This window comes from Schistocerca piceifrons, chromosome 6 (assembly GCF_021461385.2).
Source record: "Schistocerca piceifrons isolate TAMUIC-IGC-003096 chromosome 6, iqSchPice1.1, whole genome shotgun sequence".
NCBI lineage: Eukaryota > Metazoa > Arthropoda > Insecta > Orthoptera > Acrididae > Schistocerca > Schistocerca piceifrons.
The window spans coordinates 416,763,786-416,835,874 of record NC_060143.1 but is presented as its reverse complement, the minus strand read 5'-3'; positions in this window follow the sequence as shown (position 1 = coordinate 416,835,874).

The following is a 72,089-nucleotide window of genomic DNA, read 5'->3' as shown; positions in this document are numbered from 1 at the left end:
TGTTTCATGAAAAGATAACTGTTTTAACATGTAACACAGATTCAAGTATCACGATTAATTTGCTAAGTATATTTAGACATTAGCTTTTTACTAATTTGATACGTGCACGTTGTACAGTACAGACATGAAGGGAAAAGAAAATTTTGAAATGTGTTGAACTGAAGAACGTCTTTAGATAAGATGTGTAAAGCGGATGACTGAAGGAGAGAAGCTGAATCGGACTAGGGACATAAGAAAACTTGAAGAAGGAACAGGTTAGCTGTAGACATCCCAAGATTCACAGATACTTGTGTGATGATAAGTTTGCGTAAAAATATCTTCTGTCCCCAAGGACTGTGTAAACAAAACTCTACATTTTAAAGCGTAAATTCAGAGTAACTCAATCTTATAGATTACTAGGTTTTTCCGTCAATGTCATCGCCGGAAAACGTAATTGGTCCCTGTCGTGTACAACGATGTCTACAGCTCAAGAATTATCACCTCATATTTATACAGAGTACGAAACTTTAACTTACTTAAAACTCAAGCTAAATATCTTTTTCTAAAGTAGCTAAAATTAGGCGTAGTTGTTCAGAGTATCTCAGCAGTAGTTAAGACTACAGCTATGTTTTCACTTAGTTTTGTTTGTAACATTTCACTGTGTTGACGTTCTTCTCGTGTGAAAGCTCTTGCTAATTGCCCTCTCGATAGCTTATGGATTGCTTCTGCGAACTGAATATTTCATTAATGGTCGCATCCCTTCCGAGAATTTCAGTGGTGTTCGGTATGAGTCGCGTAGATTCACTTTTAATGTGCTTTCACAAGTCCCGCCATAAATTTAGGGCAAAATTTTCTCATTTCCAATAGATTCGTAAAATTTGCGTTAAGGTTTTATTGTCAACTTCCATCCCCTACTGCATAATCGTTGATGGTCTTCTCAAAATCCAGATGACTTTCCATTAATTTAAGTTCTTGGACGTCTTCTTCAGTCATGTCCTTACAGGCCAAATGAGGCCCTAAAATTAAAAATCACCGTCAAGCTAGTCTTTCCCGCTCTGTGCTACCCAGCTTTGACTGCAGTCACGTGGAAATATAGGGTGTTTGTAAATAAATATCGGGGTTTTAACGCTATATAATATTTATTACATTAAACTTACAATTATAAATGTTACGTCAAATTAAAGAGCAACTCAAACAGTTTTACCAAGAACCTTATAAATGTTCAATGTGAGCACTGGCGTAGCGAAGTACGCGATTGGTTGAACTTCACTGTACCCAAGCCCTGGATAGGCCGCAAGGGGCCCAATAACACGGCTTGCATTGCATGGCCTCCTCGTTCACCTGACCTAAAGCCATGCGATTTTTTCCTTTAATGCTTCATCAAGGATCGTGTGTACGTGCTTCCGCTACCAGCAGACTTCCCTGAATTAGGAAACCGGATTGAAGTAGCTCTTGCTACAATCACTGAAGACACACTTGTCAACGTTTGGGAAAAACTCGGCTATGGACTTGATGTCTGCGTGTGACAAATGGTGCTCGCATTGAACATTGATCAGGTTCTTGGTAAAACTGTTTGAGTTGCTCTTTTATTTGACTTGTCACTTATAACTGCAAGTTTAATATAATAAATGTTGCAAAGCGTTAAAACTCCGATATTCATAAGTAAACACCCTGTACTACTGTGAGCAACAGTGATCTTTGTAGCAGTTACGGAAACAAATGCTGCTAGAAGAAAGCCTAAAGTACTGTCAATTAGAGATAATTCATGACAACTGAGATATGATGTCCATGCAGTTAAATATATATTGTTGTCTGTTATCAGAAGATTTCTAGCAAGGAACGAAACCTGTGATCATACTAAAATTTTAGTGCAGCAATAGATTGCAGTGAAAGATATTACTAAACATTGCTAGACATTACTCATCCCTTATTTGATTCAGTATTCTACATTCCAAGTAATTGAATTATTGAGCTATTGAAACATTATTTACGTCATAGTTCACAACATATTTATGCACATCACCGATTTACTTATTCGTTAGCTGACCGATTTTCTCATGCCCAGGTGTGCTACTACCGTTGGTGTGGAGTAAAACGTTTTTCATTTTCTTTTTTCAGGCTTTGTACATTTCTCGAGAATCATGCTAGAGCTTCCTCTTCACTGCGTGCACATTGTAGCTTAAAGATTTACGAAACGTGTCGGAAACTTCAGTAAGGAAAACGTTCGGCAGTTGTTGGTGGATAGTGGCGTATCCAGAAGGCAGTTTTACGCAGTAAGGAACTAAGGACTTAATCAGAGCAGATCCTATCAGGTGGGGTCATAACCAACAGAATTCTACGTCACCGATGCAAGGAAAACAGAGGGTCGATACGGACAATTTACGACTATCAAAGATTGTTACAAAACAGAAAGACGACCACATACATTCCCAGTTTCTACTGAGTAAAGTGCATAAATAATATAATTTACGTATCTTAGTGGGTCTCAAAGAAGAATTTTCATTGAGATCAAATAGACATTTCAATAAGAAAATTCTATGACATTTTAGAAACTTTATTGATTAAGGCACAATATATCATTCAGAGTGAGAAGGGTTTTCAGACACTGCTACCAGTCACATACTTTGTTTAGTACGTAAGTTATTTAATGCGGCAACATATTTCCTGGCATGAACCTAATCTGCAATGGTGATACAAAAACAATTAACAAATTCACAAATTGATACTAAATGTTTTGTGTACAGTTTTGGCATCTGCTCTCTTCGTCTTTATGCACATGAAATGGTTGTTTTCCTGTGGTGTGTTCTGTTACCTCTATTGATATGTCTCCTATTGTTCAAAGTTTACAAAAGATACTTGATACAAGACATCATAGTCATTTCTGAGTGGAAGAAATACGATGGTAGCCAAACCAAACCTTGTTCCAGTTGGACTATGGAAACGTCGATTCTGTAGCAGTCGCAGCGATTGAAGTCAAGGAACATTTCCTTATAACATCGAAGGTACTTACTACCACTGTTGAAAATGTCAGGATGTAACTTTGGAGGAATGAGACTTCCCTTCCCTCTGGTTGGAAAACAGATACCGAAACTCTGCCTGCAGGACATGACAAGGAATGGATGACCTGGAAATCCTGGAATAGATTGAGATCAGGAGTGGGTCGATGAAGGTTCAATCTGGCAAAATGGGGATACATTACAGAAAACAGTATTAAGTGTGACTATGGAGACGTCCAGATTGTCCAGCATATGCTTCAGTGACGACCGTGTCCAGGCTCCAGTATTGCAGAAGACCTCCATCAAGCGATAGAAAATGGACTTGAAGTGGCCAAACTTTCGTCAAATACTATATGACAAGTTAACTGTGCACCTATGTATGTTTCGGACACAAATCTACATCTACATCTACATCCATATTCCGCAAGCCACCTGACGGTGTGTGGCCGAAGGTACCTTGAGTACCTCTATCAGTTCTCCCTTCTATTCCAGTCTCGTATTGTTCGTGGAAAGAAGGATTGTCGGTATGCCTCTGTGTGGGCTCTAATCTCTCTGATTTTATCCTCATGGTCTCTTCGCGAGATATACGTCGGAGGGAGCAATATACTGACTCCTGTGTGAAGGTATGTTCTCGAAACTTCAACAAAAGCCCGTACCGAGCTACTGAGCGTCTCTCCTGCAGAGTCTTCCACTGTAGTTTATCTATCATCTCCGTAACGCTTTCGCGATTACTAAATGATCCTGTAACGAAGCGCGCTGCTCTCCGTTGGATCTTCTCTATCTCTTCCATCAACCCTGTCTGGTACGGATCCCATACTGCTGAGCAGTATTCAACCACTGGGCGAACAAGCGTAATGTAACCCACTTCCTTTGTTTTCGGACTGCATTTCCTTAGGATTCTTCCAATGAATCTCAGTCTGGCATCTGCTTTAACGACGATCAATTTTATATGATCATTCCATTTTAAATCACTCCTAATGCGAACTCCCAGATAATTTGTGGAATTAACTGATTCAAGTTGCTGACCTGCTATATTGTACCTAAATGATAAGGGATCTTTCTTTCTATGAATTCGAAGCACATTACACTTGTAATTAGATTCGCTTCCGTTCAGTCTCTCTTCCGATCCGTTCAGTGGGGGAGCATACTGGGCGGTAGAGTTATCGCAACCGAGCCTGCGTGCAATTCTATAAACCGTTCAGTAGCGAATTGGTACAGCTCCCGAGGAACCGTAGTGGACTTGTGCCGAGTTGCCGCCTCTCCTCGCAGCAGCCAATCAAAGATAAGTGATTACAGCTGCGAGCTTGTCCACTTGACGACTGTGCTTCTGGCACGACGCACCACAGCATGCGCAGTGCTCCACACTCGGAGAACAGATATGACCAACTGTCATAGTCTAGTGGAGAGGAATCTCTAGTAGCTGTATATGTAGGAAGTAAGCAGCAGACCTCAGCAGTTACGGTGGGTAGGACAGTTGCAAAGCCTAAGACAAAGAAGAAGGTTCTGCTGTTAGGCAGTTCTCATAGTAGAGGTGTAAGCCAGCAGTGGCAGGAAGTGTTGGGGAGTGAGTACCAGGTCACCAGCATTGCGAAGCCTCATGTAGGATTGGATCAGGAGACTGATAACATAGGGGGGTTATGTAGGGATTTTACTAAAGAGGATGCAGGTAGTGATTGTGGGTGGGGCTGGTAATAGTATTGATGGGAAGTATCACATGGATGGTGACCTGGAAAAGATAGCTACTCAGACTGGCAACACGAATGTGCATTTCGTGGAACTGTTTCAGCGTCACGATCGGCCTCATCTTAATACAGCCGTCATGCGTAATAACATGAGGCTTGGGGGTGCGCCGATGACAGTGGTGTCGGTGGAGTCTATCAGAAGGACGGGTTTCACTAGACATGGCCTGAACCTCAACAGGTATGAAAAGGGGAGGTTGGCAAAGCTTATTGGTGACAGTATAGGTGGGGGTGGTGGGATCACTCGTGGGAAAATTCCTGTCGTAGTGGGTGTTAAAGCTGCACTTCTTTTTAGATTGAAGTCAGCTGATAAGTATTACTGCTTAAGGGAAGTCTCTCTAACAAAGAAACCACTTTCGAGAAAGCTTAGGTATCCGAGTAATGAGGGAATTAGTATATTTCATCAAAATATACAAGGTATTAGTGATAAAGTTAGTGAACTGCTTATAGATGTTGACTCTGAAATTATTGGTATAACTGAACACTTCTTAAATAAGGAGATAATACAGAAGCTTCCTTTACCAGGATACAGGTTGGCTGGCAGCTTTTCTAGGAGCTCTTTGCGGTGTGGGGGAGAATGTATGTGAAAAACGGTATCCCATTTGAGTCAATTGATATTTCAAAGTACTGCACTGAAAAGGTGTTTGAATGTTGTGCAGGTGTGTTTAAATTTAGTGGAGTTAAACTTCTAACTGTTGTTATTTATAGATCCCCAGACTCCGATTTCACAACATTTTTTCTAAAGCTGGAGGAGGTTCTTGGTTCACTTTATAGGAAATACAAACAGTTAATTATATGTGGTGACTTCAGTATTAATTGTATAAGTGATTGTGCAAGGAAAAGGCTGTTGGTAGAGCTCCTTAATTCATATAACCTTATGCAAACCGTATTGTTTCCAACCAGGGTGCAAGGGAACAGTATAACAACCATAGACAACATTTTTGTTCATTCGTCACTACTAGAGGGGCATTCTGTTAGCAAAAAAGTGAATGGCCTTTCAGATCATGATGCACAAGTTTTAACTCTAAAAGATTTTTGTGCTGCAACACATGTTAAATATGGTTATCAACTTTTTAGGAAAGCTAATCCAGTTGCTGTAGAGACCTTTGTAAACCTTATCAAGGAACAAGAGTGGCAAGATGTTTATAGTGCTGATACAGTAGACGATAAATATAATGCTTTCGTCAATACTTTTCTCGTGCTCTTTGAAAGTTGTTTTCCGTTACAACGTTCAAAACAGGGTACTAGCACAAACAGGCAGCCTGGGTAGCTGACTATAGGGATAAGAATATCCTGTAGAACAAAGTGGCAATTATATCAAAACGTTAGAAACAGTCAAAATCTAAATGCAGCAGCCCATTACAGATAGTATTGTAAGGTGCTTAAAAAAGTTATTAGGAAGGCAAAAAGTATCTGGTATTCAGATAGAATAGCTAAGTCTCAGGATAAAATTAAAACCATATGGTCAGTCGTAAAGGAAGTGGCTGGTCTGCAGAGACATGCCGAGGATATAGAATCAGTGCGTAGTGGGGATGTCCGTGTTACCGATAAGTTGCATATATGTACAGTATTTAATAATCGCTTTCTGAATATAGCAGGTGAACTAAATAGAAACCTAGTCCCAACAGGGAATCATATAGCGCTAGTAGAAAAAAGTGTTCCGAGGCTGTTACCTGAAATGCTCCTCCATGATGCTGACAAGAGGGAAATTGAGTTAATAATTAAATGACTAAAGACCAAGAACTCTAATGGATATGACGGGGTATCTACCAGAATAATGAATTTATTGTTCTATGTATGTAGGCCCAGTACTTAGCCATATCTGTAACTTTTCCTTTAGGAGTGGTCGGTTTCCTGACCGATTAAAGTACTCCGTAGTGAAGCCACATTATAAAAAGGAAGACAGGGATAATGTTGACAATTATAGACCTATTTCTATGCCATCGGTGTTTGCTAAAGTTATCGAGAAGGTTGGATATACAAGGTTACTAGAGCATTTAAATTCACATAATTTGCTGTCAAATGTACAGTTTGGTTTTAGAAATGGTTTAACAACTGAAAATACTATATTCTCTTTTCTCTGTGGGGTTTTGGACGGATTAAACAAAAGGTTGCGAACGCTAGGTGTTTTCTTTGATTTAACGAATGATTTTGACTGTGTTAACCACAAGATATTACTGCAGAAGCTGGACCATTATGGAGTAAGGGGAGTAGCTTACAATTAGTTCGCCTCTTACATTAAGAACAGAAAGCAGAAGGTAATTCTCCGCAATATTGAGAGTGGTAGTGATGTTCAGTCGCAATGGGGCACTGTTGAGTGGGGCGTTCCCCAAGGGTCGGTGCTGGGCCGCTGCTGTTTCTTATTTATATGAATGATATGCCTTCTAGTATTACAGGTGATTCAAAAATATTTCTGTTTGTGGATGACACCAGCTTGGTAGTGAAGGATCTTGTGTGTAATATTGAAATATTATCAAATAATGTAGTTCATGAAATAAGTTCGTGGCTTGTGGAAAATAATTTGATGCTAAATCACAGTAAGACTTAGTTTTTACAGTTTCTAACTCACAATTCAACAAGAACTGATATTTTGATCAGACGGAATGGGCATATTATAAGCGAGACGGAACAGTTCAAGTTCCTAGGAGTTTGGATAGATAGTAGGCTGTTGTGGAATGCCCATGTTCAGGACCTTGTTCAGAAACTAAATGCTGCTTTATTTACCATTAGAACAGTATCTGAAATAAGTGACAGTTCAACACGAAAAGCAGTCTACTTCGCATATTTTCATACGCTTATGTCATATGGTATTATTTTTGGGGGTAATTCTTCTGATTCAAAAAGGGTATTTTTGGCTCAAAAACGGGCTGTTCGAGCTATATGTGGTGTAAGTTCGAGAACCTCTTGTCGACCCCTATTCAATAGTCTGGGAATTCTGACATTGCCCTCACAGTATACATTTTCTTTAATGTCGTTTGTTGTTAGCAATATTAGCTTCTTCCCAAGAGTTAGCAGCTTTCACTCAGTTAATACTTGGCAGAAATCAAATCTGCATGTGGAATGCACTTCCTTGACTCTTGTGCAGAAAGGAGTGCACTGTTCTGCTGCATCCATTTTCAATAAGCTACCACAAGAACTCAAAAATCTTAGCAGTAGCCCAAACGCTTTTAAGTCTAAACCGAAGAGTTTCCTCATGGCTCACTCCTTCTATTCTGTCGAGGAGCTCCTGGAAGAGCTGAAAAGTTAAGCAAATTCCAGTGTTACATTGTTGATTTTCTTTATTTAAACTTACGAATTGTCGCCTGAATACGTTTCTTGTATTTCATTTTATCTGTTTCTACTATCGTGTTATAATTTCATGTATTGACTCGTTCCATGACCATGGAGACTTCTCCTTAATGTGGTCCCACGGAACAATAAATAAATAAATAAATAAATAAAAAGTCAGCCCACACAACTACAAGCTATTCCCATTAATGTTTCCGAAAAGTGGGTTTACAATGCTTATTGTTGGTCATAGCCATGGAAATAGTGAAGGAAAATGACAAGTTAGAATGTTCAGGTCTCTGACATTGAAATGGCTTCATGTATTGCTATTGTGTGTCTGTTGTTTATGAGTGCTGTATTTGAAACACACTTTGTTATTGCCTGGTTTCGATCAGTATGTTTGGAGTTCCTGAGAATAACTGTGTTTGTTAAAAATTTGCTGACTGATATAGACTGCTCAACTGATTTAGTCATTTCAAGGTTTGCTAAACAAATAAACATTCAGAAATAAAAGTGCCGTATCAGTTCTCATGCATGGCCGTAGTTTCTCAACAAAGTTACGGGCCGCCTCTTTTTAACAGTCCCATACGCAGATTCTCGACTGGAATGAATGCATAATAAAATTAGAAACTCACTCTCCGCTTCGATGTATTCTAATGATTCTTCAATTAAACTTAATCACTACATGCAAAACTAAAAATCGCTCAATAATTATAAAACAACAACCTTTCTCCGCAACCAATGTACACAGAACCGAACGTACGGCCTTACCGACACCTCGTCAGCTGCTGGTACAACAGATGAAAAATCGGCAAGCGAACTGATCTTTATCAGGGCACAGTAGCACATAGAAAAGCAAATTCGGCTACCGTATTAAAAATGACGTCACTACCGAAGATAACCTACGGAATCGAAAGGTATGACAATATAGAATAGGGCTACATGTATTGTCAGGCACCTGCAATGCTTTCTGCACATTTTGGTGTCGCATTTCTGATTTTGGTCGACAACATACATTACAATCAAAGAGACTGAAAATTTGCTGCTGAAATGACGTTAAAATAAATACTTTAAGAATTGCAGATATATTACTAGAAGACAGATTCGTATGTATTATTAATTATTACGCGTCTTCTGTTATAAGATTTGTGAATTTAAATTATTGAAAAAATGCAAGTTCTACAACTCATTAACTTCGTTTAGAATCTCTTCTAGCTGTGGATGACTATTTCCACTTACTCCAGGATGTCTGTTTTCTAGCGATTCTCTGAATTATGCAGTACTTTAATATCGCTCTCTACTGCAACAATTTTTCCTGTTCCGCCTATCTGTTTTGCTATAGTTGATATGCTAAGTTTCCAGTGATACTCGTAATAAAATTATACACCGTACTGGAGGAGTGACACTAGTGGGGTACAGAGTCTAGTAACCTAACTCACTGTTTTTTAAGAATTATCTAATTACAAGAATAGCCAAAGTCCTATGTACGACATGGGTTAGAAATGTGCACGGCGAGAAGAGCGTGTGTGAGCACTCTAAGGGCATTTTTAAAAAAATCTGGTGAAAACTTCATGGGCCTGTGAGAGAACTAGAAAGTTGAAGAGTGAGGTACAAACAGGAAATACAACAGCTTATACAGGGGGCAAGAAGCTAGTGATGAGCACGATATATAATACCTGACGTAGTAAATGTACTTGATAATTGCTCAAGGCCGAAATTAGCTAATAGTACGATTTTAATAAAGCACAATACAGCCTTCAAAGGAAAATGTATTATTTTATTAAAGATTTAGAGGTCGTAGATCCTCATGGAAGTAAAATCTTTAGAATAGTTTGTAAACCGTACATAAGCGTAATAAATTGTCAAATAAAGATACAGAATTTAAATTCTACCAAACAGCACGATAGGCTGTGGAAACTGCAGTAAAAGCGAAGAACAAGTAAAAGATCAACGCACTAAGTTATCTGTTTCCATATAAGGCCTCAGTTGCACAATGCTGGTCCAGACCTATTATACTATATAGTATGTGACCTATATTCGACGAACAAATGATGGTGTCTGCACATCATGAAATAAAATATATCAACGATTTTATAGACATAGGATAAACGCGTAACTATCAGCACTTAACACAGGCATTATGCCAAATCAACGTCAAAATACTAAAATACGTAAGTACGGCATTTTACGAGCGTCAATATAACATACTGATACACAAATCAATACACTTTCCCAGGTATTATTGCTTTCTTTTTATATAACGTCCATACAATTAGCATATTTTCAGTAACAGCAGTTTTGGACTTAAAATATGCCACTACCCCTTTATGCCACATTGGATTACTGAATGTGCTATGTAGTCAGAATTTGAAATTAGCAATTTTCTTATAATAGTTTGTTATTTGTCCTGACTCCTATTGCTATGAAAACAGCGGCATGACTCCCAAGTGTTTTCGTTGCGTTATTCTCGCTTTACGTCATTTGTAATGTTTGAGCTTATTAGTGTTTCATAACGTTGGAATTTCGAAGAAGCCAAATTTCTCTGACCACTTTTAATACGAGAGTGTTCCCTTACATACAGCAAAGCGTTATTTTATATAACTGAACTTTTGCCTCACCGGAAAGTACTTTCAGTTCCTCTTTTGTCGTAATGCAAATATTACTGCTGCGTGCTCATGTATCGATGAAGTTTCTCGCTAGTAATTTCGTATAGTGAGGTCACTGACCGATTTCCATTAACGAATGAAAGAACGGAGTATACATTTCAATTAGGAGCCACTGTCAAGCTTATTTATCAATTGACGTCAGTATGAAGAACTGCTACTGTGTGTTTCATATGGCATTTTGTCAACTGGTATGATTTAGGTAAACGTGGTAAATACAGACTCTGAATACAATTTGATAATGACGAAGAGTAGGTTGATATTTAAGAGAATTTTCAGGAAAAATCTTCGGAGAGCAAAGGGGAATGCTGAGGTACTGATGAATAACGATGGGTGTTTGATGTTCTCCGAGGCTGTAGCTACTGAGATAACGAGCCCCACAGCAGGCAGTCCCCTTAAAGAGGAATGGAAAAATTTCAAAAGGCCGATCACAAAAGTTGTAAAGTAAAATATAGGAACAAGTAACTCCAAACAAACTTTGGGTAACAAGAGAAATACTTCAACAGATGGACAAAAAAAAGAGACAGGAATACAGCAATATAAGTCATTTGCGTATGAAATAAACAGAAAATGCGGAAAAATCAGGGCGAGAAGGCTGCCGGAAAGAAGGGAAAAAGTAGAAGAAGAACCTATTAATCACCCAGAAAAGTCAAAACAACTTTCAATGAAATTAAAGGCCAAGGTGTCAACATTAGGGATGCGGGAGAAATTGTACTGTTAAACGTAGAAGACAGAGAGGGTAGATGGTAGACTACACTGAATGCCTCTATGAAGAGCATAAATGCTGACGTGACAGAAGAAATGTCAACTGGTTTGTAACACATCATGAATCCATTATTACAGTCAGAGTCATGAATGCCTGAAATTCCATAGTACGAAAAGGAAGAGAAGAAAACGTAGTAGGTGAATATGTATTGGGGGTAAGAAATGAGAGGGGAAGCCATCTGGTAGAATTTTGCACAGAGCATAACTTAATCATAGCTAACACTTGGTTCAAGAATCATGAAAGTAGGTTGTATACAAGGAAGAAGCCTGGAAATACTGGAAGGTATGAGATAGATTATATAATGGTAAGATAGAGATTTAGGAACCAGGTTTTAAATTGTAAGACATTTCCAGGGGCAGATGTGGACTCTGACCACAATATATTGGTTATGAACTGTAGATAAAAAATAAAAAAAAACGAAGAAACTGCAAAAAGATGGGAATTTAAGGAGATGGGACCTCGATAAACTGACTAAACCAGAGGCTGTACAGTGTTTCAGGGAGAGCATAGGGGAACAATTGACAGGAATCGGGGACAGAAATACAGTAGAAAAAGAATGGGTAGCTTTGAGGGATTAAGTAGTGAAGGCAGCAGAAGATCAAGTAGGTAAAAAGACGAAGGCTAGTAGAAATCCTTGGATAACAGAAAAAATACTGAATTTAATTGATGAAAGGAGAAAATATAAAAATGTAATAAGTGAAGGACGCAAAACGGTATACAAACGTCTCGATAATGAGGTCGACAAGAAGTGCAAAATGGGTAAGCAGGGATAGCTAGAGGACAAATGTAAGGATGTAGAGGCTCATCTCACTAGGGGTAAGATAGATACTACCTACAGGAAAATTAAAGAGACCTTTGGAGAAAAGAGAACCACTTGTATGAATATCAAGAGCTCAGATGGAAACCCAGTTCTAACCAAAGACGTGAAAGCAGAAAGGTGGAAAGAGTATATAGAGGGTCTATACAAGGGCGATGTACTTGAGGACAATATTATGGAAATGGAAGAGGATGTAGATGAAGATGAAATGGGAGATATGATACTGCGTGAAGAGATTGAAAGGGCACTGAAAGACCTAAGTTGAAACAAGGCCCCGGGAGTACACAACATTCCATTAGAACTACTGACAGCCTTGGGAGAGCCAGTCCTGACAAAACTCTACCATCTGGTGAGCAAAATTAATGAGACAGGCGAAATACCCTCAGACTTCAAGAAGAATATAATAATTCCAATCCCAAAGTAAGAAGGTATTGACAGATGTGAAATTACCGAACTATAAGTTTAATAAGTCACGGCTGCAAAATACTGACACCAATTCCTTACAGATGAATGGAAAATGGCAGAAGCCGACCTTGGGGAAGATCAGTTTGGATTCCGTAGAATTATTGGAACACTTGAGGCAATACTGACCCTACGACTTATCTTAAAAGAAAGATTAAGAAAAGGCAAACCTACGTTTCAAGCATTTGTAGACTTTGAGAAAGCTTTGGACAGTGTTGACTGGAATACTCTCTTTCAAATTCTAAAGGTGGCGGGGGTAAAAGAAAGGAGCGAAAGGCTATTTACAATTTGTACAGAAAGCAGATGGCAATTATAAGAGTCGAGGGACATGAAAGGTAAGCAGTGGTTGGGAAGTGAGTGAGACAGGGTTGTAGCCTCTCCCCGGTGTTATTCAATCCGTATATTGAGCAAGCAGTAAAGGAAACAAAAGAAAAGTTCAGAGTAGGTATTAAAATCCATGGAGAAGAAATAAAAACTTTGAGGTTCGCCGATGACATTGTAATTCTGTCAGAGACAGCAAAGGACTTGCAAGAGCAGTTGAACGGAATGGACAGTGTTTTGAAAGGACTGTATAAGATGAACATCAACAAAAGTAAAACGAGGATAATGGAATGCAGTCAAATTAAGTCGGGTGATGCTCGAGGAATTAGATTAGGAAATGAGACACTTAAAGTAGTAAAGGAGTTTTGCTAATTGGGGAGCAAAATAACTGATGGTGCTCGAAGTAGAGAAGAGATAAAATGAAGACTGGCAATGGCAAGGAAAGTGTTTCTGAAGAAGAGAATTTGTTAACATCGTGTATTGATTTAAGTGTCAGGAAGTCGTTTCTTGAAGTATTTGTATGGAGTGTAGCCATGGTAGCCACGTATGGAAGTGAAACATGGACGATAAATAGTTTGGGCAAGAAGAGAATAGAAGCTTTCGAAATGTGGTGCTAGTGAAACATGGACGATAAATAGTTTGGGCAAGAAGAGAATAGAAGCTTTCGAAATGTGGTGCTAGAGAAGATTAAATGAATAGATCACATAACTAATGAGGAGGTATTGAACAGAATTGGGGAGAAGAGGAGTTTGTGGCTCAACTTGACTAGAAGAAGGGATCGGTTGGTAGGACATGTTCTGAGGTATCAAGGGATCACCAATTTAGTATTGGAGATCAGCGTGGAGGGTAAAAATCGTAGAGGGAGACCAGTAGTTGAATACACTAACCAGATTCAGAAGGACGTAGGCTGCAGTCCGTAGTGGGAGATGAAGCAGCTTGCACAGGATAGAGTAGCATCAAACCAGTCTCAGGACTGAAGACCACAACAACACCAACAGTCAGAGTTTTTACAGCTTTGGAACGCGTGCGCTCTAATAAGGTATAAGTCACAGAAAACATTTCTTCCGAATTTCCAAAATGTTTGGGAAAAACGGCAACCACACGGCTTTTCAATTTGGTATGCGGAATCTATCGGAGATACGTCATCAGATTTTTTTGGGAAAAAATGTAACTGACACAATTATGAAGACACCAAGGGGCCGATAAGTGCGAGATTTAAGGCAGTCATCCCAACAGCACATTCAAACAAGTTTGCGGGAGACAAAATTGTACCGAACAATGAAAAAGAAAAGTGACTATCTCTTAAATGATGATCCATTTATATTGGGCGCGGTAAACATACCAAGGGGTAGTGCTGACGGTACACATGACAATGGAAGCAAGTCTTAAGAAATATCACGAGGCATTCATAGAATTTTTCAGGTTTCTAAAACATCAGCCTGAGTCAGATGTTGGAAATTTACAGAAAAAATTATAAGTTGTTGGGAAATACGGGTAATAAACGACATATAGGGTGGTCAAAAACAGATTGAAAAGCTTTTAGGATTGTTTCAGGGGAGGTTGTACTGAGAAAGGGGAGGTTGTACTGAGAAGCAATTCTCAGAAAACAATTCAGTACATTGCACATAAATTCAAACACTTGCATGTGCTGAAATGCTGTAATGCACGGAAATCTGCGGGTCCCATTTATTCAGGTTTTCACTAGAAGTTGAAGTGTATATTTTTCGGAAGTACTGAACATAAGCTAGGTTATCTAAAGCTGTGCTTGTGCGGTCTGAGGATACCACACGAAGAACAAGTTTGGCGATACTGTCTCTGGCAGCCTGGTTGAATTTGACCACGCGACGACCTAACTGGGTAACTGAAATGCTAAATAACTCCGAAACGGCGCAGAATATCGAATTTTCTTCTTAACAATTATTTCTGCCCTGTAGCACCCTTCAGACTGTTTCTGACCACCTGTATATAAGAATCAAGTCGGAATGTAAGACTTAGACGATGTGTTCCGTTTAAAAATGCTGTAAGACAGGGACACACTCTATCTTCCCTACTATTCAATCCGTACATCGAAGGAGCAATTACAAAAATAATAGAAAGCTTCAAGGGCGGGGCTAAACTTATGGGGGAAGGAAGATCTTAGCTGAAAATTTTGCTATCCTTCGTGAAAGCGAGGGAGGATTTACAGAACAAACAGAATGAAATGGACAGTCTATTGAGCAGAGAATATGGATTGAGAGTTAACAGAAGACATACGATTTTGGTGAGGAGTAGCTAAAAGATGAATATTGAGGAACTTACTGACAAAGTTGAGCACCTCGAAGGAGACGTAGTGAAGGAGTTCTGCCACTAAACATGCAAAAAACATGTGACAGACGAAGCAAGGAGGACATAAAAAGCAGACCGTCAAAGGAAAACAGGGCACTTTACACCAAAAGAATTCTACTTGTGTCAGACATCGGCCATCATTAGCTGAAGAGATTTCTAGGAATGTACGTCTGAAGCAAAGCAATATATGGAAGTGACACATGCGCGAAATTCGGAAAAAAAAGATTCGATGCCTTTGAAGTGTGGTTCCGCATAAGGATGTTGAAAATTAGGTTGACTGATAAGATAAGAAATGAAGCGGTGAGTAAACAGGTACGTAAAAAATGAAAAGACCAACGGAAAATAAAGACAGCAGGGGATAACTTCTACGTTGCTACAGCGACCTATTAAAGGTAAGAGAAACTGTAAATAAAGACAGAGATAAGAGTAAATCAGATAAATAATTGATGTCCTTTTGTGCAAGTGATACTCTGTAATGAAAAGGTTAATGCAGGAAAGGGATTCGTGGCCTGTGGCATCAAACCAGTCTCGGGAATGACGATCAAAAATAAGAAGTAATAAGCAGAATGCACTGTTATTCACATTAATACATGTTTTGTCAATCTATATCGTAATATATTTACCTACAAAATCTTAGACTGCTGCCATTGCTGTAGCGAAATTGGTGAGTAATGAATAATATTGCGAACTTAAGTGTTGTTCTTGATTTCTAGTGATCCACCTTTTTTTTCCTAATATATATTTATTATTATCGAACTTACATGATTAGTTCATCATTACAAATGGGATATGATTCATTGTGGCTATGTGTTAGTGGGAGCCGGCGTCTGATGGAAAGACGCCTCGTGCTGCATCTTATGTTAATAGGAGTCCGCCAGCTTGTTGTTGTAAAAGTTTGTTGACGGTCATAATGCCTTCATTGTCCACAGTTTTCTTAAAGGCTATGTATAAAGCTATGAATGAATATTCCGTAAAAATTTCTTCATGTTTCTGGTTTTTTTCTCTTGTTGGTCCTATAGATAAGTGAGAATCCGTCATTTCTCGGTGTGTCGTAAGTGATAGCAGAGTGCGTTGTGTGAGCGACTGTTCCTGTGGTGGCAGATCTCCTGCAATCCATCGGTTGCCGTTGCCTTAGGAGAGCATAACTAATTTAAGAACTGGTAGCTGTTCTCTACGACAAAGAGTAACAAAATCGTATCTGATTAGTATGTATCATAAAATATCATAAATAGTAAACGCAGGTTCGTAACAAATGTGTTCCGAATGCTCAGACATCATGTACAATGACACAACCAGAAGATGACTTCATCTGGATTGTTTTGTGAGTGTTATATATTTAGCACTATTAGTAGAGTTAGAGTTCTGATAGCTCAGGGTACCAAATAAACTCGTAATGTTTCCTGATGTTCATTTCCTACGATTGCCTCACAGATCGCTACCGAAACTCGTGACAGAGTTTTGAGAAATGTCTGAAAAAAATGGTTCAAATGGTTCTGAGCACTATGGGACTTAACATCTATGGTCATCAGTCCCCTAGAACTTAGAACTACCTAAACCTAACTAACCTAAGGACATCACACAACACCCAGCCATCACGAGGCAGAGAAAATCCCTGACCCCGAGAAATGTCTGAATGGTGAGTTTAAATGAAGCATAATTTCGTATTTCCTTAGCTTCTCTGACTATAAATTCATGTCAATCGCAAGGTATTTTAGTGAAGCTATTTTTCGAAATAGCTATCTTTACACGTTATTCTTTATGTCGATATTAGGGTGCAATACTTTAGTTTGTTCTCTCCTGTTTTGCCGTAATTCAGTCTGCTTTCAGACTGGATGTATTATAAATGTTTACAATGCCTTCAAGATAGTCTTTATTTAATTTCGTCTTACATCCGTTTGCAGCTTCTCTTCTGAATGTTACATTTGCAGACGAGCGTCGCGTAACTTGAATTTGATGTTCTCCCCAGTGATATGCACAAATTCTATTTCGCAGAGGGAGATAAATATTGAATCCCCACTCTACAACTCTAGTACATTTACTAATGTCCGATTAATTTGCTATTAGTTTCAGAGCCCTGTAGCTTCAGAGCCCAGCAGTTTCAACATCAGAAATACTACGGGATGCAAGATTCACTCAATTTCCACAACCTACCTCATGTGGACCATAAGTTACGTAAGTGTTTTCTCGGGTAATTTGGGAGTCGAAAATCTGGTATAAACCGACCGCGGGCCATGGGTTCCTGAGAGATGTAGGAAAACTTGAGGTAATATTGATCATACGACTTTTCTTGGAGAATAGATTGAAGAGCATACCTACATTTTTAGCAATTATGGATTAAGAAAAAGTGTTTACTAATGGACTGGAATATTTTCTTTGAAATTCTTAAGCCAGTAATTGTAAAATTCCTGGAGGAGGCATTACATTTCTGCAGAAACCAGACTCGAGTTATACGTGTCGAATGACACGAGATGGAAGCCCTAGTTGAAAAGAGAGTAAGACGCAGTTGTAGACCATCCTCGGTGGTATTCAAACAGTACATTAGACAAGCTGTGAAGGAAAGCAAAGGGAAACGGAAAAAAAGGAACTGAAATTCAAGAAGCAGAAATTATAATTTTGAGGTTTTCCGATTACAGAATAATCCTGTTAGAGAGGGTAAAGGACCTGGAAGATCAGCTAAACGGAATGGACAATGTATTCAAAATATATTATGAGGTGAATACGAATAAAAGTAAAACCACTGCGATAGAATGTAGTAAAAGCAGATCAGACGATGCTAGAATAATCAGATTACGATATGATACGTAAAAAGTAGCAGAAGTGTTTCACTATCTGGGCAGTAAAATAAAAGGTTATGGGAGCAATAGAGAGGTAATACACTGAGGTGAAAAATACTAATGGGAAGAGATAAGCACATACACAGATGGTGGAGATATTGCCCACATAAATTATGAAAGGAGCTGTCATCATTTGACTAGGGTGATTCAGTTGAAAAGTTTTAAGAAGTGTTCATGGAACGACTGGAGTTAACAGACCTTGAACGCGAAATTCCGGGGAGTTCAGTATTCAGAGATCCACAGTATCAATGTTCACAATATCAAATTTCAGACTTCATCTCTCACCAAGGGCAATGCGGTGGAAGACGGCCTTCACTTAAAGATCGAAAACAGCCGTGTTTACTTGGAGTTGTTAGTACTCACAGAAAAGCAGTACTGCATGAAATAACCACAGAAATCAATGTGGGACGTACGACGATCGTATCCGTTAGGACAGAGCTGCGAAATATGGTGTTAATGGGCTGTGGCAGCAGACGACAGACGGAAGTGCCTTCGCTAACACCACGACATTGCCTGGAGCGAGTCTCCTGGGCTCGTGACTATATCGGTTGGCCTCTAGACAAAAGCATGGAATTGTCATCTGACTCCCGATTTCAATTGGTAAGAGCTGATGGTAGGGTTCGAGTTAAGCGCAGACACCACGAACGGATGGACCCAAATTGTCAACAAGGCACTGTTCAAGCTGGTGATGCCTCCACAATAGAGTGGAACGTGTCCGTTAGAATAGACTAGGTTCTTTTGTCCCGCTGGAGCGCTCATTGATTGGAAATTGTTACGTTCGGCTGTTTGGAGACCATTTGCTGCCATTCATGGACTCCGGGTTCCGAAGCCAAGACGGAATTATAATGACTATGTGCCATGTCACCAGGCGCGACTGGTTCCAAGAACTTTCTGGACAATACGAGTGAATGATTTGGCCATCCAAATCGCCCAACATGGGGAACACAACCGAGCGGTCAATTAGCGCCCGCAGTCCTCCACCGACAAGACTCTCGCAGTTATGGATGGCTATAGAGGCAGGATAGCTCAATATTTCTGCTGAGGATTTCTAACGACTTTTTGAGTCCATGCGACGTAGAGTTCTGCACTACGCCGGGAGAAAGTGGTCCAAAATGATATTCCAACGTATCCAAGGACTTTTGTCACCCCAGTAGACAGCAGATCGTAAATAGCTATAAAGACATTCTCTAAAAGGAGAATTTTGTTAACATCGAATATAGTAATTCTGTCTGAAAGTATTTGCCTGATTTGTCTTGAGTGCAGCCTTGCACAGAAGTAAAACGTTAACCATTAACTCTTCATGCAAGAAGAAAATAAAAATATTTTAAATTCGCTGCTGCAGAAAATTTTTAAAGAAATTAGATGGGAAAGAATGATTTGCTAATAACGAGGTGCTGAGTCGAAAGGGCAATAAAACAAATTTATGACACAACTTGAATAAAAAAGGGTCAGTTGATAGGTCAGATCCTGTTGCAACAAAGAAAAGTCTACTTCGGAAAGCTGGATCAAACCTGTCTTCAAACTACAGATCATGACAATAACTATCTCACATTCTGATAAAGAGAATGTGCCGTGTCAAGCGGCACTGTTGACTTCCCCATATACAGAGAGTCATTGTACACAAATTAGCCGAAATATTACGACCACCAGCCACCGCGGGGTTGGAGGCCGCGCGGTGATGTTACGGGCACGTGACGTGCTAGGAAAACTACGTAAGCGCAGCAGAGATAGATGGGAATCACCCTGGGAAGATATGGGTTGCAAATGGGGGAAACCAATGGAAATGATCGTATGGCATTGTTCGCCGGAAGGCCCCATTCTGGGGAGTTCGTCCGCCGTATTGAAAGCCCTTTTTAGTCGACGCGACTTCGGCGACTTGCAAGTCAATGATGATGAAGGACAAACAACATCTGGTCCCCTGCCGGGAATCGAACCCGCGCCTCCTGCGTGGTAGGCGGTAACGCTACCGCTACGCTACGGAGGCGGACGGCAAATGGGGAAATTCACTGAGATAAATGAGTTTAACGAAGGACAAAAAAAAAAAAAATGGTTCAAATGGCTCTGAGCACTATGGGACTCAACATCTGTGGTCATTAGTCCCCTAGAACTTAGAACTACTTAAACCAAACAAACCTAAGGACATCACGCACATCCATGCCCGAGGCAGGATTCGAGCCTGCGACCGTACCGGTCACGCGGTTCCAGACTGAAGCACCTAGAACTGCACGGCCACACCGGCCGGCTAACGAAGGACAGATTACTGTTACGCAATGCCTATGAATGAGTATCTCGAAAACGGTGAAGCTGGTCGAAAGTTCACTCGCTACAATCTGGAGCATCTATGGAAAGAGGTAGAAGAACAGTCAAACTACTTATAGGCGCTAAACGGTCGGGCGTCCACGACCCTTCACAGAATGTGGGGTTGGCAGGTGCGTGTGCTCTGTAAAGTAGGATAGATGGTGACATGTAGCATCCCTGCCGAGATAGCAAAATGTTGGCGCATGCACAAGTGTTTCAGCGCACACCGTTCATCGTACGTTGTTGAACAAGGAGCTTCACAACTAACCACACACATGTTGACGCAACGGCTTCACAAGTAACCACACACACGTGTTCACATGTTGACCCAACGGCATCGTCAGATATGATTTCAATGGGCACGGGACCATTCGACCGACGATCAATAGAAACGTGTCAGCTCTTCGGATGCAGCACTTTTTTGAACACTAGGTCAATGGTCGTCTCCACAAATACTGTCATCGAGGTGAACTGTGGATCGAAACCTACAGCGCGCCACATATGCAGGTTGGTGGGAGCAATATTTTGCTACGGGTGACATTTTCCTGCCTTGAGGTTGTAATCAAAGACACTCTGACAGATGCGAACCACCAGAATCCATTGATGCTTGATTTTTCCCCGGCGACGATGCCATCTTTCAGCAGTATATTTGTCTGTCTCTCGGAGCCATAACCGCCCTACAGTTCTTTCAGGAGCATTATGGTGAACTCATGTCTATGTCTCGATGACCAAATTAGCCTGTTGTAAATCTTGTGGACCCCGTCTGGGTTGCTATCGGGCGCCATCACCACGTACGCAAATCAGCAGACCATTATTTACGAAGTTACCATGACCTGTGGGTAGACCTTCCGTGCCACATACCTCCACAAACCTACCAACAAACTTTTGGATCCCTGATACACAGAATAAGTTATCTATTTCGTTCCAAAGGTGGACAAACAAGTCATTAAGCAGGTGGTTATACTCTCCTATGGAGTGTGATCCTGTGGCATCGAGAGCGAGACGGCATTGGTAATTAGTTTCCGTGTGTGCCACCGTAGCCGACCTGGTGTCAAGAACCATCAGCAGAGTTTTGGCCAGAGCCGTGGGTGAGGGGCTCGAGAAACCGGTGTGTTGCGGTCCAGACAGGCCGACGCCACTACGATCTGCACGAAGTGTTCCCACTGTTTTGGGATAACAACTCACTGGAGCATTTGGTCTCTTTTTCCAGCCGGACGGACAGTAGTCGTAGTTGAGGTAGAGAAAGCACGATTGGGTGTATTTGCAAGTGACAACACTCTGCACGAAAGTAGGTGGCTGTCGTATGACAAGTTTTAGTTATTTGTTGGTGACTCATAGGAGTGCAGGTTTGTGCGTTGTGAGCGATAGTAGTTTCATTTGTTAACTACATGGTGTGAGCAGTGTTCGCCCCCGTCTCTATTTGTTTTAAGCCTAAAGCGTTTGTTCAAACTACAAAGTGAGTGTGAAACAGTAGTTGATACAATCCTGCTGAGAATTCATCTTGCTACTTGTTCTGTGTGAATAATGAGCTGTTTACGACAATCGTAGAAGCTTAAGAAAATAATTAAGATTTGTGCCATGGCCAGGATAGAGCCCAGGTTTCCCTTTTGGTAGGTAGATTTTCTAGCCTTTATACCACTGCAGCAGTACAGGTAACTCCGCTACGTAGACTACCCTAGTCCAGTGCCCTCCCTGGCAGGAACTTCAGTCTATTTTCCCCTTCTTAAATCGTCAGTATTGCCGAGGCTCCCTGGTTTTAAGAAAGGTAAAACGGGCTGAAGATGTGAACTGAAGTCTGTGTTACAGAAGGCATTCGACTACGGTAGTCTATGTTGCTATACTGCTATAGAGGTGTAATGACTGTCAGCAAGTGATCTGAGTTCAAGTCTTGGTTGGAGCACTAATTTTAGTTCTGTTCATGTTTCTATCATTATTGTAGATAAGAGTGAGATTCATATGTCTCAACGAAAATTTAATTCCACCAAATCTATAAATCCGTGGCTGGTTTTGTTGTATATGAATTTATGGATATACACGCATCTGTTGTTTGGAAGAGAGCTGTATGTAGCATGTTGTGGTAACTATCTGGTGATACGAGAAGTAGTGGTACACCTTTGCATAGGTGTTAAGTGTAAAGGTTGTTTCGTCATCTTGCAGATTCTTATCACTGAAGTTGTCTCACATATGATTACTGGTTATGGCATTGTACTGTAAACTGATAATATTGTTGCCCTCTCATGTCCATTAGGGCAATGGTTAGATTTTATTTTTCTGTTTAAGGAAGAGATTTTTGTACTGATTTTTTGGAATGTCACTTAACTATCGCTACAGCTTACAGAAGTACTTTGCTTCAGTGACAGAGTATTTTTATTTTGCTGACGTTAAATAAAATAATTGTAACACTGAGCCCTCTTTAGCACAATTGACAGCCCGAACCCCCACCACCTAAAACCTTCGCTACAGGCATGACAAAATTATTTTCCATATCTACAACTGACTGACAAAACGGAACTCGGTCGCTGTAACACTCTGGTATAACTGAGATTCATTCACAATTGTGCCAATCCCTTAAATACACTTTTTCCCCTCCGAAATCAGAGACGATGTAAACTGCAGGTTTAAACTGATTCCTGGATCTATTTAGTAAGATGCTTTAAATTCGATCCGTTTGACTCTGAAATCAGTAAAACGTAAATAAATGCTGAGTCCCCAACGTCCTCCAACACCATGGAAGCTACTGGATTTTCATTTTCGATTTTGGTGACTATTTTACCAGAGTTCACGTACATTGTCTATGAAATATGTATATTATTGTTCATAATTTTACATACACTGTCTAAAACTCCAGTAACTCACAGCAGTTCGGATGCTGTAAACACTATAGTTTCGTAGGCAGCTCCGTTTTTAAATAGTTGGTTTCGTGTTCCATGGGGTTGGGTTGTTTGGGTGAGGAGACCAGACAGCGAGGTCATCGGTCTCATCAGATTAAGGAAGGATGGGGAAGAATGTCGGCCGTGACCTTTTAAAGGAACCATCCCAGCATTTGCCTGGAGCGATTTAAGGAAATCACGGAAAACCTAAATCAGGATGGCCGGACGCGGGATTGAACCGTCGTCCTCCCGAATGCGAGTCCAGTGTGCTAACCACTGCGCCACCTCGCTCGGTCGTGTTCCATGCATCATGAGCATGGTGAATTATAGTGACGTGTAATGAGTAGTTTTATACTCAAATAACAAATTAATTTGTAAATGTGGCTACATGCTGACCATTTACAAGTTTTTTTCTTTGTAATATACCGATGTATGTTCGTAATTTCTGCCCACTTTACAGGATCAGAAATGCTTCTCTGGAGTGGAAATAGCTCTCACGGATAAACTTTTTGAGTTTCTTTTGTAATTCGATTTTTCTATCAGTCGATCATTTATAATATATCATTGTGAAAGTGATAGAAAATTTCAGTTGCAGCATTGTGCACCCTTTTTTCGCTAAACGTGGAATGATTAAAATAACCTTTTATTCTGACATTGTAATTATGTATTTTAATGATCGTTTTGTTCTGCAGTGAATTAATAACTGCAAACTTCATAAGGGAGTAAATATTCTGCGAAACGGTATTCAAAATGGCTAATACCATAAACAGGAGTCTTTAAGACGATTATGTGGGACCACGACATATTAGTGTTAGTTTTGGATCAATGAAGGATTCCTTTCTTAAAGATGTGTTATCCCAGAATATCATTCACTGTGTCACTGATTAAAAATATGCAAAACATGTCGATTTACTGATTCGTCCCTCCCCAAGATTTGCAATGATCCTAAGCGCCAGTAGGGATTAACTAAGTTATTGTAGGAGTTCCACAATGTGTTTTCCACAGTTTAAATTCTCATTCATATAGACGAAAACTTTTTTGAGTGGTTTTATGAGGCTTGCCACTAATTCCTCTCCCATGCCAACCTCTTCCTTCTCAGAGTAGCACTTGCAGCCTACGTCCTTCCTAAATGAATTGCTGGATGTATTTCGTTCCCTCTAGTTCCCTCTGGTTCCCTATAGTACAATGGAAGTTATTCCGTGGTGTCCTGACGCATGTCGTACCATCCGTCCCTTTTTCTTTTCAGAGTTTTCCATATATTCTTTTCCTCGCCGTTTCTGTGGAGGACTTCCTCATTCCTTGCCTTATCAATCCACCTGATTTTCAACATTCGTCTTTGGCACCACATCTCAAGTGCTTCGACTCTCCTCTGTTCTGTTTTTCCCACAGTACATGTTTCAGCACCATAAAATGTTGTGATCCAAATATAAATTCTCAGGAATTTCTTGCTCAAGCTAAGATGTATGTTTGATACTAGTAGACTTTTCTTGCCCATGAATGCCCATTTTGCCTGTGCTAGTCCGCTTTTCATCTTCTCCTTGCTCCGTCCGTCACGGATTATTTTGCAGCGTAGGTTACAGAATTCCTTAACTTCTTCTATTTCATGATTATCAATGCAGACGTTAAGATCCTCGCTATTGTCATTTCTGATACATCTGATTACTTTCGTCTTTCTTCGATTTATTCTCAATCGATACCCTGTACTCATTAATCTGTTCATTCCATTTAGCAGATACTGTAATTCACTTTCACTGTGGACAGAACGTCATCAGCGAATACTGTCATTTATAGTACCAATATGCTTTCACCTAAGAATTCTAGAGTTTCTACCCTGTTTACTGTATCCTCAGCATGTGTTACACTTGTCATTCGTGCAGTACCTCTAGACGTACAGAAATGACTATGTTGTGTCTTTCTGAAATTGAGAATGAGCCGAATCGCAGGAAACCAGAAAGTATACAGGGTGTTACAAAAAGGTATGTCCAAACTTTCAGGAAACATTCCTCACACACAAAGAAAGAAAATATGTTATGTGGACATGTGTCCGGAAACGCTTACTTTCCATGTTAGAGCTGATTTTATTACATCTCTTCAAATCACATTAATTATGGAATGGAAACACACAGGAACAGAAAGTACCAGCGTGACTTCAAACACTTTGTTACAGGAAATGTTCAAAATGTCCTCCGTTAGCGTGGATACATGCATCCACCCTCCGTCGCATGGAATCCCTGATGCGCTGATGCAGCCCTGGAGAATGGCGTATTGTATCACAGCCGTCCACAATACGAGCACGAAGAGTCTCTACATTTGGTACCGGGGTTGCGTAGACAAGAGCTTTCAAATGCCCCCATAAATGAAAGTCAAGAGGAGAGCGTGGAGGCCATGGAATTGGTCCGCCTCTACCAATCCATCGGTCACCGAATCTATTGTTGAGAAGCGTACGAACACTTCGACTGAAATGTGCAGGAGCTCCATCGTGCGTGAACCACATGTTGTGTCGTACTTGTAAAAGCACATGTTCTAGCAGCACAGGTTGGCTATCGCGTATGAAATCATGATAACGTGCTGCATTGAACGTAGGTGGAAGAACATGCGGCCCAATCAAGACATCACCAACAATGCCTGCCCAAACGTTCACAGAAAATATGTGTTGATGACGTGATTGCACAATTGCGTGCGAATTCTCGTCAGCCCACATACGTTGGAATGAAGCCTCCTCCGTAAAGAGAACATTTGCACTGAAATGAGGATTGACACATTGTTGGATGAACCATTCGCAGAAGTGTACCGGTGGAGGCGAATCAGCTGCTGATAGTGCCTGCACACGCTGTACATGGTACGGAAACAACTGGTTCTCCCGTAGCACTCTCCATACAATGACGTGGGCAACGTTACCTTGTACAGCAGCAACTTCTCTGATGCTAACATTAGGGTTATCGTCAACTGCGCGAAGAATTACCTCGTCCATTGCAGGTGTTCTTGTCGTTCTAGGTCTTCCCCAGTCGCGAGTCATAGGCTGGAATGTTCCGTGCTCCCTAAGACGCTGATCATTTGCTTCGAACGTCTTCCTGTCGGGACACCTTCGTTCTGGAAATCTGCCTCGACGCAAACATACCGCGCCACTACAAAACCACGTTCGTGATGAACAATAACCTGTTGATGCTACGTACTGATGTGCTTGATGCTACTAGTACTGTAGAGCAATGAGTCGCATGTCAACACAAGCACCGAAGTGAACATCACCTTCCTTCAATGGGGCCAACTGGCGGTGAATCGAAGAATTACAGTACATGCTGAGGAAACTAAAATGAGCTCTAACATGGAAATGAAGCGTTTCCGGACACATGTCCACATAACATCTTTTCTTTATTTGTGTGTGAGGAATGTTTCCTGAAAGTTTGGCCGTACCTTTTTGTAATACCCTGTATACCTTTAAGAATGCAGTTTTGCATTTGTTCTGTTGCTGTTTAGTTTTCTTGGATAGATTGCAATATAATATCCTTCCAAAAAAATAAGAACTAATTCTGTGTGCTGTATACTAGATACTACATGCAGAGCATTGACCAGATTAAGCAGTCCGTGGGCCGCAGTTCGCACTGTGGTTTTGGACGGGTGGGCGTGATCCGCTGCGGAGCTGTCACGTCCGTCATGAGCCAGCCGGCCACAGACCGCAGCAGCGGTGGGACGCAGGAAGTAGACGGGGGCGAACAGCGACAGCGTCGCACCTCTGTCCATAATGATGCACGGCGCGGCACCGAACCGCCGATAAGTTATAGACGTGATCGGGACGCCAACGACTCCCACACGTGCCGGCCACCACGGCTTTCACACAACTCAGCCACTGAAACCAACACTTCCTTCACACGTGTAGGTCGAACATGTAAGGAGGTACCTGCGTATGGAATTTTGAATAAACGTACGGATCGGACCAGGAGAAATATGTCCAGTAAATATGGGCTCTAAAATGCATACTTTGAAAGCACTAGTTCATCTTCACTATCATCTTCACTACTATGAAATACACCTGTTCCACTGCAAGCTCTCTGTTATTATGAACGACCTGTAGCCTGCAGTAAACAGATGAGGACACATGTCTTCGTTATTGTCCATGGACAACGCTAGAGTAGCGCCATTCCAACATCATTTACTGATAATGATGGAGCACCAGCTCGTGTTTTTTTTTCCGAGCACCTCTCATAGACGTTTACTGGCCAATGGAGAGTGGGGGAAACTGCAATACTGTGGCCAGCGCGTTTCCCCCATCGTATACTCTTTGCCCCTTTTGCTTCTGGAGACTACTGAAATTTTTGATGCATGCACTCCCCATTAATGATGTACAAACGTCACAGGAGTGCGTCATCAGTGCCTGCCAGTGCATCTGTGGTGTTACCAACCTGGAGATTACCAAAGAGTGCGTGATTCCCTGAAACAACCGACAGGTGTGGACAGTATGACCACCTTCTTCAGCGATGACTCACAAGAGCAGTTCTTATGTAACGGCAAGCAGATTAAATTACAAGAACTGGTGTTCCACAGTAAAAAAGAAGAAAAACGAAAAAAAAAAAACACTCCGTCTTCAGGCCACGAGTGGCCTACCGGCACCATCCGACCGCCGTGTTATCCTCACAGGAGGATGCGGATAGAAGGGGCGTGGGGTCATCACGCCGCTCTCCCGGTCGTAATGATGGTATTCTTGACCGAAGCCGCTACTATTCGGTCGAGTAGATCCTGAATTGGCATCACGAGGCTGAGGGCAACCCGAAAAATGGCAACAGCGAATGGCGGCTGGATGTTCATCCATCCAAGTACCGGCCACGCCCAACAGCGTTTAACTTCGGTGATCTCACGGAAACCGGTGTATCCACTGCGGCAAGGCCGTCGCCGGTGTTCCACAGTAACCGAATAATAATTTTTCATTTGTTTACCTATTGTTTACAACATTCTTTGGGTCGTTCGCAATAGTAAGGAGCTTCGAGTAGAAAAATTTCACAGCATCCAATATGAAAAAGCGCTCGTACCTCTTAGTTTATGCATTTTAGAGCCCAAATTTACTGAATATTTACATATTTTTCGTCTATACGACATACAACCATTGCGCAACGTACGGAATACTTTTTCTTGATCTGCTGTATTTTCAGTGATATTTAATTTTTGTCGCTACACTTTCACAGTGTTATTCCATACACATTCCGTTCTCTCTCTTTGTTCTTGTTATTTGGTTTTAAAGACACGATAGTATTCTCATTTCTGTCAAAGAGTTGGAAAATTTAAGAACCATAAGCGGGATGAGGCAAACGCCCTTTAACATTTCAAAATGCACTAATTCACGGAATAATATAGGCAAAAACGTAAAAAGTGACATACGTGTTTGAAATGACATAGGTTTTTGTTGAAGTTCGAAACGAGGGTAAAACCTGGGCAGCTGTTAGCGCTTAACAGCTACACGTCAGTGACGCTGCATGAGAATCATGTATAAAATGAGGTGTAGTAAGACAGGCAGACAGATTATCCCTAGCCTGGCTAAACGCCTTCTGGAAGCTACGACTTTTATGCAGGACTGCGCTCCATACCGTATTGCTACACAAGAGATTAATCTCTTGTGTACATCGTTTGGTCAGGATCACGTGCTGACTCACCACGCTCGTCGTGCTTGGCCTCCTACGTCCACAGACCTCATTCCGTGTGATGGCGTAGGCTTCCGCGGCCAGAGGCAGTGGAATTTACCAGTACTACCAGAAGATTGCCGCTGCACTCGTCGCCGAAACGTTGGTTTTCTCCAGCAGTAGTTTTATACAATATGACGGGGCACCACGCCCAGAAAACTTTTATGTCGACTCATTCCGTCTGATTATTGGTTTTGGAGTTACATGAAGTCGCGAATCTACCGCGACCGCCCGTCCAAAAGACAACATTCATCGGCAGTTTCTCACCGTAGCCACTGTACGGTACCGTTGACAACGTTGTCCCTGGAATACGAGTATTGCTGTTGCAACACGAGAGGCGCGTTGAGTCTTCGTTATAAAGAAGATTCTCTTTGCTAAAAATTAATTTTTTGTGCTACTTGTTGCTTTTGTGTCAGATGAAACGCTATCTGTTGGTCACTTTGTGCACATTTTTGGTCTCTATAAAACCCTATCTCATTTTAAGCATGTGCGTCAATTTTTACCTCTCCCTCTGCGTACATTCTTCCGTGAAATATTGAGGTTTGAAATGTCGGCAACTTTTTGGTCATCCTGCAAAGTGAAGTATCGGAACGTTCCAATTTGCAATCGTCACTTATGGAGCAACATAATTATGATTTGTAATTATAGTTTATTTTCCCCTACTGACTAATTTCGGCTTTTTTGCCTACTTCTCTCAGTGACTGTTAACATCCCTCCACTTCTATTTTTTAAATATTTTCGCATTAAACGTACATTTAATCCTGTTAAAGCCGAAACGCGGTAGATATAAAAATTATTCCAAGCCTTTTTCCTTCAGTTTATTTCTTTTCCTTTAATTACTGTTATCTACTGGAAGTGAGTCAAAATCACACTTAGAATCAATTAACACAAACGAAAACTGAGCGAGGTGGCGCATTGGTCAGCACACTGGACTCGCATTCGGGACGACGACGGTTCAATCCCGCGTCCGGCCATCCTGATTTAGGTTTTCTGTGATTTCCCTAAATCGCTGCAGGCAAATGCTAGGATGATTCCTCTGAAAGGGCACGGCCGACTTTCTTACCCGTCCTTCCCTAATTAGATGAGACCGATGACCTTGGGGTTGTCTTCTTATGCATTCCTTTTACATTGCTTTGATTTTAGCTGAAACTGTGGTGCTGACTGTATTTCTAATTCATCTCCGATAGAAATATGTAGAGAATTCCTGGAATATCATTAAAATTTTGTTTTTGTTGTGACTTATTGAGCTATGTGACACCTTACTAATGAAATATGTTATCTCTCCAAAGTAAGTTTCCAACTTGTATGTGTCTTTTATTGTTTTCAGTAATTCCTCTCTACCATCCTCTCGAATAAATTTCTGAATAGTTTGTTTTAATTACATTCCATCAAGTTGCTCCTATCGTGTACGTTAAATTCTTGTTTTCTTTTTAATAATTACATTGATCTGTTTGTAAATTATTCCTTTTACGTTTATGTTGCTGTTACATTCCTTTTCTTGTGGTTACGTTTTCACTTAATTATAATCGTGTTCTTAAATAGCCTAACACTGTAGCTGCTTCACTACTAAGGGACTAGTTGTTAGAAATTATCATTCTTTTCGTGGTTCGTTAACAGCTTCTTCCGAACATCAGTCGTCGAGTTATATACCATGCCACAAGCTCTTCAATGAGACAGAAACCATGCTTCATGGAAATTTACCAAATACATGCAGGATATACTTATTGTAGGTTCTACAAATTGCTTCCCAGAGGCAAACAGATCAACTTGTACATCAGAACACCTAAAAGGCACATCTTGGAAATTCACCAGTCTGATAACATCAGTCTCGCCAAAGAAACATAAGGTTGGGCTTAAGATATACCATCCGAAGGTCATGAGAAGTTGGTAGTAACTGATGGTTCTGATTTTATCCATTACCAATGGTTTGTGAAAGCCTGCTGCTGTGAAAGCAATGAATTTGGTTACAAATAAATTTTTTGTTACCAGTTAAGATTTTGTTGTTTTTATATTTTACGTGACGTGTTTCGGGAAATTATTCCCATTTTCAAGTTCTTTTTTCTCTGTATAGTATAGCATTTATTAAATACTTTTTCTTGATGTTTAGGGTTTTGCATTGTTGTGATGACTACATTTTCTTATGGTCCACTTGTGCAGAGTCTCACACACATTAAACATCACTCGCAATTATCTGTGCACAGTATACGCCAAGAATAGCAAAGTTTGTTACGTACTTCGTATTCCAGAATAAAGGTATACGTAGAGAATGACAAAGTTTGTTATTATCGGTTTATACTATCTACAGCAAATTGAGGGTGATGTTTAATATGTATGAGACTCAGCACAAATGGACATTAGCAAACTTAAAGTAAGCAGAAAAATGCAAAACTTCAGACATGAACATCATTATGAAAATTTGGAAAATGGAAATTTATGGCAAGATCTTATGGGACCAATCTGCTGAGGTCATCGGTCCCTAAGCCTACACACTACTTAATCTAAGCTGAACTAACTTACGCTGAGGATAACACACACCCAAGCCCGAGGGAGGATTCGAACCTGTGACGAGGGTATCGACGCGAACCGTGACAAGACGCCCAATGACCGCACGGCTTCCCCGCACGGCTCAACATTACGAAAAAATGGCAGAGTACACAGAGGGAAACACACTTGAAAAATGTAATCATTTCCTGGAACGTGTCCTGTAAAATGTTAATAAAAGAAAATCGTGAGACTGGTAACAGGAAAGTTGTTTTTAAACAAAGTCACTCGAAATTACTGCTGCTGATGATTATAGGTTTAAGTCCCCTGTTCTAAAAATGGTTCAAATGGCTCTGAGCACTATGGGATTTAACATCTGAGGTCATCAGTCCCCTAGAACTTAGAACTACTTAAACTTAACTAATCTAAGGACAGCACACACATCCATGCCCGAGGCAGAATTCGAACCTGCGACCGTAGCAGTCGCGCGGGTCTGGGCTGAAGGGCCTAGAACCACTCGGCCACCGCGGCTGGCTCTCCTGTTCTCCCCACCAGACGCAATCAATGTACACCGTCGGTCTGTTTCTACAGTAAATGCCATTTGTAAATGCGAGAAAGATTTTCTGAAGGGTTGTGTAGCGTGTACCTAAAGAGGGACGTGGGTACTAGCCCAGATTCTCCTATTGGGATGTGGGAAACCGCCTAAAACCACATACAGATTAGAGAGCACACTTGCCCTTGTCGTTAATTCGCCGCGCGGATTCGAACTGGCTTCGGCGCACCACCTTGTCCCACAATCCTGACTGAATGGTAATTTCTTCAAAAAATTAAGCTTTCAATTTGGTTCACCATAGGTAGAAAGAGGCACATTACACCTCAGTAATATGAAGACGTAATACAAGCTTATGATTAGTTGCAGGAGAACATGTTATGTATCCGTTTCCCGAGTACATGGGATACAAACAAAATGTAGTAACACCAGGTCCAGAGGACCGCGACATGCTGACCAGCCGCCGTGTCTGCCAAATGACGTCATGTGGATGTGATGTAGCCTGCTATGGGGACGACACAGCACTCTCCTAGCCGTTGTGAGCATTCCAGACCTTGGATACTCGTTATATAAGAAACTCCTCAGTTGGTCTGGCGCGGCTGAGTGCACCACTTTTCACTTCTCTTACAAATATAAAACTTCCGGCAGTATCGGAAACTGCACTGCCGTCAAACGCGCTGTCCCTCAACTAAGGAGAATATGTAATCAACAGTATTCGGACAACCCTGTAATTCGGCTTTTATCACTAGATGTTATGTGAGGCGTACTTGCCAGTATGAAAGGAGACAGCAGTGTGGTCAGTAGAAAAACGGTAACAGCAAAATGCGTCGACCATGAGAGCTTAGTGACTTCGTACGAAGGCTAGTCATTGAAACCCATCAGAGATATTTCAGCGCTTCTAAAGCTGCCTGACTGTTGATGATGATATTCAAAGCGGAGCTTTATCTAACTTGTGTGTTTTTCTCTCTTACATGCTACTGTGTCACCAAATAATTACATAACAGCTGTCACTCCATCGTCTATACTTTTTTTTATCACTGTCTCATTGAATCAACACCAAATGCTCTTTGCTTCATCATGTGACACACACACACACACACAACTCGTTACTGATCTCCTCAAGGCTAATTAATAATCACAAGCACTGATGAGAAAAACTATTCTGTTACTGCATTGTCTCACGTCGGTCCATTTATACCATGCATACACACATCTGCTCATACGACGATAATATAACTGCAGAACCATGACCTATAATAATAATAATTATTACGTAAGTATTTCATGTAGAATGGGTTAATTACTGGAGAACGCATCAATTCACGAGGTGTCACGCAATGTGACGGTTACAATGGATTTTCACGTTCTGAAAGTTGCTATGCCTAATTTATTTCGTGCTTGGTAAATACTCAATACGCGCAACACGAGTGAAACTAATTTTATTTATACAGTAGTTCCATAACAAATAACAGCGAGAGAGATCAAATGGTTCAAATGGCTCTGAGCACTATGGGACTTAACATCTGTGGTCATCAGTCCCCTAGAACTTAGAACTAATTAAACCTAACTAACCTAAGGACATCACACACATCCATGCCCGAGGCAGGATTCGAACCTGCGACTGTAGCAGTCGCGCGGTTCCTGACTGAGCGCCTAGAACCGCGAGACCACCGCGGCCGGCGAGAGAGATCACTATTGCTGTGTACACAACGATAAGATGAATACAGAAAACAAGAAATTCTTTTCTACAATTTCTAGGTAGACTGATGTAACCCATTTTATTTAGTTACCGTTTTATGGAACTGTTTCTGATATTCTATTAAGACACTAAACTTCATTAGCGTATTACTGTTCCCATCGCAGAGTGTTGACGTACGATTGTTTGTTGATTTCGCACAGAGTCAAAAATATCAGTTTGCGACTTTCTTACCCGGGCAGTTGTTGGTAGTGGAAGGCTGGTGACGTTCTCACTGATCGCATGAATCGTACTTGACCAAGATGGCGACGAGATGGCGACCGCTCCCGGTTTAGTTTTTACACATTCACATAAAAAATACCCCAACTAAATGTTTATCTTCAGAACCCGATTCAGTGACAGAAAAAGTTGTACTTACAGGGAAAATCTTCTGGAAGGCAAGGAAATTACGCAAAAATATAAAATTTAATGACGCTTTCGTCAATATATTTATGAGCACAGTGTACATCATTTTAAATATCCCACACCCGCACGTGCTATGGCGTCACAGATGGTTACAGTCCTATTATAGTTCGTTACAAACGAAAGTCCATATAATATTAATAGATTCGATAATCAGTTTTTATGCCACAGTCCGTTTACACAACACATCCTCGTCTACTTTCCACTCGGTGAACAATACCGTTCACGAAGCTTAATGCACCACACAACAAAATTATTTAAGTTCTCCCACATCCACATTCTCCCACACACATACTCTCCCGCACACCATACTGAAGTCAGTCTAGTTAGCTACTCATTTCTGCAAACGTATTGCATCTACCGCCAGTTACAATTATTGATTTCTTCCTTGTTCCCTTCTTGCCTTAAAATTTTTCCACTCAAAATTAGTTCAGCTTCCGCCAGTAGACCTTTTCTTCTCTCTATACGCGTCGACTGTCTCTGAATACTTATTACGCTTCATATTTTGTTACAAGCTCGCCAACACGCTCCAACAAGAAGCCATTACTCAGTCACCGGACGTAACTCTTCGTTCCGTCTGCATTTTTTTGAAAACCGCTTCACTTCGACTTTTATTCATTATAGCTCTTGTTTCTCTCAATTCTCCACAAATTAAAGTCTAACGCTTGCCACAGAATATCGCTTCTTTCTTCAAAACATAAACCAAGTCTCCCTTATCATACTTCCATGTCTCTCACGTGTGTATGTGTGCGTGTTCCAAATCTGCTCTTAAACCTCTGAGCCGATTTCAACCAAACTTGGTGCACATGCCCGTTACCCACAGGTAACATTCGCTGTGCGGTAAGAACCACCTGTGATACTGTTCAGGAGATGTGACGTGCAAATAATGAAATGCGCGAAAAGCTGCCGTAGTGTGAGCAATGTTTAAATTTATTGCCTCTACGCTACTAACTGTATTCTCTGCTAAATGTGGCTACAAAATTATGTCATTGTACCACACATATATCAGTAGATATGAAGTCATAGACACTGAGATGGATGAAAAACCGCTGTATTGTGATTCAGATGGTTCAAATGGCTCTGAGCACTATGGGTCTCAACAGCTGAGGTCATCAGTCCCCTACAACTTGGAACTACTTAAACCTAACTAACCCAAGGACATCACACACATCCATGTCCGAGGCAGGATTCCAACCTGTGATCGTAGCGGTCTCTCGGTTCCAGACTGAAGCGCCTAGAACCGCTCGGCCACTACAGCCGGCGCTGTATTGTGCATGTCGTTTTAATTTATTACTACTTTTCTACTAAATCTATCCGAAATAGACGCCACTGAATACCTACAATGTATCATTGTATAACACATAGTTCAGTAGATATGACATCACAACCTCTGAGATGCATGAAAAACTGCCGCATGATGCATGAAGTTTCAGTACATGAATTCTTTACTACTAAGGCATTCCGACAGTCCCGCGCGACCGCTACGGTCGCAGGTTCGAATCCTGCCTCGGGCATGGATGTGTGTGATGTCCTTAGGTTAATTAGGTTTAAGTAGTTCTAAGTTCTAGGGGACAGATGACCTCAGATGTTAAGTCCCATAGTGTTCAGAGCCATTTGAACCATTTCGACAGTCCAGCCTTCTTAAGGAAAGCCCTGTCACCTGGTAGCGCGTGTGACAACTTTCGACTGCGCAGCTCAAACAGCTGTAGGCGAAAACAGTTGTCGTCTACATTATAAAGAGATGTTGCCATACAGGCGGCAACAAAATCGCGTTGTAGAGGCGCATAGCAGTTGCTTAGTCTGGATACTGTTCTTATACATCTATAGATTAAGCATATTTCCTTGTACGAATGTCTCATCATTTCAAAGGCGTTGTCACGAATGCATGGAACTGATTTTTTTCGATATCGCACTAAAAACACGATTAACTTTTTGTTTTCGTTTCTAATAGGAAATTAGGAAAATAAATACCTGGACAATACCGGGTTTGTCAGCTAGTATTAGTTTGTCAGCCATTGTTACATAAAAGATCAGCAAAATACAATTATAAATGAAATCTGAAAAATTTAAATGACCACATTTATCACCCGTAGTTAACAAAAATCAGTAATAAAACATAAAATAATACACCACTAGAAGCAAAAGTGAATAACGATTACCTATAGTGATGTCAAATGGATAAATATTAATTACGCAGTTGACAACTCTCCATTACAGATTGTTAAATGTCATAACAGAATTCAAGCCTTCATAAGACGAAAGTTGGACACACCTCACAGTACTATTCTCTGATGAGCGTTCGGTTACTTTTAATCAGATAGTATAGTTTGGTATATCATTCTTAATCTTCCCGAAAATGGCTGTTAATTGTAAAAGCAATAAAAGCTTAATAGGAAACTGACTGCCATATGAGAACTGTGTGTCAGACAGCGACTCGAACGTGGAATATTTGCCTCTCATGAGCAAGTGCTCTACTAACTGAGCTTCTTTTTTTTTCTTGAGGGTCTCGTACATTCTGTTATAGCACAACCTACAGTCAGGAGTTGTACTTCATCAGCCAGCTTCACCGGTTATAATCATAAACGAACGAAATGAAAGTTTTATTGAATTGTGATTTTCTTCTTTACTAAACGATATTTTTTTCTGAAACAGATGAAACTCGAAATTAGCTATCATAGGTGAACATAACATTAATAAACATACATTGATCTTCAGAAATTGGTATGTAAACTGTAGTTAAAAGATGTCTTCGTTAGTAAAAATTTTCTCATACAAATTAATAATTTGAGTTAAAAACACGTAATAATGAGAAAGAAACGACATGAATGTTAAACCGTTTCGTTTTCAAACAAAATTTTCTTTCAAATTAAAATATTCTCTTCCTTGTCTTGTTTCAGTTAGCCTAATGTTTATCCTATTCCAAGATTTTCAAATGTTATTTCCAGCATGTTGCCGAATAATTGTTTTAAGTTACCGGCCATTTTTGTTACCCAGTAGACCATTTCCGTGTAGTTAATGCAGTTGCTACAATTATCACTGCCTCTGACACTTTATAACTGACGTAATTTGCCACAAACTACAATACAGCGCCAGAGCTAAGCAGAATGTTTATCGTGCAGTTATGTTCGACGTTCCCTGTCGAATGCAAGTATATTCCCCATTCATGCCCAGTTGTGTAAATGACCACAGCAAAGCGAAACGACGGAGAAGGGAATCGACTTCCCCACGTGAGAGTATTTACCCGCCTCACTAACTCCAATTGTGTGAAACTTTTCATTAGCTGCACTTCTGTTGTTAAAACCATGTTGATGTAAAGTCAAATGCGTTTACCTCAAAGGTTTGGTTTGCCCACACAGTCTTCCAGTCTGTGGCTCGCTCGTATTCTATATTGTTGTTTTTTTCATGTCGAAAATCGCTCGTTGTCTGTTGTTGCCTTCTTATGATACTAGCGTCTTTGTAACAAGATTCTCCGTTTTAACTTATAGCCCAATTTTGCTTGCGTCGGTCGGGGAATGCATACTTGGTGGGCGCACCATTGGGACAAGTTCGGTTGTCTTATTTCCTGTACTTTCGTTTACCATTATTGTTATTGTGTTGAACAAAAATCTTTTCCGTTAGTGTGAGCAAGTTAGAGACCACCAGACACCTTCGATTTGGTTCTTATTATATGGCACTTGAATGTACCTGCCTTCCAAATGGGTCTGCCAGTTAGCACCATTATCTTGTTGTCTTGCATTTTTCGAACTGGAAAGAACTGCGCGACGTAGTATCTTTGAAGAACACGTATGTGTTTCTGTATTTAACTTTTTCATTTACGTTCTCCGAGCGCCAGTTATTTTTCCCAGTTGCACCTTGCATTTTCTTAGTTACAGATCTCAAGTTTTTGGCTGCCATCTTTAGAGGACATCTATGTAGGATTACTCCTTGTGTTTTTTTGATTTTCCACAACTCGTGCCCACTATATATACAGGTTGTCGGAGCCACTGATGTTTTGGGTCTTTGATTTTCGCTCACTGTGTTGTGCACCGACGCAGCTCTATATTTGTCGGTGTGTGATTTCATGGATTCTATCTTGTCCACATCTCTTATTAGAACAGGGACATCACGAGCATAGGAAAAAGCGAGGGGAGATTATGTACATTTTGAGAAAATTGTCTAAATCATGTAAACGTCCGTATGTAAAAACATAAATGCTTCCCAGAAGTAGGGCACATATTTCTCGTCATTGAGAAAAGGTATGCTTCTGTAAATACATAAGTGAAATTGGAAATTTAAACATTAAAAGAACTGTACTTTGTCATCTTTGCTCCTAACGTAAGATCACAGACTATTGGTATGGGAGATGCTTTATTATTGTGCTTTGGAATATGTGCGTTTAATTATGAAGACAGAGCTAGTCCACTGGTTTACAAATGCGTAAAAAGTTTTTAATACAGTTTCAAGCTAATGGATGCAATGAAAGACACTATTTAAAACTTAATTATTATAAACGCATGCGGTAACTGATGCATTCGTAGAAGCTGAATAAATCTGTTCACATACAGGTATCCAAACAAAGAAATTACAAGATATGAAACATTATTTTACGTTTTGTATAACTTCAATTTTTGCTGCTTTTCCTTTCCATGTCTTCCACAAGGGTCACACAGGTTGCTGCAAACTAAACAGTCTTCATGCAACCATCACTTTCATACTACACACTGTAGCCAATTAGCTCTAGATCGAGTTTCAGAGTAATGTTCTAGAAATTCTACATATTCATCTTCACTGAATTCCTCTGACTCATCATTGGCGAAGAGAGACACTTTCAAGTTGTTGCCATCATCCAATCAGGACTCTCATTCCAAATTCTCTGCTGTGCCTTCTTGGAAATTCCTGCATGTTTCTTTGAAGACCTAGATTCATTTCTCTGTGATTTTTGAGGAACTTATCCAGCATGTCTCTTGTTTTTTGTTTCCTTCTTCGAATTTTTGATTAGCTTCCTAAGCTGCGTCCATTGTGTTAACAGCACTCCCTCTGACTATGTAACTTTAACATCTTTACTAACTATCTCTCCCAACAAACACTTATTCAGCAAGATTGATCGCCTGGAGTCCGGTTTCATCTGTACGGCATATGAACCCAGGTGTGTCAAGATTATTTTCTGCCAACACTTTGGCCAAAAGTTCAAAGTAACCAGATCTTCTATCCCGCTCATGCTGTCTGTTTCTGGTCGAGAACAACCTAAACTTTTCCTTATATAGAGTTCGCCATTGCATATTAAAAAAAAAGAACTTACCCATACTTTTCCCGTCATGTTGTCCGCTTTATTAAATGTGGTTGTTAGACCTAGCAGGTCCGCCATATTGTAGGTAATCTCTCTAACATTTCTTCTTCTTAACTTGCAAGCACATCACAAGTTATTTAGACAAACTGTACAACTATGCAAGCGCGAAATTGCTGCAAAATAAATTGATACCCATTTTAGCCTGCCTCCATGCATCAAATTATCTAAAGCAACAGTGTAGAAGAAGCATCTTGCTTGTCATGGGTGCAAAAATGTATGACTAGTGTTAAACATTTCACACCCCATAGCCATTAACATATATATCGTTTGTATAATTCGGTTTTTTGTTGATTCCTCTGTATTACCGTTATATAACAATACTGCACGCCGTTCGTGAAATTTCAAACACTTGTCTCAGCCCGTCCGAGGAATTCCCTCTGAAAACTTGCGAATACTGTCACAGCTTCTACAGAATTTGCAGCACGCCTTTCCTCTACAACTACTGACTCGTTATTAACTGAGGGGTGCTGCCACATACAGGCGAGTACGAAAACTGGGAAGTGCGTATTCCCTCCTACCTGCGTTGACTGTGCTAGCTTACCTCATGCTCTTACGACTAGCATCGGATCAGAAACTGAAACACCTTACAAAATTTTGTTAAAACCATCCTAACGGCCTAGCGACAGCACGAAAGGAAACATAGAGAGCGGACTGCCCAAAAATGTAATCCAAAACTAGCGAGTCACGACCTGTGGAGCTCCCTCACAGTTTTAATCCTGCTGGTAGCAGACGCTCTCCTGCGCTTCTTGTGGTACTAGCGCTCGAGGAAGAAAGGCTACTGCAGAGCATAGGCTTATCAACAAAGTAGGAGATCAATTGGAAGATCAGATGGATAAGATTATGTTACGACCAAGTGTCTTGCCATTAGTTCATTCACCCACTAAACATTGCTTTTCTATGTTTATGGATAGCTTTCACAGTCTACCTGTGGAAGAACTACATCACACAATGAAAATCATATTTGTGACGCATCCCGTTCTTATTCTGTATAAACACAGGCCGGTTCAGCCTACCATTGGGTTTTATGCAACCCACAACACCTTCAAATATCATACATGAGCTTTCCATATTCTCTCGTTCGCTACATGCTCACTATTAGTCCTATAGAAAAAAATTGAGCAGGATCTTCTTATAGACATCTTAATGTACTTACATTTTGTATTGGTATACGTTTCCTCTGGTGGCCACAGTTTCTGCCGTTATTCAAGATAAATGGTTCTGAAGGTCACATCTGTACGTATTTCTTGAATAATTCGAAAACTGTGAAAACATATCCCAGTGCAAAATTTAATTGCATTATCCCTGCGCCAAAAAATCTTGTTTCTGTGCGACTAGTAGTTTGCATGTAATGAGCAAGAAAATATGAAAACCGTACAAACGGTACTTGAAGGCGCTGATGTTTTCTCAAAACTCATCGCTAGGCGCTCCTGAATCAGCCTGTGTGTATACTGACAAATATTCAGGTTCCTCATCTCATACGGTAAACTATCGTTGACAGCTTATGATTCAAGGTTTTGAAAGAATGCTCTCATCTCAGAAAGAAGTGAAGAACTACTAAAATCTTGCAAACCTCCGAAAAACACAATCCAAAAATTACCTGAAAAATCTTCACATGAAGCACAGAGGCAACACTGGTCAATCATATACTCACAGCCATGTTGTTGTTGTGGTCTTCAGCCCAGAGACGGGTTCGATGCAGCTCTCCATGCAACTCAATCCTGTGCAAGCTTCCTCATCTCCCAGTACCTACTGCAACCTCATCCTTTCGAATCTGCTAAGTGTATTCATCTCTTGGTCTGCCTCTATGATTTTTATCCCCCACGCTGCCCTCCAATACTAAATTGATGATCCCTTGATGCCTCAGAACATGTCCTACCAACCGATCCATTCTTCTAGTGAAGGTCTGTCACAAATTTTTCACCTACCCAATTCCCTTTCATACCTCCTCATCAGTTAGTGATCTACCCATATAATCTTCAGCATTCTTCTGCTGCACCACATTTCGAAAGCTTCTATTCTCTTCTTGTCCTAACTATTTATCGTCCATGTTTCACTTCCATACATGGCTACACTCCATACAAATATTTTCAGGAAAGACTTCCTGACACTTAAATCTATACTCGATGTTAACAAACGTCTATTCTCCAGAAACGTTTTCATTGTCATTGCCAGTCTACATTTTATCTCCTCTCTACTTCGACCATCATCAGTTATTTTGCTCCTCAAATAGCAAAACTCATTTACTACTTTAAATGTCTCATTTCCTAACCAAATTCCATCAGGATCACCCAATTTTAATCGACTACATTCCATTATCCTCGTTTTGCTTTTGTTGATGGTCATCTTAGATCCTTCCTCAAGACACTCTCCATTCCGTTCAAGTGCTCTTCCAAGTACTTTGCTGTCTCTGACAGATTTACAATGTCATCGGCGAACCTCAAAGTTTTTATTTCTTCTCCATGGATTTAAATTCCCACGAAATTTTCTTTTCTTTCCTTAACTGCTTGCTCAATATAGAGATTGAATAACATTAGGAATAAGCTACAATCCTGTCTCACTCCCTTCCCACCCACTGCTTCCCATTCATGCCCCTCGACTCGTATAACTGCCATCTTGTTCCTGTACAAATTGTCGAATAGCCTTTCGCTCCCTGTATTTCACCCCTGCCACATTCAGAATTTCAAAGTGGGTATTCCAGTCAACATTGTCAATAGCATTCTCTAAGCCTACAAATGCTAGAAACGTAGGTTTTCATTTCCTTAATCTATCTTCTAAAATAAGTTGTAGGTTCAGTATTGCCTCACGTGTTCCAACATTTGTACGGAATCGAAACTGATCTTCCCGAGTTCGGCATTTATCAGTTTTTCCACTCTTCTTAAGGAAATCGCGTTAGTATTTTGCAGCCGTGACTTATTAAACTGATAGTTCGGTAATTTTCACACCTGTCAAAACCTGCTATCTTTGAGATTATAATTATTATATTCTTTTTGAAGTCTGAGGGTATTTCGCTTTTCTCATACATCTTATTCATTAAATGGTAAAGTTTTGTCAGGCCCAAGGCTGTCAGTAGTTATAATAGAATGATGTCTACTCCTGGGGCCTTGTTCGGACTTAGATCTTTCAGTGCTCTTTCAAACTCTTCACTCAGTATCATATCTCCCATTTCATCTCCTTCTACATCTTCTTCCATTCCCACAATATAGTCCTCAAGTACATCTCCCTTCTATAGACCCTCTATATACTCCTTCCAACTTTCTGCTTTCCCTTCTTTGTTTAGAACTGGGTTTCCATCTGAGCTCTTGAAATTCATACATGTGGTTCTCTTTAATTTTGCTGTAGGCAGAGTCTATCTCACCCCTAGTAAGTTATACCTCTACATCCTTACATTTGTCCTCTAGCCATCCCTGCTTAGCCATTTCGCAGCCATAACAGCCATGATTCTGACTGCTGCTTCCCTCACTTAGCCCAAAGCAAATGCTGTAATGCTGGTTGAAGTGCCTCTGCTCTCTTCCAGTGCAGCTTGTCTCCCGCTTGTTGAATGAGGTTCGTAAATGAAACCCATTGCGCTCCTGTGGGAAAACTGCACTTGGGATGCATTAATTGGTTCTACGGAAGATCTCTATCAAGTAGCACCTACGGCGCACAATTGATTGGATGCATTGTAATTTCGTTTTTTAGATACTTTCAACAAGCAAATAACGTATTGAGAACCTTGAAAACTTCATCCAGTACAAAGGAAGAAGCTCAACGCCGAGTCTAGTAATTTACAACCTGGAAACATGCATAGAACAAAAGATGCTCAGTGCACTAACGAAATACGATGAAAAAAAAAGAACCATTAGTGGCTACTGGAGGTATATCCTAACTTCACATTTCATTTTCAAACTATAACGATCGTAGATATTCATTAAATCGTAATCCTCCTGTTTCCGTTTCGTGCTAAGACCACCCCGATCTAGCTCTAAGCTATTCGTCTTAAGATGCACCTAACATCGTTAACATACTTAAGTCTTCGTCTGTCGTTAACACATTTCCCTTCTGCTGATACTTCCTGTGCCGAGTTAACTGTTGCTGGAAGCTGTAGCAGACTGAATTAATTCGTCTCTATTTTCGTAACAACTTTTCATGACCTTATTTTGCCTATTCTTTTTTGTATGGACTCATTTATTTAGTAGGTCCCCATACAATGTTTTAATATTCTCCGGTAGTACCGCAGTTCCTTTTGATCTTGTGCTGATAACGGCAAAACTCACAACGCACATGACTTCCAGAAATGCCCACTGAGTTATCAGCTCTGCCAGCAAGCCGTACTTCCATGTCCTCGTTATATCCTCCACGCAGTGAATGGTGTACAAGGGATGTCCCTTATGTAACAGGCGGAAAAGGGCTAAAGGTGACCTTCGGTTATGGGAATAAATTCCTACAGAAAATTATGTTCCTTCAGCCTGAGGTTTCAGTCACTGGGCTAATAAAAAATATATTGAAAAACAATCACCCTCTACTGAAAATCTCAGCATTAAGCCACGGAAACAGGACGGAATTTTGGATGAACCACAAATTTCAGAAGAGTAGGCTAATGAACTTTCTAACTTGTAACATACAAGACAGGAACGCGTAAACAAAAGAGGCTTTCGATGAATTGGAATGAATGAAAATAGAGATTGTTATTCTAACAGAGAAAATATAAATTTTTATAGCGGTGTAGAAGAAAGAAAAACAAAAAAGAGGCGAATATCAATCGTAGTACAGCAGAAACCGAAGTGTAGCTAAATAAATGGCAATAAATAAACGTGCAGATTATGTCCTCCGACCTGAAGAACAATGAAAATCAGTAATAGTTGGTGTGTACGCACCACTTGATGACGCTGATAACCTAATAACTGATACTTAAGAGCCGGCCGGGGTGACCGAGCAGTTCTAGGCGCTACAGTCTGGAACCGCGCGGCCGCTACGGTCGCAGGTTCGAATCCTCCCTCGGGGATGGATGTGTGTGATGTCCTTAGGTTAGTTAGGTTTAAGTAGTTCTAAGTTCTAGGAGACTGATGACCTCAGAAGTTAAGTTCCATAGTGCTCAGAGCCATTTGATACTTAAGAGATTTCATGTACGTTGTAAGTGACTTTATCCTACGGGAAGAGATATACCATATGGGAGATTTTAATTCTCTGACACGAAAGACTGATCGTAGGAAGTAATGGGAAGGAAACAGAGAGCGAAAGTGCCAATAGATTTTCGTGGATTATTCTGATAAAAAATACAGAACAGCTACTTTCCTCACAAAACAAAAGAAATACAAAAATTAACCTGGTTACAAATTGTAGGAAACTTAATATCCATAATAAACTATACTCTGAGGTAACAGATGTTATGGGGTACATCCTGCTAACCTGTCGAATCTCCTTTTGCCCGCCACAGTGCAGCAACTGGATGTGGCATGGGCTCCACAAGTCACCAGAAGTCCTCTACAGAAATACTGAACCATGCTGCCTCTATAGCCATCCATAATTGTGAAAGTGTTGTCTATGTAGTATTTTTTATCCATTATACCCCATAAATGGGATTTATGCCGGATGATCTGAATGGCCAAATCATTCGCTCGAATTGCCCACAATGTTCTTCAAACCAACTACGAACAATTTTGGTCCAGTGACGTGGCACATTGTCATGCGTAACGTGAGGTCCATGAATGGCTGCAAACGGTCTCCAAGCAGCCGAACTTAACAGTTTGTAGTCAATGATGGATCCAATTTCACAAGAGGACCCCATCTATTCCATGTAACCACGGCCCACCCTATTATGGAGACACCACCAGCTTGCACAGTGTCTTGTTGACTTCAGTCCATGGCTTCGTGAGGTCTGCACCACACTCGAACCTTGCTATCAGCTCTCACCAGCTGAAATCGTGATTCATCCGATGAGGACATCGTTTGTGGTCCAACCGGTGTGGTTGCGAGCACAGGAGAGGCACTGCACGGGATGTCGTGCTGTTACCACAGGCTCTCGAGTAGGTCATCTGTGGTCATAGCCCTCTATGCCGCACTGGCCTAACGGATGTGTTCGTCGTGCGATTTATGTCTTTATTTCATGCAGTGTGCACGTCTATTAGCACTGACAACTCTAAGCAAACACAGCTGCTCCGGATCGTTAACTGAAGGTAGTCGGTTACTGCGTTGGCCGTGGTCAGAGGTAATGCCTGAAACGTGGTATTCTCGGCAAACTCTTGACATTGTGGCTCTTGGAATATTGAATTCCCTAACGGTTTCCGAGATTGAAAGTTCCATGCATCTAGCTGCAACTACCATTCCGTGTTCAGATTAATTCCCATCAAGTTGCCATAATAATCTCGGAAACACATCTCCGCCAATGCACTGTCCTTTTGTACCTTGTGTATACGACACTAATAGCATCTGTACATGTGCATATCGCTGTCCCATGACTTTGGTCACGCCATTGTATGATACAACAGCAAAATCCTCAGAGTTGTAGACACAGAGTGTTAGAGTCTAGAGAAATGCAGAATAATGTGGATCTGACAATACTATAGTGAAAGTGAAAGTTCTGGTAAACTACACTGGCGGGGAAAAAATCAGAACACTAAAAAATAATTAATGCCATGGACCTTGCCGTTGGTGGGGAGGCTTGCGTGCCTCAGCGATACAGATGGCCGTACCGTAGGTGCAACCACAACGGAGGGGTATCTGTTGAGAGGCCAGACAAACATGTGGTTCCTGAAGAGGGGCAGCAGCCTTTTCAGTAGTTGCAGGGGCAACAGTCTGGATGATTGACTGATCTGGCCTTGTAACATTAACCAAAACGGCCTTGCTGTGCTGGTACTGCGAACGGCTGAAAGCAAGGGGAAACTACAGCCGTAATTTTTCCCGAGGACATGCAGCTTTACTGTATGATTAAATGATGATGGCGTCCTCTTGGGTAAAATATTCCGGAGGTAAAATAGTCCCCCATTCGGATCTCCGGGCGGGGACTACTCAAGAGGACGTCGTTATCAGGAGAAAGAAAACTGGCATTCTACGGATCGGAGCGTGGAATGTCAGATCCCTTAATCGGGCAGGTCGGTTAGAAAATTTAAAAAGGGAAATGGATAGGTTAAAGTTAGATATAGTGGGAATTAGTGAAGTTCGGTGGCAGGAGGAACAAGACTTTTGGTCAGGTGATTACAGGGTTATAAATACAAAATCAAATAGGGGTAATGCAGGAGTAGGTTTAATAATGAATAAAAAAATAGGAGTGCGGGTTAGCTACTACAAACAGCATAGTGAACGCATTATTGTGGCCAAGATAGACACAAAGCCCATGCCTACTACAGTAGTACAAGTTTATATGCCAACTAGCTCTGCAGATGATGAAGAAATTGATGAAATGTATGACGAGATAAAAGAAATTATTCAGGTAGTGAAGGGAGACGAAAATTTAATAGTCATGGGTGACTGGAATTCGTCAGTAGGAAAAGGGAGAGAAGGAAACATAGTAGGTGAATATGGATTGGGGGGAAGAAATGAAAGAGGAAGCCGCCTTGTAGAATTTTGCACAGAGAAGAACTTAATCATAGCTAACACTTGGTTCAAGAATCATAAAAGAAGGTTGTATACCTGGAAGAATCCTGGAGATACTAATAGGTATCAGATAGATTATATAATGGTAAGACAGAGATTTAGGAACCAGGTTTTAAATTGTAAAACATTTCCAGGGGCAGATGTGGATTCTGACCACAATCTATTGGTTATGAACTGCAGATTGAAACTGAAGAAACTGCAAAAAGGTGGGAATTTAAGGAGATGGGACCTGGATAAACTGAAAGAACCAAAGGTTGTAGAGAGTTTCAGGGAGAGCATAAGGGAACAATTGACAGGAATGGGGGAAAGAAATACAGTAGAAGAAGAATGGGTAGCTTTGAGGGATGAAGTAGTGAAGGCAGCAGAGGATCAAGTAGGTAAAAAGACGAGGGCTAATAGAAATCCTTGGGTAACAGAAGAAATATTGAATTTAATTGATGAAAGGAGAAAATATAAAAATGCAGTAAATGAAGCAGGCAAAAGGGAATACAAACGTCTCAAAAATGAGATCGACAGAAAGTGCAAAATGGCTAAGCAGGGATGGCTAGAGGACAAATGTAAGGATGTAGAGGCTTGTCTCACTAGGGGTAAGATAGATACTGCCTACAGGAAAATTAAAGAGACCTTTGGAGAGAAGAGAACCACTTGTATGAATATCAAGAGCTCAGATGGCAACCCAGTTCTAAGCAAAGAAGGGAAGGCAGAAAGGTGGAAGGAGTATATAGAGGGTTTATACAAGGGCGATGTACTTGAGGACAATATTATGGAAATGGAAGAGGATGTAGATGAAGATGAAATGGGAGATACGATACTGCGTGAAGAGTTTGACAGAGCACTGGAAGACCTGAGTCGAAACAAGGCCCCGGGAGTAGACAACATTCCATTAGCACTACTGATGGCCTTGGGAGAGCCAGTCATGACAAAACTCTACCATCTGGTGAGCAAGATGTATGAGACAGGCGAAATACCCACAGACTTCAAGAAGAATATAATAACTCCAATACCAAAGAAAGCAGGTGTTGACAGATGTGAAAATTACCGAACTATCAGTTTAATAAGTCACAGCTGCAAAATACTAACGCGAATTCTTTATAGACGAATGGAAAAACTGGTAGAAGCGGACCTCGGGGAAGATCAGTTTGGATTCCGTAGAAATGTTGGAACACGTGAGGCAATACTAACCTTACGACTTATCTTAGAAGAAAGATTAAGAAAAGGCAAACCTACGTTTCTAGCATTTGTAGACTTAGAGAAAGCTTTTGACAACGTTAACTGGAATACTCTCTTTCAAATTCTGAAGGTGGCAGGGGTAAAATACAGGGAGCGAAAGGCTATTTACAATTTGTACAGAAACCAGATGGCAGTTATAAGAGTCGAGGGGCATGAAAGGGAAGCAGTGGTTGGGAAAGGAGTGAGACAGGGTTGTAGCCTCTCCCCGATGTTATTCAATCTGTATATTGAGCAAGCAGTAAAGGAAACAAAAGAAAAATTCGGAGTAGGTATTAAAATTCATGGAGAAGAAGTAAAAACTTTGAGGTTCGCCGATGACATTGTAATTCTGTCAGAGACAGCAAAGGACTTGGAAGAGCAGTTGAACGGAATGGACAGTGTCTTGAAAGGAGGATATAAGATGAACATCAACAAAAGCAAAACGAGGATAATGGAATGTAGTCAAATTAAATCGGGTGATGCTGAGGGGATTAGATTAGGAAATGAGACACTTAAACTAGTAAAGGAGTTTTGCTATTTAGGGAGTAAAATAACTGATGATGGTCGAAGTAGAGAGGATATAAAATGTAGACTGGCAATGGCAAGGAAATCGTTTCTGAAGAAGAGAAATTTGTTAACATCGAGTATAGATTTAAGTGTCAGGAAGTCGTTTCTGAAAGTATTTGTATGGAGTGTAGCCATGTATGGAAGTGAAACATGGACGATAACCAGTTTGGACAAGAAGAGAATAGAAGCTTTCGAAATGTGGTGCTACAGAAGAATGCTGAAGATAAGGTGGGTAGATCACGTAACTAATGAGGAGGTATTGAATAGGATTGGGGAGAAGAGAAGTTTGTGGCACAACTTGACTAGAAGAAGGGATCGGTTGGTAGGACATGTTTTGAGGCATCAAGGGATCACAAATTTAGCATTGGAGGGCAGCGTGGAGGGTAAAAATCGTAGAGGGAGACCAAGAGATCAATACACTAAGCAGATTCAGAAGGATGTAGGTTGCAGTAGGTACTGGGAGATGAAGAAGCTTGCACAGGATAGAGTAGCATGGAGAGCTGCATCAAACCAGTCTCAGGACTGAAGACCACAACAACAATGAAATTTCGGGGATACGTTTGTCTAGGTGACGTATTTAAGTGATTAACATTGAAAGATTGCAGCTTAATGTAATCGCGAGATGCTGCTAAATTAATAACCGGTGTAACCACCATATTACCGAATGCAAGCATGCAAACCTGCATGAATTCTGTTGTACTATTGCCGGATGTCAATTTGTGGGTTGAAGTACCATGCCGGCTGCACTTGATCCGTCGATACAGAGGCGTTTAATGCAGCTTGTGGACGAAACTGTAGTTGTCGTCTGATGATGTCCCATACGTAATCGATTGAAGAGAGACCTGGTGATCGAGAAGGCCAAGGAAACATGTCGACATTCTGTAGAACATGTTGGGTTGCAACAGAGGTAGGTGGGCGATCGTTATCCTGTTGGAAAGCACCCTTTCCAGTGCTGATCATGCGTGGCTGTACAGTAGGCCAAACTGACAGACTGACATACAACTTTGGGGTCAGTCTGCGAGAGATAACGACAATAGTGCTCCTGCTGTCGTTTAAAATCGCATCCCACACCATAATTCCAGACATAGGTCCAATGTGTCTAACACGCAGAATAGTTGTTTGCAGGCCCTCAACTTTCCTCCTTCTAACCAACACACGCCACTAGTGGCACTGAGGCAGACGCATCTTCCATCAGCGAACACAAGAGACCTCCACCTTTCCCTCCATTGAGCTCTCGCTTGACTCCACCGAAATGGCGGTGGTCTGGGATTGGGGGGAAGTATACCACAGACTCAGAGCTTATCTTGAAGTAACCCATTTGTAGCAGTCGGTTGTGTCACTGCTGCTGCAGATGCAATACGATGCGCCAGAGCCATTACTCGAACACTATGGTCTTCTATCTCGGCAGTACCACGTGCAGTCGGGAGCCTAGTCTTCTTGCGTCCGTAAATTCTCGTGATCACCGCTGCCAGCAGTTTTGTACAGTGGCAACATTCCTGCCAAACCCCTCTGCAGTATCGCAGAAGGAACATACAGCTTCTCGTACCCCTATTACACGACCTCGTTCAAGTTCAGTGAGGTGATAATGATGTCTCTGTCACCATAAGGGCATTCTTGACTAACCCTCAACATCACGTCCAGTCTCAAAGGTAAGTACCGCTCAGGACTCCTGAAGCGTATAAGTAAAGCAAACCTGATTAGTATCCTCATAGTGCTGCTACTAGCGCTATGTTTATGTTACTGGCATGAAGTGTGACGATATATATTCCAAATGTAGAAAAATACCTATCAACGTTCGTTTATAACTCCTTCCCGGTATTGCGATATTTTTTCCCTGAGGGTAGCTGCCGAAAACCTCCTTTCGACACAATGAACGTTTCACGAAATAACAGGAATATTATCTTCTGCACGATCCTCGCAGTGTAAAAATACAAAGTACAAATACGTGAATACCGATAGCTTACCTCTGAGGTATTATAAAGTGTGTATTGATGGTTCTGTTGTCATCCGTTAATTAACCGTCTGGGTTTTGGTGGAGGGACACACACAGACAGACAGACAGGCAGAGAAGGAACAGGAAGAGAATGGAGGAGACACTGTCACCCAATTCCCTCGCTTTGATCCTAAAACAGAGAGAGACAGAGTGCTACACAGTCCGAGCGCAAACAGACGGAAATGAAATGAAATTTTCATTTTGTTTGGTTTACTATTAAGGAGTAATTTAATTTCTGTTGTCAATCAAAATATTGTTCGAAATAAACGCTGTTTCGCTTGCAGAGTGTCTCGGTGATCCCGCTCTAAATGTAGTGTAAATACAGGCGGCATGAGCCGCGCGTAACTCTCCGGAGGCTGTGGAAAAACAACAGCGCGGTGTGGGCCGATTCCAGGGGGACCGATACTGCGAGGTGTATCTCCTGAGCGGCGCGTGGGGCGGCTTTGCTCTGGGCTGGATGGTGGCTCGGTGCACAATCTGCGGTGCAGCTCATTCTGTGATGAGAAAGCACGATGACGAATAATTTGATGGAACGAGGGCCGTTCAATAAGTAATGGAACAATTACTTCCGTGAAAACAGTTTGGTTTATTCAGAATTCCATTACACCATATTACTCTCCTATCTTTTGGTTACAAAACATTATTTTTCAACAATGCGACGGCCTTACGCCACCGTAGGGCCTGTATGCCCGCTTCTTACCACTCTACTGGCCGAAGCCGGAGTCAATGTCTTGTTGCATCAGTAACTTCTCCGTTATCCACGTACTGCTTCAGGCGGAGTGCATCCTTCATTGTCACAAACAGGTAGAAGACCCGGTGTGTTGTGTTGGATGAGGAAGAAAATTCCAACAAAGATTAGCGATCTCCTTTAATGTGTGCAGGTTTGTGTGGGCATGGAGGAGAAGAAGTTCGTTTGCATTTTTGTGGCGACGAACACGTTGAAGCTGTTTCTTAAATTTCCTGAGGGAAGCATAATACACTCCGGAGTTGACTGTTGCACCATGAGGGCGGGCAGCAAACAGAACAACCCCTTCAGCGCCCCAGATGACAGTCTCCGTGACTTTACCGGCTGAGGGAGTGGTCTTGAACTTTTTCTTTGGAGGAGACGTATTGTGGCGCCACTCAGTGGACTGTCGTTTTGTGATGAGCACATGTTTCTTCGCCTGCGACATTGTCACGATCAGGTCGTTATGCGCAAGCAATTCCACGGTTGCTGTTTGTGGTCTTCTGTTGCGTGGCGAGGAACCCAGCGGACATAAACCTCTAAGTACCCCAACTCATGGACGAATGTGTCAGCACTACCAACAGAGACGTGCAGTTCAGCACCGAGGTGCATCCATCGGTCACTTCGAAGGAAGCATCAGCTCGTTGCAACATTGCGTGGCTCAGAGTTTTGTGCGTCCGCCTACACGCTGGAGATCGGAGTGGTTTGCGCGATCTTGTTGCAATGATGACAGACTCCTCGCCCAACGACTCACCGTGCTTTTGTTTATTGGCAGGTCTCCGTAGACTTTCTACAAACTCTTATGTTTACCTCATATGATCTGGTTGCCGCGCGGTGTAGCCGCGCGGTCTGGGGCGTCTTGACACGGTCCATGCGGCTCTCCCCGTCGGAGGTTCGAGTCCTCCTCGGGCATGGGTGTGCGTGTTGTCCATAGCGTAAGTTAGTTTAAGTTAGATTAAGTAGTGTGTACGCTTAGGGACCGATGACCTCAGCAGTTTTGTCCCATATGATCTTACCACAAATTTCTATGCTCTGGTTTTCCGTCAAACTAGTCTCCATGCCAGATCTCTGCTTGGAACGCACCACCGTTACAAACACCATTTTGAGGTCTACGTATAGCGTCGCAACCTTCCGGAACTTCATGAAACTGTAGATGAAGCAGGAATATTCCACAACGTCCCACAAGAAATTCCACATTTTTTCAGCCGAGACTGGCAGAGAAAAAAAATGTATTGCATTACATATTGAACTCTCTACGTAGCGTACTGCACTGAAACCACTGATAGGATCGTTTTGCTCAATAATAATACAATTTTGCATAGAGCTGGCGGGAAAATACGTCAAACATTTGATTGTGGTTCGGAAACTGAACACTCGCTTTTGACAATAACGCCAGGTTAGACTCCGCTTTCTAGGATGCATTCATTGATGCTTGTTCTATCTAGAATCGGCATGGGGTAATTTACAGAGGTACACAGCCAAATGTAGAGGTTTATTGACGGATTTATTGACGGACAATTGGCAGATATGTACCTTGCCTATATGTTCACAGAGTGCAATGGAAGAACGATACAATCATGCTACGCTGATCAATTCCCGAGGTGACTTTGCATGTACTCCTGTACATCTTCCGAAAGCTAGTCAGTGGAGTTTGTTTCATCATGTGCAATGACTTTCTTTTTCCTAGAGCAAATACTAAATCACCGGCGACGATACACTATCTAATTTCTCTGGTCGTTAAAGGTCTCAGATGTATATTAATAGAATGGGGTACCGTTTAGTAAAGCCCATTAATATAATAATACCAGATCCACTGTTATCGCTGGCTTGTTGTCTAATTTGAAAATGAGAATAACCTATCACCACAGACTTCACGATAACTCACTCTCAGCCCTACGCTCCTCTCCTTGGCGAATCCTACTAGCTTTACAACATTTTCTGCTGGCCTTAATATCGTTTTCATTTGACCAGCCATCGTTATTTTCGTTTCACTGACCCCATTATCGCTAGGCTGAACCTTGTCATTTTCATCTTCAGCTTTTCTAGCTGCCGTTTCTGATTATAACATATGTCATCCAGTCCACCGAATCGTTGAATATAATCGTTTAGTTGGTTATTGAGTCGTTCACTGAGAGTTGCTTGCCCCTTTGCTGTACTCCCCAAGAGGTCCAGACTGGTGATAAATCCGGATCCATTTAACAATGGCGAGCTGATTATAACAATATTTTAACTGCAGGCCACATATCTTCTAGTACACTGTTTTCATGCCTCATCAGTCTTCTGGACAGTTTTATGTGGCCTACCACGTCTTTATTTCCTGAACCAACATCTCCATCTCGGTCTAGTACTTGCGTAGCGTATATAGCAGATACGGGATCGACTTTCCACTCAGATGAAATCAAAAAGGGTCAGTGTTAGGGTGCGGGTTGCAATCACGTCATGGGCAATTACGTGATTAATGATCTTTAATGCAAGAGGTCGTCAAGATACCACAGCACTTACAAACGCACGGTATCAGTGGGGGGAAATTAAAAAAAAAACGTTTTTGTAACACCATTAAAATGAAATAGCTAATGAGAGCACAGTATTTTTTACCTAAAACAAAACAGACCAATCAGTATGTATAGAATGTGTCTGATGTTTTTGGACAATTTTCAAAAACAAGTACCCAGTGTTACAATATTATCAAAAAAATCACGTAAGTTTCTTCCTCACATCTCCCACATAAATAAACTTCACCTCACTCCGTTTTCATACTCCATTAATGTATACTCATTATCATAGTCAACAAATTCATCTTTCTCTTTCTCCTTCTCTCTCTCTCTCTCTCTCTCTCTCTGTGTGTGTGTGTGTGTGTGTGTGTGTGTGCAAAATACTGTATCACTTCATTAGTAAATTTCGTCTCAGTCTTTTTAATGAGTTAATTGGGAATGGGAAGAAAAACAGTAATACATAAATACTCTAGATACAAAATATATTAATGTAAAAGAGATTATAGTCCAAAGAAAGGTGCACATTTGGTTGGCTGCACACACTTACTGCAGATACTTCTTGCTGTAGGAAGAGAGATAAAAGGATTACTGTCCAAAGACAGTTAGGTGCACTTCTAATAGCGAACATATATCTTTTAGCGTAGCCTATTGCATACAACGGAGCTACAATGAGAATTATTCAGAATATAAATTGTAGAATGAGTCTACAAACATTTTTAACAATGAGCACACGGGAGAGAACCGAAGCGTTTGAGATGTGGTGCAACAGAAGGATGTTGAAAATCAGTTGCACTGATAAGGAATGTGGGTGTCTTCACAGAATAAGTGAAGGAGGATCAAATGAGAAACTTTGACAAGTCGCTGGGACAGGTTGTTAGGATATGTTTGATAGAACAAGAGAATGACATAAAAGGTAATAGAGGATACTGTAGAGGGTACAGACTGTAGGGGATGGCAGACGTGAATAAATCCAACAAATTATTACGGACATACGGTATAAGTACAACTTTAGGATGAAGAGAACAGTGTAAGAGAGGAATTCTCGACAGGTCACATCAAACAATTCAGAAGTCTGGTGGCTAAAGGGCAAAAACACCAAGAGCAATCTGAAATGTCAGCTCACTTAACATGTCTCGATACACGAACACCCATTTGTTTTGTAAAAATATTCAAATTATTGTGTATTTCAAAGGTTGAAGAATGCTTTATTTTTTACAGACCCATGTCACAACTAGCCAACCACTATGTCTTTCGAGAAGCACTGAATGCATCCTTCACCTCACTGTCAAGACCAATGTTTCTTCTGGTGGCAATGACTTGGTGCGACATTCAGGGTGGGTTATGAAATTCCAATCAAATTTTGGCAGTAACTCGATGGTTTGACTGGAGGTGTGTAGGTGTTGCTGTGGAGACTACTTACATCATTGTACAACATAATTCTCCGGTTCTCAATTGTCCTTCTCAGTTATTTCAATGTTTCACAGTTCCTGTCAGAGTTTATTGTTCCAGCAGCTAAAAGTCGCCAACCAGCAACCCTTTTTGGTGCCAAATTATTTTTTTCATTACTTTATCGGGAAGCTTAGTTAGCTGAAATTTTCATGCCTGAGTGAAATTGGATGTTACAGCTCCAGGTGTTAAGCAGAACACCCAAGTTCTCTGTCATGACAATCAAGTCCAAAAGGTGGTCTTTTTGACTGCATGTCGGCGAAGATATTCGTGAGAAGAATCAAATCGTTTTTTTTTTCCTGGCCATCTATCAGCATACATAGTACACATCCTCAACACATCTTCTGATATTGCAACTTTTCCGCTAAAATCCTGTGGATGGTGCTTCAGAAAATCCCAGTCATCAAAAAGCAGAGAGCATGTAGAGTGCTTATCTCTCACGTTGCAAAAAAACCTACCATCATTGCCATTGCCCCAACACAAATTGCGAATTGATAGTCAATGCCCCACCCTGCACGCTGGTCGTCGTTCCTCCAAATTTTCCTAAATTGGCACAATGTTTAAAACTATCTGAATGATCTGAATTTTCTGTATGTAAACATCGTAATCAAAGACATCCGAATGACCTAAATTTTACGTAAATTAGCGTCACGATCAAAAGTATCCAAATGATTTAAATTCGTACAAGTTAGCGTCATGAGCAATATTAATTGATTGACCTCAAATTTGCATAAATAAGCTTGATCGTCAGTGGTATCTGAATGGTCTGAACTGGATTACTTACCGCCATGTTTAAAACTAAGTAAACTGAAACACACTGTAATCTGTGCATGCACAGAGATCACTGAGAATTTTTCAGTATTAAGAAAAGGACAGCACTCAGTTGTAAACTCTGTGATGTATCGGAGCAGATCTACGTTTAGACTATTACATACTCATAATAGACTCAGTTACTAACAGGGGACGTAGATCCCAATGTGCGATAGCATAAACACTAGAACAAGATATGAGCAGTCATGTAACTGACAGAGAATTATGTGTCAGGGTATAAACACTATTGCAGGAGAGTTCTCTGTCAGCCACACATATGCCCATATCCTGTACCGGTATTTATACTCTGACACACAGCGACCTATATCACCTATTTGCCACTGTAGCGATATTGACTACCTAAATCAAGATCTGCTCCAATAGGCGACAGATTTGCAACTGATTGCTGTGCTTTCCCCACTATTGATGTTTAAAAGTATCCAGACAGTCAGAGTTTTGTATAAATTAACATCATGGTCAAAAGTATATGAATAACCCGAATTTATATGTAAATCAGTCTTATGATCGAAAGTAGCTCATTGATGGAAATTTGTGTATATCATCATCATGTTCAAAAATATCTGAGTAATCTGAATTTTTAATCATGTTCAAAAGTGTACAAATGATTTAAATTTTGTGTAAATTAGCATCATGATGAAAAATATTCAAATGATATAAATTTTTCCAAATTAGCTTTATAATTAAAAGAATACAAACGATCAGAATTCGTGTAATCAAAAATGTTGTGTCGCAATCAAAAGTATCTGAACTGTGCGAATTTTGCATGGTGATCAAAATCATCCACAGGATGATAATTTTACGTAAATTAGCAACGTGTTTAAGAGTAATGCAAAGATCTGAGTTATATCCAAACAGGCACTAACTTCGAAATTTTATAAATGGAAGTTTAATAAGTCAATTGTGTTTCATATTACGTATGTCATCAATACAATTTAATGATATAAGTGGTACCTGATGTAATAATGCTTAATGTTTCCATAAACTACTTAAGAAAGTATTGTAAAGTTTGTTATAGTGGTCAGTTCTGGATTCTTGACGATTTACTTAACTCGGGTTAGTGTAATATGACACACATGACGATTTTTTAGTCAAGCAGGCAGGCAGGCATCGGCATATCTAAACTCGATCAGAGAGTATTTTGTCTTTTCTGACAAGTTGTGTCTTAGACATTTCCTATGCTTTTGGAGGTCAGATCGGCGTAATTTGACACATACGCTAAGTCCTTTGTGCAGGAAGACATGTTCGTGAGGAAGAGTTTTTGGAATTTGTAACAATCCACATGTAATCCAGTTTCTCAAGTAAGTGAAATATGCTTTGCTTTGGGACTGCTTTAGTGTGCAGTGAGCAGTTTCTGTCTTAGCTGAAAAGAGGGAGGAGTGGTATAACGCTGACAGAAGCTCCTTGTGGGCAAACTACTGTGTATGCTGAACTATCACAGCTGTCGTTCAATGCTTTCTTCTTGGATACACAGGCAAACCATCTTATATATGTGTAGTGTTAATCCAGCAGGCAGTATGAAATAGAACACCTAGGAATTACTGACACTGGTTGTGAGTGGGCTTTGATTGAAATAAATGGGGAAAGTTGAAAAGTTCGGCTGGATTAGGGTTCAAACCCGGGCCTCTTGTTTAACAGGTAGATGCTCTGACCCCTATGTTATCCAGACACAGTGGTCATCGCAACTGTACGGAGTAGCCTGGCATGTCTCCCGTCAGACTAGAATTCTCAACTTATTCACTCACCACTAATGCACTGCCCCTGCCTATTACCCTCATTACTCGTGGCATCTCGCCGATTCCTGGAAAGGTTCAAACTTGTTATTATCTGCACTGAAAGGATCATTGGCCACCATCGTCTTAATTTAAACTCACGTGGTGTCTGTTCTTTTGGACACGTCCGACACCACATATGCAACATGTAATGTGGTACAACGCCAGGCAGTTACCACATCGCAGTGCACAGGCGGAGAGGAACTGATCAACGACCAGCAGGAAAACAGAGCCATAGCGATGTGGATGGCTCGGTTGCTTCACATCCAAGCTAGAGACTTGTTGCGGTGTATGTTGCCAAAAGCGATGCAGCAGCAAAATAAGAATGTACCAAGCAGTATCTCCCTCATATATATAATCAAGGGGAGGACGGCCAACGATCTCTTCAGTGCAGATGCACAACAGACTTGAACTCTTACGGAACCAGGCAATACACCGCGACCAGTGAGGATAATGGGCAATGGGCACTGCATTACCAGTGTGTGGTTCTGACGAGAAGTGTGCTACGATAGTCCGTGCATATACCATGACCAATATGTTCGAATGGCTTAATGGTCAGAGAATCTGCATAGTAAGCGGGAGATTTGGGCTCGAACTCCGAACCGGCACTGATTTTCAACTTTCTCCATTGATTTCAACTAATGCACAATCGCAGCCAATACCAGTACTTCCTTTGCGTCTAAAAATGTGTTAGTCTAATATATATGACTGTTAAGGACCTTACTTTTTTCATATACAGGTTACTTGCTGTAACTAAGGCATGCTTTTTTCTGATTCATTGTTGTAGAATATAGCAGCAATTGGAGAGAACAGTGATGATCATCTCCTGATAAAACAGGACGAATCAGGAGGAAGTTTTACACGGGCTGCGACTTCTAAATAATATACATAATTCTGGCATCTTTTTCCTTTGGATTCTTCTTGAAACCTTCCTTCTTATGCTGGTTCAGGCATTTGTTATACTACATTTCCTGTTATATATATTAATGCAACCTAATTCATTTACTTCTTGTAACTTAGCCAAGCCTTCCATTCAGTGCTCCAGAAACTACAAGCAACGTCCCTGTAGTAACTTGATCGAACCCCTGACAGTCTGCAAGCAGCTACATAGTATCCCAGTCGAGCAGCGGCCGGAGGACTGCAGCAGCTAGTGCACAACCAAAGACGAAGACTGCCGACACGGAAGTTTCTCAGCAGCCTGAATGGCGTAAACATTTACATCGACATCCAACTCAACTCTGGTCACACAAGTCTTCATTTTTCAGTCTCCCTTATCGATGAACTAGACTTTCCAAAACACTCCCAATAACCTGAAGCTGAACATCCGCCTTCCCTACCACCGTCCTTAAGTACTCGCTCCATTTTATATTACTTTGAAACGTTATACCAAGATATTTACTCAAAGTGCCTTTGCCAAGCAGCACAATATTAATCCTGTATTCATACATTACACAACTGTTTTTCCTAAGCTGCATGGACAAACACTGAGGAGACTATAGTCATGCAATAGCGATATGCACATTTATAGTATCGAGCACACAATGCATAAAAGGACAATGTATTGCGGAACAGTCATTTGTACTCAGGTGAATCATGTGAAAAGCTTTCCGACATGATTATGCCCGCACGACAGGGATCCAGAGTTTTTAATATAATCCATTATGGAGTCGAGGTAGCAGTTGTCGTTAAACTGGTTATCACTGTTAGCATTCAACCGCGATTCTTACACATATATTTTAACAATGCTCTCATCATCAGGTTGTAAAGTCTATGTCATGAAATTAAACGGACTAAAAAGACAAAATACCATCACAAATAGTTGGGAAGTCCATAGAGTAAAACAGAATTAAAAGTACACTCCTGGAAATTGAAATAAGAACACCGTGAATTCATTGTCCCAGGAAGCGGAAACTTTATTGACACATTCCTGGGGTCAGATACATCACATCATCACACTGACAGAACCACAGGCACATAGACACAGGCAACAGAGCATGCACAATGTCGGCACTAGTACAGTGTATATCCACCTTTCGCAGCAATGCAGGCTGCTATTCTCCCATGGAGACGATCGTAGAGATGCTGTATGTAGTCCTGTGGAACGGCTTGCCATGCCATTTCCACCTGGCGCCTCAGTTGGACCAGCGTTCGTGCTGGACATGCAGACCGCGTGAGACGACGCCTCATCCAGTCCCAAACATGCTCAATGGGGGACAGATCCGGAGATCTTGCTGGCCAGGGTAGTTGACTTACACCTTCTAGAGCACGTTGGGTGGCACGGGATACATGCGGACGTGCATTGTCCTGTTGGAACAGCAAGTTCCCTTGCCGGTCTAGGAATGGTAGAACGATGGGTTCGATGACGGTTTGGATGTACCGTGCACTATTCAGTGTCCCCTCGACGATCACCAGTGGTGTACGGCCAGTGTAGGAGATCGCTCCCCACACCATGATGCCGGGTGTTGGCCCTGTGTGCCTCGGTCGTATGCAGTCCTGATTGTGGCGCTCACCTGCACGGCGCCAAACACGCATACGACCATCATTGGCACCAAGGCAGAAGCGACTCTCATCGCTGAAGACGACACGTCTCCATTCGTCCCTCCATTCACGCCTGTCGCGACACCACTGGAGGCGGGCTGCACGATGTTGGAGCGTGAGCGGAAGACGGCCTAACGGTGTGCGGGACCGTAGCCCAGCTTCATGGAGACGGTTGCGAATGGTCCTCGCCGATACCCCAGGAGCAACAGTGTCCCTAATTTGCTGGGAAGTGGCGGTGCGGTCCCCTACGGCACTGCGTAGGATCCTACGGTCTTGGCGTGCATCCGTGCGTCGCTGCGGTCCGGTCCCAGGTCGACGGGCACGTGCACCTTCCGCCGACCACTGGCGACAACATCGATGTACTGTGGAGACCTCACGCCTCACGTGTTGAGCAATTCGGCGGTACGTCCACCCGGCCTCCCGCATGCCCACTATACGCCCTCGCTCAAAGTCCGTCAACTGCACATACGGTTCACGTCCACGCTGTCGCGGCATGCTACCAGTGTTAAAGACTGCGATGGAGCTCCGTATGCCACGGCAAACTGGCTGACACTGACGGCGGCGGTGCACAAATGCTGCGCAGCTAGCGCCATTCGACGGCCAACACCGCGGTTCCTGGTGTGTCCGCTGTGCCGTGCGTGTGATCATTGCTTGTACAGCCCTCTCGCAGTGTCCGGAGCAAGTATGGTGGGTCTGACACACCGGTGTCAATGTGTTCTTTTTTCCATTTCCAGGAGTGTATATTGGACTGTGGGCCCTCGTCTTACATTGAAGTTGTTGACACAAATCGATTACCGTCTCATAGCTACCAAGTATGCTGTCGTACTGTGCCGGCTCGGGAGCTGTTGTGGACTGACGTGCCTAGGTGTTGTGGCATGGTTACAGCCGTGTGCTTGTCGGTAACGCTATGCTATTGGGCGCCTTATTTCCTTATTGCATTGGTCCGCCAGTGACATGCTACAAGTTTAAAGTCGCATACCTACCCTAAAATAATACTAAAAACTCGCTAAAAAATCTCATTTCTTTAAAATTATCTTGTGCATTTAGAATATTGTTTTGTTTCTTTTCATGGATAGCTATCTCGAATTCCTCTAGTAAATCAAGTTTCCTCCCATTCAAAAAAATGGTTCAAATGGCTCTGAGCACTATGGGACTCAACTGCTGAGGTCATTAGTCCCCTAGAACTTAGAACTAGTTAAACCAAACTAACCTAAGGACATCACAAACATCCATGCCCGCGGCAGGATTCGAACCTGCGACCGTAGCGGTCTTGCGGTTCCAGACTGCAGCGCCTTTAACCGCACGGCCACTTCGGCCGGCTTCCTCCCATTCCTTTCTACATGTAATATTTCTGCGTTATCTTCTATGCAGGGCAACAAACATGCGTTCTCCGTTTATAGAAAACTAACTACGACTGACGCCTTGATCCCGAATGATTCATGCCGTCCGCAGTCTTATAAAGAAGCTGCTTTCCGTAGTAACGTGCATAGGGCAGTCAATATACCTATGAGCGAAAAAGATAGGGAGACTGAAATTAATACCGTTAAGAGAATAGCGATAAATAACGGTTACAGAATAGATATGGTTACGGAAAAGTAATAAGCGCAAAAAGAAAAAACCTGATGGGGAGAAAGTGAAAATTATCACGATGCCATACTACGGAACAGTCTCACAAAAGATAGCAATCATTTTTAAGCCGTACGATGTTAAAATAGCTTTTCAGACTAATAACCTAGCGAGCTATAGCCTTAAGCACGATATTGGCGAGGAGAGAAATACGTTTGAACAATCGGGAGTTTATAAGATTCAGTGTAGAGCATGTGATGCAAAATATATAGGGCAGACAGGAAGATCATTCGCGATCCGGTATAAAGAACATAAAGATGCGTTCAGGTTAGGAAATTATGACAAATCAGCTGTTGCGAACCATATATATGAAACAGGCCATCCCCTTAATAGCAGCCGGCCGGTGTGGCCGTGCGGTTCTAGGCGTTTCAGTCTGGAACCGCGTGACCGCTGCGGTCGCAGGTTCGAATCCTGCCTTGGCCATGGATGTGTGTGATGTCTTAGGTTAGTTAGGTTTAAGTAGTTCTAAGTTCTAGGGGACTGATGACCACAGATGTTAAGTCCCATAGTGCTCAGAGCCATTTGAACCATTTGAACCTTAATAGCATAGAAGATAACGTAGAAATATTGCATGTAGAAAAGAAAGGGAGGAAACTTGATTTACTAGAGGAATTCGAGATAGCTATCCATGAAAAGAAACAAAACAATATTCTAAATGCACAAGATAATTTTAAAGAAATGAGATTTTTTAGGGGGTTTTTAGAATTATTTTAGGGTAGGTATGCGACTTTAAACTTGTAGCATGTCACTGACGGAGTTGCGAGAGGCTAACGATGTCAGACAAATGCAATAGGGAAATAAGGCGCCCGATAGCATAGCGTTACCGTCAAGCACACGGCTGTAACCACGCCACAACACCTAGGCACGTCAGTCCACAACAGCTCCCGAGCCGGCACAGTGCGGCACCATACCTGGTAGCTATGCGACGGCCATCGGCTTGTGTCAACAACTTCAATGTAAGAGGAGGACCCACAGTCCAATATACTTTTAATTCTGTTTTACTCTATGGACTTCGCAACTATTTGTGATGGTATTTTGTCTGTTAGTCCGTTTAATTTCATGACATAGACTTTACAACCTGATGATGAGAGCATTGTCTCTTGAAACGCGTTGTTAAAATATATGTATAAGAATCGCGGTTGAATGCTAACAGTGATAACCAGGGATCCAGAGACTTTGGAGGAGGAATTGGAGCTATACGCATGGCATGTTCCATTTCGAAAATCTTCAGGGATTCAATATTCCGAGTTGCAAAGTGTGAAGAGTCTGTTGAGGATATCAAATTTCAGGCAGTACCTCTCCCCACGGACAACAGTGGCAGAGAGCTTTCGCTTAATGACCGAGAGAAGCAGCGTTTGTGTAGAGTTGTCAGTGCTAACAAATAAGCAACACTGCGTGAAGTAAACACAGAAATCAATGTGGGACGTATGACGAACGTAACTGTTATGACAGTGCGACCAAATTTAGAGTTAACAGATTACTACAGTAGAGGACCGTTTCGTTTGCCTTTGCTAGCTTCACGACAGCGCCTGCAGCGCCTCTCCTCGGCTCGTGACCATATCGATTAGACCCTAAATCACTGAAAAACCGTGGCCTGGTCAGATGAGTCCCGATTTCAGTTGGTAAGAACTCACGGTAGGGTTCGAGTGTGGTTAAGATCCCTCACGAAGTCGTAGACCCAAGTTTGACAAGGCACTGTGCAGGCTGGTGATGGCTCCATAATGGAATGGTCTGTCTTTACACGGAATCGACTGAGCCCTCTGGGCCAACTGAACCAAACATTGGTTGGAAGTCTTTATGTTCGGCTACTTGGAGACGTTTGCAGACATTCAACGATGGAATTTTTGTGGATGACAGTGCGCCATGTCACTGGGCCTCAGCTGTTCGCCATTGGTTTGAAGAACATTCTGGATAACTCGCATGAATGGTTTGACTACCCAGATTACCCGACCTGAATCCCATGGAATATTTATGGGAATTAATCGGCAGCAATGTCGCAATTGTGGACTGATGCAGCATGCCTCAGTGTTTTTGGAGGGGACGTCCAACGATTTGTTGCGTTCATACCGAGTCGAGTTGCTGCACTAGACCGGGAAAAACAAGGTGCGACACGATTTTAGGAGGCATCCTATGGCTTTTGCCACATCAGCGTACATTTTTAAACAGCTCTAAACACTATGGGATTTAACATCTGAGGTCCTCAGTCCCCTAGACTTAGAACTTCTTAAACCTTACTAACCTAAGGACATCACACATATTCATGCCCGAGGCAGGATTCGAACCTGCGGCCGTAGCAGCAGCACGGTTTCGGACTGAAGCACCTAGAGCCGCTCGCCCACAGCGACCGGCTGTATATTTTTCTATATTTAGAGCAAACTGCCATTCATCATACCAACTACGTGTTTTGTCTTGAATATCCCTACAGCCACGCAAAGGCGACACATTCCATAAGCCACAGCCAACAGCAGCACATTTTCTACTCAACTTCTCTGCCAGATAATTGGTGTGAATAGTGAATCAGAGCAGTCCTGTCATATTTCCCGGGGGTACCTCTGAAGTATCCTTGTCTCTGGTGAACACTCGTCATTGGGGACAACCTATTGTCTCCTATTACTTAATAAGTCTTCGAGCCACTCACTTATCTGTGAATCTAATCCATATTTTCGGACCTTCGTTAACAGTCGATAGTGGGACACCATGCCAAATGGCTTTTGGAAATCTAGGAATACGGAATACGGATTCTCTCTGTCGTCCTTCGTCAATGAGTCCCAGAAAAACATGTGCTAAAAGGTAATATCAGCTACGCACGAGGGATGCTAGGTAAATCTGTGCTCATTTCTCAACAGAGGATTTTTGTGTCTCAAGGAAATTTATTAAACACAGAATATTTTAAAGAAACCTGCAGCAGACTGATGTTAAAGATATCCGTCTGTAATGTTGTGGGTCTGCTCTTTTAGCCTTCTTTTATAATGGAGCTACCTACACTTCTTTCCTGTAGCTTAACCTTCCCACCAGGCGAGAGATTTACGATCATTGCATGCTAAGTAAGAGGTCAATAGTGTATAGTATGTATAGTACTCTCTGAAACACCGAATTATGATTCCCTCTCGTCCTGGGGACTTTCTTGTTTTCCTCTCTTTCAGTTGCTGCTTCACGCCAGTTATACCCAGTACTACGTCCTAGATACCGGAGTCTGTGTGACTGTCAAATGACGGTATGTTTGTATAATTCTTAATTGTTAACGATTTCCTAAAAGGAAATTTAAATTTTGAGCTATCCTTTTGTTGTCTTCTATTGCCACGCCGGACTTGTCAGTGAGTGACTGCATAGAAGCTCTTTACAGGCTGTTTTTCGTAGGACCAGAGTTATGTCCAGTACACGTAAAACTGTTTATTAAGGTATAACGGTGGAAGCTATTGTAAGTTCCACGCATCTATCTTGTTACCGACAAAAGGCTCTGCTTCTTCTGCACTTACCGAATTTTGTTATTAAACTAGGGTGTGTCTTTTCCGTCCATAATCCACTTATTTGCACATATTTCTCCAGGGTGAGATTTAGAATCAGTCTGAAGTTTTCCCATATGTCCTCTATGTCTCTCATTTTGGGACTGAACGTTGGTCATTCATCGTCTATGTGGTCTTCTAACAACTGATTCTGTTCGCTTCCTAGTAAAAATATTCTCCTACACTTCTTGTCACATTTAGTAACTTAAGTAACCATCACTGCAATGATATCATGACCACTAATCCCTGCCTTTATACCAGCAGTAACGATAAGGTCACGTTTGCTTTAGTTGCAAGGTATGAAATATTTCAGTTGCATGTTGCAACTTGTTCCGTACTTCTTGATCAGATTGTCTGTCCGTACTATCTTCAACGAATCCATAGTTGTCCCAATCTATATTCAGTAGGTAAAAGTCGTGTCCAAATCATTTTTAATACTCTTGGTATTTCCGTACTACCGAGCATATTATTACTCTGAATGATTGTAGAAATATCACAGCAGAATCGGGTGGCTGGTATAAACATACGATAACTAACTTGAGTTCAGTTAGTCCTGTTGCTCGCCTTCAGATAGTTAGACTCGGTTTCTACCTTGACAGACTTTTTTTTTGTCGATTACAATGAACACTCCCCCTCCTTTGTCTTTACTGTCCATGCCTCTTTAAATTTTTCAGGGCTTTCCATTTCACGTTTCAGACAGCTCTCAGATTCGAGATTATTTTGAGGACGAAAACTTCGCTGGGCGGAAATAAGTTCAGAAACTTAGTTACAAATACTTCGACAGTTTAATATTATAATTTTGACAGTCGCAGTGTCGTTACAATGCATACAATATGAATTCTCTCTCTGAATATCGACTGGAAAGCTTTCAGCAGAGGACCTCACACTTTCGCCTTATCTAGAAACCCACAAGTGCACTGCTTAAGTACTCTGCTACCTGAGTACCTGCTTCCTTCGTGTTGTGCATACCTGACCTATCAAGAGGAGTCCTATCATTCGCCACCCATGCATCAGATCCCGAAATATGCAGCCAAGACTATCACAGACTCAATGACGACTTTTTTGTTAGGCGCCCTTTTGGCTGCAAGAAACCTCGATCAACTACCGAGATGAGCCTGAAAACTGTAAGAACCGTTAAAGACTTTGAGACTAATCTAGTGGGCGTCAAGTTATCAATAATCGCTGAGCTGTTGCAAAATGCATTAAACTAGACGCAGTCAAGGTTCATGAACTGCTTGCTGTTGAGTCTACAGTTAGAATTCGAATAAACAGAGGTTGATAGATAACAGACTGCATGTCAGTTGCTATGGGACAAGTGACACTTGTTAAAGAACAACTGCCAGTTGCTACAGAACAAATAATTCCTATTGAACTGCCGACCAATAACAGTAAAAGAAAATGTAGATGGCAAAACTTGTTACCTGTAGCGAAGCCCGTAGCCGACAATTCATGTAGTATAGTATTTGACGAAGATGGATGGTTACCGCTGATGGTGAAAATGCAATGCAGTATAATGCCTATGGTCGTAGACGATACATAGCCCTAGTGGCGAAAAGGAGCAGACATCACACCCATATGTATACCGCTGAAGAGTTTTCAAACGCTACCGGTAAAAGTGTCTGCCAGAACCATATTGCGCCAATTAAAACAGGCTGGTTTGTATGCTAGTATGCCTATTAAATACATTGCACTTCAACCATGCCATCGTAGAGACGAAGTTCGTTGGTGTAAGGAGCATGATGGTTGTGGTCAGCAGCGGTGGTCTGATGTTCTCCGACGGTTCCCCCTTAACTTTGCAAGTGATTCTTGCCACCAATTAGTCTGAAGAGAGATGGGAATACGGTAGCCGGCCGAAGTGGCCGTGCGGTTAAAGGCGCTGCAGTCTGGAACCGCAAGACCGCTACGGTCGCAGGTTCGAATCCTGCCTCGGGCATGGATGTTTGTGATGTCCTTAGGTTAGTTAGGTTTAACTAGTTCTAAGTTCTAGGGGACTAATGACCTCAGCAGTTTAGTCCCATAGTGCTCAGAGCCATTTGAACCATTTGGAATACGGTACACAACACAGAATATTCATAGACAATGTCCTGTTGATAGGCATTGTGCACGATAGCCGAACACCACTGCATATTCTTGCCCGAGGAACAGTTACAGCACAGCGGTATTGCAGGGAGATTATTCCAAATTATATCCGTGTGCTCAGGGATGTGGTAGATCCAGACTTTCTGTTTATGGACGACAGTACCGCCCACACAGGACCGCCGGGAAGTGAGGACATTGAAGGTATGGAATGTTCTGGGTACGTCCTTGACATAAACCCCATATGCATACCTATGATGCTTCCCCACCGTGCAATAACTGAAAAAATGGTTCAAATAGCCCTAAGCACTATGGGACTTAATATCTGAGGTCATCACTCCCCTAGACTTAGAACTACTTAAACCTAACAAACCTAAGGACATCACACAAATCCATGCCCGAGGCAGGATTCGAACCTGCGACCGAAGCAGCCACGTGGCTCCGGACTGAAGCACCTATAACCACCACAGTGGCCGGCAATAACTGTAAACCGCTTTGAGAGAGAAGTGGGGGGATGCCCCAGGCACTCATCAACCGTTTCGTAGCCAGCAAGATTGAGAAGTGCGAAATGTGTATCAGTGACCGAGAAGGGAAAATTACTTACTGGGAGTCTCATTATGTTGAGAGTCTGACATGTGTCAAACATGATCGTTATTTATGTCTGCTATCCTGCTTTTCTATGTGGTGAAATCTGTACAGTTTTTCGTTATAAATGTACCACTCTATCTTTATTACGTATGTACTGTGTTTCATGTCGTCCATCATTGCCTGTGACTATTCTTGTCCAATAATGTAACTGTTCCTTAGAAATTGGCAAGCTGTGCAGTTTTTGGCGGAAGAAGCCTAAATATTTCTTGTATGTCTTTTTCCACATTTTCGAGAACAGTGTTCTTGTAATTAAGTAATCTCTTAAAACCGATTTGTTATAAGTCTTCTAGTTTCTCTTGGCCAATTCAGGTGTAGAGAAATGAATGTACCTCAATACGAGGAACACATATTTAATGCCATCCAAAATTAGTGACGGCTGGTACTGTAAGTCTGTTCTGCTATTGATGAGCTATTAAAGAAATGAGAGACTTTCAAAAGAGAGGTTCGATTTGGGCATGGTAGAAAATGCACGTTACTGTAAATGAAATAAAGGGTTTCATATGTGACTACGGATAACTGGCCGAAAGATATTAAATAATAATATGCAGCAATAAACGTTCACTCAAAAGACGATTCTGCTTCAAGAGGCAATTCTGGCAGATTTACATCTTGTAACTAAGAATACAGAACGCGTCTCTAAATATATTTAATTTAAAAATGAATTAAGCTTTGCCGTTACCCCGTTTGCAAGGGAGGTGAAACATGTTCAAATTTTCGAAAAACATAACGAAGACAACTTTGCAAGTGTTTGCAGCATTCATTATTCAGTTTACGGATGGATGGTTGTACATGTCAAGACAGATGAGAAAAAAATTCGACTTGTACTACAACGAATCACAAACGACTGTTGTCAGAAACATGTAGATCTGTTAATGTTTCAAGGTTGTAATACAGACACATGCCATTTCTGTTGCATAAAAAAATTTGCTGTTAGATCGTAATAATATTACTCCACCTTATCAAAATATTTTGGTATCTGAACATTGTCTGTGCTATTTTTAATAAAAAAAAACTAGATACCAATTCCTATTAGGTGCATTTGCAAACATCATTAACGTAGCTTACCCTATATACCGCAGCTATGACCAGAGACATTCTTGGTTTAAATTGTACAGAGAAAGAGACTGCACGACATGGTTCACCGAACAGCTGTATGCAGCCACTGAGACTGTAAATGGGACTTAATGGAAAAATAAAAAGGCGGGAATAAGACCCAAAGAAGAATTAGCGTTTCGCCCAGCAGAGATCTGCTCTGAAGCCGTTTAATGAAGGTGATGTAAAACAGAGATCACAGCCATTTCACTGCCATAAGTAGGCCGCACTATAGACTCACCATCCGTTAGCCTCGTTGTCGATTTCTGAAAGTACGAGGATAATCCCAAAAGTAAAGTCTCCTATTGTTTTATAAGTACATAGACCTGTTTATTTCTACAATGGTTTACATAAGTTTAAAGCTTGAACATTTAGCTATTTTTCGACATAATCACCATTTCTGTCGATGCATTTTTGTAGAAGCTGTGACATTTTATGTATGCCCATGTCAGACCAGTTCGCCGCCATGCTGTTCAGAAAATTATGAGCCTCTTCTTTCACCTCGTCGTCGGAGCTGAATTGCCGGACCACAATTAACGCTGACAGGTACTGTGAGACTCTGAAAAAACTGAAACGGACAATTCAGAACCGGAGATGAGGAATGTTGAGTAAGGTCGTACACATTCTCCATGACAACGCTCGTCCACACATCGCTCGGCAAACCGTTGCTCTCGTGCAACAGTTACAGTGGAACATAATCACCCACCCACCCTATACTCCTGACTTGGCGCCCAGTGACTATCACCTATCCCCTAGGTTAAAAGAACATTTGGCCGAAAAGCGATCCAGCTCCGACAACGTGGTGAAAGAAGAGGTTCAGAACTTTCTGAACCGCATGGTGGCGAGCTGGGGCATACAAAAACTGCCACAGCGTCTACAAAAATGTATCGACAGAAATGGTGATTACGTCGAAAAATAACTAAATGCTCAAGCTGTAGGCTGATGTAAATAATTGTAGACATAAACAGGTCTATGTAGTTGTAAAAAAAATAGGAGCCGGCCCCGGTGGCCATGCGGTTCTAGGTGCTTCAGTTCGGAACTGCGCAACTGCTACCGTCGCAGGTTCGAATCCTGCCTCGGGCATGGATGTGTGTGATGTCCTAAGGATAGTTAGGTTTAAGTAGTTCTAAGTTATAGGGGACTGATGACCTCAGATGTTAAGTCCCATAGTGCTCAGAGCCATTTGAACCATTTTGAACCAAAAAAATAGACCTTACTTTTGGGATTACCCTCGTAATTCTTGTACGCCTTTTTCCACATTTTCGAGAACAGTGTTCTTGTAATTAACAAAGTTTTCAATTTTCTCTTGGCCAAATCGGATGCAGAAAAACAAATCTACCTCAATACGAGGAATTCATATTTAATACCATCCAAAATTAGTGACGGCTGATACTCAAAATCTATTCTGCTACTGATGAGCTATTAAAGAAATCTGAGACTTTCAAGAGAGAGATTCATTTTGGGCGTGGAAGAAAATGCACGTTACTGTAAATGATATAAAGGATTTCATGTGTGGCTCCACGCAAAACTGGCCGTAAGATACTAAATAATAATACACAGCAATCGTTCACTCAAATGACGATTCTGCTTCAAAAGGCGATTCTGGCAGATTTATATTTCAGTGTGGCAGTCTCCTTCGGCCCAACGCCTATTTTTCACACGTTCACATTAGAAGTGTCGTTCTCTTATTCTACTTGGTAATGCAAATGGCACGGTATCTAGAAAACAGTAACTAGAAAACAGTATTCGCACGGATACCGCCGAACAAAGTAGGCGGAAGGGCAGCGAGACGAGATGGAAGGCGGCCACGGTGTCCCGAGCCGGTGGCAGACTGCGGCCTGGCGCCATCAACAATTCAGCAGACACTCGGCGGTGCGGCATGGGCTCACTTTTAATGGGGCTTATGTTGCTGCAGAGGTCTGGTCGCCTGCATTGTTAATACCGCCGGGGGCGACGCTGGCAGCCGCGGCGCTGCAGGGGCGCCGCCACCGGCATTCTGATGGCCTTTGACGTCAGCTGTCCACGTGGGCCGCGGTGCCAGTTAGGAAGCTGCCGCCCAGAGACACGTGCAGAGCCTTCTACTGTCGTACGGAAACTACGGCAGTAGTGATCTCCACTTGGGAGCGCCCAGTTTGTGCATGTACACATACATCCACATCTATACTCGGCACGCCTTCTTGCGGTGTGTGGCAGAGGGTACTTCTCAATGTCGAGTTCCGAGAGGGGGAAAGAAAGATTGATAAACTGACAAGTGCTTACCTCGATCAATGCAATCGATGAGCGACTATTGCATGTGCAGCTCACAGGACTGCTAGTAAAATGTTCAGAAACACAGAACTCTTAATTCTCAAGGGAACTAAGGAGGAATGAAACACAGTAGTTTCAAGGGAAGTGTTCTCCTGGCATTAGTGAATGGAGTTAATCTAACTCAATGAACGTTTACGCCGACGGCTAAAGACCGCGTCTGGCCATCAAAATTTAGGTTTAC